The 68613-nt window shown below is 36.3% G+C and overlaps 2 protein-coding genes, 1 long non-coding RNA gene and 1 pseudogene across 3 annotated transcripts; 3 read left to right on the forward strand and 1 right to left on the reverse strand.

Annotated features, from left to right (window-relative positions):
- Nucleotides 1–7852: 7852 nt before the first annotated feature.
- LOC148873483 (polygalacturonase-like) lies at nt 7853–9870 on the forward strand (annotated as a pseudogene).
- Nucleotides 9871–22524: 12654 nt separating this feature from the next.
- Nucleotides 22525–25579, forward strand: LOC148873484 (polygalacturonase-like). The gene is made up of 4 exons (XM_088966088.1): nt 22525–22988; nt 23075–23364; nt 23460–23685; nt 25264–25579. Exons 1-4 carry the CDS (start codon nt 22554–22556, stop codon nt 25480–25482), a joined length of 1170 nt encoding a protein of 389 aa, XP_088822214.1. The 5' UTR covers nt 22525–22553; the 3' UTR covers nt 25483–25579.
- Nucleotides 25580–54713: 29134 nt separating this feature from the next.
- On the forward strand, nt 54714–61504 carry LOC148873485 (ankyrin repeat-containing protein At5g02620-like). The gene is made up of 3 exons (XM_088965629.1): nt 54714–55791; nt 59168–59577; nt 60263–61504. Exons 1-3 carry the CDS (start codon nt 55347–55349, stop codon nt 61127–61129), a joined length of 1722 nt encoding a protein of 573 aa, XP_088821755.1. The 5' UTR covers nt 54714–55346; the 3' UTR covers nt 61130–61504.
- Nucleotides 60035–63430, reverse strand: LOC148873486 (uncharacterized). Its single transcript, XR_016105327.1, has 2 exons — nt 62769–63430; nt 60035–61257 (listed from the first exon to the last, which is right to left on the reverse strand). It is a non-coding gene; the product is annotated as an uncharacterized LOC148873486 (long non-coding RNA).
- Nucleotides 63431–68613: the final 5183 nt, after the last annotated feature.

The raw sequence follows: 68613 nt of genomic DNA on the forward strand, positions 1-68613 counted from the left end.
TGCTTTTCACATAAACATTTAATTGAAAAATGTTACTTTAAACATTTATTACTTTTATTGTTTGATTGAGCGTTTCAAGTAGCACCCCATAAAGCTATCTTCCACCTCAGCTTAACATTTATTGTTTTTGTTGTTTGGTTGGGTGTTTCAAGTAACACCCTCATAAAACTATCTTCTATTTCAGCTCACAATGCTCCATGTAAGCATTTCATTTCAATAAAAGTTGGCGTATTAAGAGAAACCAGAATTTAAAATTTCCTCCCAACACCTCAAGCACATATCCTATCTATTCTATTTTTCATGTACAATAAACGCCAATGCTTAAGTGGCGGTGGTGTTTTTTCAATAAACACCCACAGAATCAAACATAACTTGAATAATTAATATTGCCATCCATTTTCACTCTATCAAATTAAAATCTTAATATCTACCAAAAAAAAAATTAATATCTTAATAATTTTGTACATGTAGGACTTAAAATATTCCATTCCATCGGACAAGAAGTCAACTTGGCAGGGTTGTAATCACATGGCCCAATAATTCTGGCTGTGAAATGTAAACATAGGAAGCCTTGCTATAGATGCCATGTGGTCTAAAGAATACATAATATGATTTGTGTTCAACATATCAAAATATGTTATATAGTTCAATAATCCTTAGATCATCAGATGCATATGACTACAAAAAGTTGAGGCATAATTTAAACGGAAATTAAATTAATCAACAAACCATGTTATCTACTTATCTGACCCAACCAGAAGCAGAATTGCCAGGTCTTGAAGGTTGAAATAGACCATCATTACTTTAGTACTATCTATTATCTATAAGCTTTTGGATGATTATATAATTCAACCCCAATTACTAAAAGAACTCTTGAATATTTTAAAGATCTTTACTCAAATAAAGGTGCTAATGCTTATCAGAATTTATAATTGATCAAATGAAATGGAAATATAATTGCTGATGAAATTTGAGGAAATAATAACCCTTTAAACTGATTCTTCATGTATCAGAAATAAATATGAAATTAATTTATAATTATCTTTATGGTACTGATTCTCTCTCTCTAAGGTGTGGAGTATAACACTAACCAAAGTGTCTTCGTTTCAAGTTAGGATATGTTTTCAACAAAACCCACTACAACATGCTTCCAACATGATCTAACATCGCACATTTCACCACGAGACGAAGACCCATCATGTATGAGTTGTTCAGAGTAAGATCATGTTGGAATTGTGTTTGAATGTATTCTGTTGGTAGTAGATCCGGACTCCTTTCTAATCCAATCTAATATAGATAGATTGATAGCCCCTAGGTTGGAAAGTTCTCTCACAAGTGACATCTTATTTTTTCAAGAAAGAGCATCAATCTCAAATACTGTTATTCCCACTTTCAAATAAAAACTTACTTCTTACACATGTGTCTACTCACTCAAATTGAAGTATGAACTTCAAATAGTAATTACCTCTACTGTCAAAAAAATTAGTGATACATTGGTAGTTACCTCCACCCAAAAGAAAGAAGAAACAAAACTTCATTTCAAATAATGTTGGATCCATGAAGTGGGTTATTATTTATAAATAACACTTGCCTTCAAAAAAAAAATTATAAATAAAACCTGATTTAATCTCTTTAACTAAATAACAAATTTATATATTAAAAATATCAAATAAAATAACAATCTAAATTTATAACATAAAAAATGGGAGTCAAACAAAATTTATCACAATATATGAATAAAAAATATATCAAAATACTAGCCCGTTTTCATTCAAAAAAAAAAAAAAGAATACTGGCCCGTACTCAAACTAAAGAACTACTCCCTTACACAAGTGGCATCTTATTTTCTCAAGAAACAGCTAGCATATCACACGTAATTACTCTCGTTTTCAAACAAAAGTTTCCTTCCTAGAGATGTGTCTATACACTAAAAAAAATGTATGAGCTTGAAACAGTAGTTACCTCTACTTCAAAAAAAAGAGTGAGTCATAATTACCTCCATTAAAAAAATAAAAACTCATTTCAAATAATATAGAATCTATAAAGTTGGTTATTATTTAGAAATAAAATTTGATTTAATCTTCAATAATAAATTTATATATAAAACATCAAATAAAATAATAACCTAAATTTACAGGAGTCAAATAAAATTCATAAGAATACATAAATAAAAAATATCTGAATACAGGCCCCATACTTAATAGGGTCATTCTTTAGCACCCAATAAAATAAGAGTACCAAAAAAATTAAAAAAAAAGGAAGAGAAAACAAAGAATGTAATTCCCTTTTGACCTTTATCATACACACTTAAAAAATGATCCAGAACTGTTTAGATTACATTGCTACGGGTCCCACTGAGTTCAATGGCATTTTTGTGCATGCCAATCTCATCAAAACCATTTGATCAAACTCATGGCCAGTACTTCGTTTCTGTAACAATTATACCAAAAAGTAACATGTGAAGGATTTGAAGAATATTAACTACTCCAAAGTCCAAAACCAAGGCCAAAGTAAAACGGGCAATCACATAATAGGTGTTTGACATTGGTGCATTTCATAAGTGTTTCGTTTTTACAAGTAGACCCTGATTCACAAATGTTTCATTTTACTTGTTTTTTTTGAAAAACACAAAAAAATGGATGTAAGATGGTTGGACGTTTAAAGTGATTTAACTTAATATTATAATACATTTATAATGACAATTAATTGTATAATATCTCATAAAAGTAGTCAGCTTTTTCAAATTTTAATGTGCCGTGTCACCACAGCGATTCAAGATCACCAAGGCGGTTCAAGAAATTCCAATTTGACGTTTCAAGAAAACCATCCTTTCTCGAATTCCAAAGATAACCATTATAAAAACATTGTTTTTTTTTTTTTTGAGAAACAAGATTGCCAAATCTGATTTTCTTGCCAGTTCAATTTATTTACTGATGTGGCATGCATGACAAATCAGCAGAAACAGAAGGCTTGTGAAACGCACCAGTGCCAAACACCCACATAGATTGTCGCCTTATCCTTTCATGATTCATCAAGATTCCAGCCCAAAACGGGCTTTTGGGCTTCTCTAAAATCCAAAAGCCCAAAATTTTTAGCTTTTAGACTGACTTCAATTCTTGGGATGAAACGGCTTTCCCATGGATGATGCTTAGTGTGTTAGTGAAAGCAGCTCAATTAAAGCTTCAGCCCTCTAAAATTGGCCTTCGAGTTTGGCTGGGCCTATAGGGGAGAGAGAGAGAGATAACGTTATTAATAGTCTTTATTATTCTATTTTTTCTTTGGTATTATTTTACTCCAGTTTGACGCATATTACTTTAATTTATGGATTTTACTTGTTATTGGTTTTATCATGTATCCTGACTACTTAATTCTTGTATAGAATTCATGGAAAAATACCAACATCCCCTACATACATGAAATGAACGAAGTAAACATCATTGAAGAAGTAAAATTTACCCAATATTTTGCTTCTTTTAACTAACCAAGCCACCTCTGTCGCCTTATAATCAATCCCTTTGGTGAGTCTCTTTTGAACCTGTGTAAGAAAACGGCTGTGCTAATGCACCGAACAATGTGCAAGAGCAAGCAAATTAAATGCAAAAAAAAAGTTCTCCACAAGCAATCTCCCTGGTTGCATAGCTGAAACACCAAGCAAGAAAGACAGATTCCCAATCATTAAAAGTATTTCATATGTTGCAGGCTATTTCATCTTCTAGGGATGAGCAGCAGCAAATAAAATATATATACATATATATGAAAAATTGTCTTTGTAGTTTCTTACACCAATTTCTTATCTACCAAGGTTTGGCTTACTTCTATCTAAGGCTTTCCTTTTTCTCTTTTCCTTTTCATTTACATTACTGCAAATGCATGTGAATACAATACACATTCTGCTTAGTTTTTGCTTAGGGTTTTAGTTTATGCACTAAAATCAAACAAAACAAAATTAACCATAGAAACAAAAGTAAACCAAAATTTGTACTACTCAAATCAACTCATTATTAATACTTCCATACTAGTTATTGGCATCAGACTTCACATGATTTTCCCACAAAGATGGACTATCAAGTCTATTAGTAAGAACCCATGGACTCTCCATGATGATCACAGATCACATGCTGACTGTAGGATTATTATTTCTCCATGTGTTGTGAACTGTTGGTCCTTGACTTATACCCCCCTAATTAATCTCCCAATATTCCAGGCATCATTCTATGTTCCATCTTCATTAATCATAAAAGGATTTTTTTTGTATTTTAATTTTTCTTTCATAATAAACGATAAAATCCTGACTAGTGACCCACCTCATTCTTGGTATATATAATTCAATCAACAAAGCTGATAAGAAAATTTGGTTATAAGATGACATGATCACCATTCAGTCATTCACCAAATCCATCATCCATGTTAGTTTCTCACACTATTTAAATGCTAATCTAAGCATTATTTATTGCCTGCTGAACCATGAGAAATGAAATTGGAAATTATAAGTTGGGAATGTTTACATAGACTTTTCTTTCAACTATTTCAGAAATATTAGCACTTCCTTTTCTTTCAAATAATATTTATTATTTAAACATTCATATTAGCTGATACATCATTAATAGAACCTCCTTTTTGTCAACTGTCCATTAAGTAGTCCCTGGTTGGGAGGGCTTTCGGACAGTGTCTTCTGGCTTTGCAAGGTGAGCCCTATATGAAAAGCTTAGAAGTTATATTTGGTGAAAGCCCTCCCAAATCGGCTCAAAGTGTTGCTAAGTTGTCTCCTTTATCAACTCATTTGACTCAAAAAGGCTTTAAACATCAAAGTTCAAAATATTGGTTCGTATTGGCCAATACATATAGTATTGGAATCTTTCCAATATGTCTTTACAGGGGGTGTCTTGGGTCAGCAAGTATTTCAAAGGGTAGACCAGCCTTAGACCGATCCCTTTGAATCAGATTCAAAAAAAAAAAAAAAAAAACAAGAAAAAAGTATTAATACAAGCCGATACACCCTACCGGCATGTCACCGATATTTTGAACCTTGTTAAAAACCTGAAAGGTGAAACTATTCTTCACTCAAATAAGGTTGTCTTCAGATATGCCTTCTACTGGAAGTACTTCCGTGCTTTGTGTAGTTTTAATAATAATAATAATAATAATAATAATAATAATAATAATAATAATAAACAGTTTTGAAGTTTGGTAATGTGGGTTTTCTGATTAAAAATCATGAAGCAAAAAAAGAATGCTTTGACTATGTAGTTTGAGGCAATTTTGTATTTTCACAAAACGCAGATGAACATGTAAAGCCTTTCAATGTCCTTCAAGGACATGGCACTTTTTTGCCACTTGGAACTTTTATGCATTTCTCTAGGTCATGAAGGTTTTGAGATGAAAATAGTTTTATAGTTGACACATGGCAGGAAAATGTATCACACGGTATTAATTTGTGCAACATATATCATAACTATGGTCATTTTAACAACGGTTTTATGAATCATATGAGCATAGCTGATTTCATGCCATGTGGTAGCTTAAAAGAGATAGGCTCTTTGAAAGCATGTGCATTTGCCACGTGCCAAGTGAACATGACACAAACTATAAACTGACACATGGAATTTTTCATGTTGATTGTGATAAAGCAATACATCACAGCAAAACTCACATTTATGGTTTTAAAAACCTATTTGGAAATGGAACTGTTTTGACCATCGGTTTCAGGGTCAGTGGTTCAACCGTTTAGGTCAAATGATTCAAGCAGTCTGAGGTATTTAATTATTGGATTGGAATATTAGGGTAAAAGGGTATGAGAAAAGAGAGAAGAAGAAGAAGAAGAAGAAGAAGAAGAAGAGGAGGAGGAGGAGGAAGAAACAGTTCCACAACCCTTTACCTCATTGACCTAGGTTTCATTAACAGGGCATATACAAATATGCAATATTGTTTCTTGGTTTGCTGGTGGTCCCCTTCTCTGATTCCTGCTCTGTTCCCTCTCAAGCCCCGTTTGCTTTTTGGTAAATTACTTACTCTGGGTAAATGCAGTTACCTGGGTAAGTTTTTCCTAGGAAACACTTACCCATGTAAGTGCATTTATCCATGTTCTTTTATTTCTCATGTTAATAAGGCAATGCCCATTTTAGCCATAAAAATCCATTATTAATAAAGGCATTTTTGTCCCATTCAAGTGTTGACAACTTTCCCCATAGGTGGGAAAGTTATTTATCCACCTAGGAGATGGGTATCACTTACTGATACCCAAGAAAATAAACTTTCCCAGGTCCCTAGATAAATCTTAAAAAAGAACATGAGATTCTTGGTCAATGGGAATCAAAATCCCATTGACCAACTTTCCCCCCTCTCAAAATCGAACAAAAGAGCACCCCCTCAGATGCAGCTTATGAAGCTCTTCCCAACTCAATTAGAAAAGATGCAGCATATGAAGCTCTTCTCAACTCAATTAGAAAAGTTGCAGATTAGAATCAAAAGAAAAAAAAAATCCAAACTATATGAAAAATACTTATAGATTTAAAACTGAATTACAAGGGTTGCAGAGTTCAGTCAACCTCCTCCATCTTGTTACCCTCCGCATCCGCATCGTCAAGAAGAGACATATTAGTGTCTACATCAGCTTCACCACTCTTGGTGGAGTGGCACCTCAACTAGAACACTACTCATCCGAATGTTGATCCATGGCGGTGGCAACTCAACTAGAATTATACTCAAGTACTGGATTGATACATTTTGAAAGTAAGATTAAACCCAAATTACAAGTCACTAATAAATAATTTTTTAATTAAAAAAAAATGATTACTATGAAATACCATATACCTCGAATCCAAGTGTCAGCCATGTATGACTTCAGATCTCCTGCTCAGATAACTTTATCCACAATACCTTACCTCCAACATCTCCATACATAATATTCTGTAAGAAGATGAGATGTTGCCCATCACCTATGTATGACTGTGTATTATGTAGATAGACGTGGGCAAAATTCTTGTGGCATGAGATCCGGGATCGATTAACATTATTATATACACGCTACATCATTTTCTTATAGAGGTTTTTTGGTTTGGGTTTCTTATATGTACGGATTTATGGTTTCCGGCCGTACCGTACCACATTCGCAAGACTTTGATTACGCCTCACATATTGCCTTACTCTTCTCCGCCTTTCTTTCACTTGTCACGTGGATGCACTGTCAAACTCTTCCCAGGTTTCTTCTGTTATACCGAGACTGCGATCTATAAGAAATCGTTTGTTGTCCACTAAGAACATCGTCGGGTCGGCATGGTTCGTTTTACCTAAACCTTATCCGACCCGATACGATTAAAACAAGGGAGAGGAAATACCAAATCAGACCGCCCTGATACACCCATACAGCCATACTGCTATCTTAAATCAAGTTATATATATATATATATATAGATAGATAGATATACAAAATTACAAATATGTCAATGCAGAAAATATAAGGAGTCGGATCCGATTTGGCATTGGCTCACCTCAATCAAACCAACCCGACTCCCGATTAAGGTTAACTCGACCCATTAACATCCCTGTAAGAAACATCACACCTGCAACTGCAAGGCGAGGGACTCCCAACAGGGTTCAATTATACACCAAACTTATGGTCTATAAGTATAAAACCAAACAACGCACTTAACCGTACTTAACCTATCAAGAGTCAAAGTGACAAGGAGGTAACGTGCAAAGTCCAAATTTCAAAAATGATTTTAAATCTCGAAGCAATTGATCCGAACGACTACAAAGCCCAGGCCCACTCGACAACGACACTATAAATACTTTCAACTGTCAAACCTCTTATTCCATAACTTCCCATCTCTCTCTCTCTCTCTCTCTCTCTAGAATGGCCAAGCTCAAAACTAGAATTCTCTTCTTTCTCTTAACGTTCCTCTCGTCCTCACATGCAGTCTACAACGTAGTCAGCTTGGGCGCCAAATCTGACGGTACAACCGACAGCACAAAATCGTTGCTCAAGGCATGGGCCTTGGCCTGCAGCTCAGCTAAGTCCGAGACCATCTACGTTCCCACCGGAAGATACTTGCTTAAACCGGTCCAGTTCAGAGGCCCATGTAAGAACCGAATCGTCGTTCGGATCGAAGGAACCCTCGTCGCCCCATCGGACTATCGCGTCCTCGGCAATTCAAACAGTTGGCTTCTGTTCATCAAGGTCACCGGATTGTCTGTCATCGGCGGGAACCTTGACGCACGGGGTGCCACCTATTGGGCCTGCAAGACTTCCGGCAGAAACTGCCCTGCCGGAGCTAGGGTAGAAGACAATACTGATAGCATACGATATTGTCTCTCATATTTTCTGTGTATCACTCTAACATTGTATTATTGTGTCCGTGCAGTCGATAACGTTCAATTACGCAAATGATGTTGTGATCAGTGGCTTGACATCGATCAACAGCCAGATAACGCATGTCGTCGTGAACGGATGCAGCAATGTCATGGTTCGAGGGGTGAAGATCGTCGCACCTGATCTGAGTCCCAACACGGCGGCATTCACGTACAGTTCTCATCCGGTGTAACAATCACGAGATCAAGCATCAAGACAGGCGATGACTGTGTATCAATTGGTCCGGGAACCAAAAACCTTTGGATTGATCGGGTTAGCTGTGGGCCGGGACATGGCATCAGGTACTCATCCAACGGCTAAGACGAGAATTGATTCAATTGAGTTCTTGTGCTAGTGCTATACAAAGTGCATTGTATCATGTGGAAAGTGATATAGTACTTTCCGAGTCACATTACTAATGTGAGCAAATTTAAATTTCATTTCTGTTTGTCAACAGTATCGGAAGTCTGGCCAAGGATAAGAATGAACAAGGTGTGCAGAATGTGACGGTAAAGGATAGTACACTCACCGGAACTGATAACGGGTTACGCATCAAGTCGTGGGCCAGACCCAGCAACGGGTTCGTGAGAGGCGTCCTTTATCAGAATATAATCATAAACAACGTAAAAAACCCGATCTTAATAGATCAGAAGTATTGCCCCAACAATCGTTGCCCTAACCAGGTAATTAGATCAAGATTCAATAATCAATGGTCCTGATCCATGCTTTCATTAGTGAATTGCCCGATTAGATTATGGGTATGCAATGCCCGACCTGAAGACCCGATTAGATAGGGTCCGGGACCGCTATCTAGTGCCCCGCGAAGTAGAAGGTGCCTGATCCGACCCGAATAGAATCTGGGTTGGCTCGGGCCGGGTCACCATCAGGTCAAAATTTTCAAACTGGTGTTGACCCAAATGGTTGAACCATCCAAACCATTTGAATCGACAGTTAAGCCTATATTTTTTGTTTAAAAAATTGTTGACATAGTCAAAATCCAAATAACCTGGACAGTGAACCGTTGACCCGTCTGACCCATTGATCAACCCTAACTTGAATATTTAGGATTAAGGTCTAACTTTTACCCACCCCACCCAAAAGTTGACATGACCTAAAACAACCCGAAAAAATTACTTGACCCGACTCGAATCAAACCCGACCCAACCTGATTGCACGGTCTTCCTTCTATATCTATCGTTGATTTGAATTACAGTTATTTATTATTATTATAATTTTTTTTTTTTGGGGGGGGGGGTGTTTAACTGTTTAAGTAAAACAACTGAAGTGTTAGTTTTCTTCATCAGAATTCTGGTGTGAAGATCAGCCAAGTGACTTACCGGAATATCAAGGGAACGTCGGCCACACAAGTGGCCGTGAAATTTGACTGCAGTTCAAGTAATCCATGCAGAGGTGTCAGATTGGAGGACGTGAAGCTTACATATCAGAAAGGAGCAGCTCAGTCATCTTGTGTCAATGCCGGTGGTACCGCCAGCGGATTAATCATGCCGGAGAGTTGTTTATGAAAGAAATTCTTGTAATATTATTCTGTCAGACTTATAAACTGGTTTTTGAGATGCCCATTACCAGTTAGAACTTAGGAGGACCCTGAGGAGAGCTATGGTTGACAACCCGGGTTCCAGATTTTTTTTTTTTTTTTTTCCTTTCGCTCTTAATCCAGTACTTTGGACGAGTTGACTCAAAACTCGTTGTCGGTTTGTTCAACTATACACGAATTTAAAGAAATAATAAACTTGTGATGGAGCTTTTAAGATTTCTTACAGACAAACACGGCAGAATTTGGTGTTTTTGTTCTTGGGCATTAAGTTTCTCCATAGTGATGTCAGAAATATGATATTTTATCTCCTCTTACTAGACTTCCTCTAAAGTCTCAACACATGGGTTAAACAGATTAATTAGGGTTTCTAATAATTGTCGCAATACAGAGAAGTAAATGTAGACTTGTCAGTGCTTGAAATAGATCCCATGTGATTCAGATCATCCATGAGACCATGACTCACCAAATGAAGGTCGTTACTTCTTCAATAATTTAAATAGAGCAATCAATAGCATCAGAATTCTTTATTCTTAATGTATAATCTCAAATTGTATCTCTGAACTTTTGCACTCAGTACATCTTTGAGTGTTAGGCTCAGTTTGGAGAAAGTACAAATACAAATATGTAAAGTTCCAAACCCTGTATTTACGCAGTACATATTTGTATTTATACTCCCTCCAGAGTGAGCTTTATAAACCAGGTCAATTAGACAATGGTTGCCACGTCCCAAATCTAAGTTAAGGCATGACCAAAAACATTCACGGCTATCTTGTTTTTATAGGTTTGTAGAGTAATCTCTAATATCTGAAAATAAAGTTCTCCAAATTAATTGAGTACTCCTTACATTAAATTTATATTAGGCTAATAATTATTCCTCAAGGTCTGAAAATGTGCAAAGAAAATAGGTGATTACACTACTTAGTAATTGACAGTCCATCTCGCCAAACGGATCAAGCTGATGTGATAAATTATTATATAATTTGATATATCGTAGTATATCCTTTGTTGAAAAACCCACGTAACTCAATATTCAATTAACTTAAGGTAATAACTACATAAATGTTTAAAAAAACAAAACTTACAGACCAGAAGAAAATGGTTAAAAACACATAACGTGGAATGGATAATAGAACTCAAATTATACATTCAAAAAGTAAACTACAATCACTCTAACCCTAATGGCAAGGTCTAGAATTACATGTATACCATGTGGTAAGGGCCCAAAACAAACTAGCAAGTGATGCTACTGTATTCATCTCCAATGACGAGGTCTAGAGTATAGTCGCTTAATCTCATAATGCAAACAAATACTATAATCCACATATGAGTCTTAATACAACATTTGACAATGATAGCCAATGTCAATAATCCCCATTGATGTACCCCCCATTTTCTATAGACAGATTTTTATTGGCTAAGACCATGCCAAATAATTGGTTTCATTTAGCTTCAGAGTAGTTAATGTCCCCAATAGAGTCTCCACAAACCCCCTTGGCCAAACCCAGAGTTTATAGGTTGTTGGGTCTCAATTCTAGTTTGCTCCATTGACTAAATGGAAACAAAATAAAATCAAGATAAAGGTACTATTAATCAATAAACACTAACTTGAAGTAAAAGGTTCTCCTCTACACCCATAAACTAGGGTTTCATAGTACCCAAAAGTTTATGCAAAAGAGAAGAGATTCAGCTGCCCCTACTAGAGATTCTAGAAACTCTATCAACCAAAGTCGATCTCCAAATAGGTCAATAATCTCCCTTTTAAGCTCCAAATTGTCCCTAGAACCCTTAGTCAGATTTCTCCAATTGGTTAGGGTTTTGGGAAAATCCCCAAGAACCTATCTTGGGCCTCATTCAGAATGTGTATAATACTCTCCAAAAAAAATCCCAACTAGGCAACATCAACCTCTAACCGATCAACAACTTAAATCTCCATGCACACTGCGCCTGGGCCTAGAGAAGAAAATCAGGATGTGATAACCTGCTTTGATACCAAGTTGTAATAGAAACCAAAAATAATTTCAAGTTTAGAAAAGAAGAAATAGAAGTAGGAAGAAGAAAGGAGAAGTTCAAGAGGAAGAGGAAGAAAAGGAAAATAAGGAAGAAGAGAGTATGATAATATCTCTCTCCAATCCCTTAATCAACTTTTATTATCTTTGATTCTAATTAAGTGAATAATAACAAGAGTGCCACTGGTAAGGCGGCTGAACTAATAACAGTAAAAGAAACAAAAAAAAGGCCCACAACTAAGGCACATTAACTAATAAATAAAAGAACTAATAAAATAAAACACTAAGGCCCATTCGGTCCTTCAACTCTACATTATATATATATATATATTATTTATAATTGAAGAAGGGTGCATGGGGTGGGAAAAAATCAGAGCACAAAAGAATTTTGGGGAACTAGTTTTTACAAACCTTAGCTGGAAAAATGAAAGTCTGTTAGTCAAACTAGCTTGAAGGTTTCTGAAAAATTAGGATGCCCTATGGGCCGGTTAAGGTTTTAAAAAGTAAATACTTTCAAAATCAATAAAAAAAAAATGCAAGGAAAGTGCTAAGGGAGGCTTCTCATATATGGAGAGCTTTAGGCCAGATCCTGACCGCCTTAATTGTATAACTAGGTTGTCAAATCCAAAATGATTCTGATCTAAATATATGAAATGGAAAATTCATCTCTCCTATGGACCCCCTTACAGTGTGTATATAGATAAAGAAATGGAGTGGCAAGTTCACATCATCAAGCAAAAATCCTCACATCTTTTATCTTTCTTTGATATAACTGTAATAGTCCATGTAAATAGAAATATGAATAGGACTGCACATGAACTTGCTTATAATGTTTGTAAATATAATATCGTAGTCGAACATATGAACAGTCAGGGTAGCGTATGTAATATTTTGCTATACGTAATAAAAGCTTCCTGAGGTTTACAGAAAAACAACATAAGAATCTAACTGTGAAAGAGCTAATGAATCAGGGTACGAACCAATGGAATCAGGATTAATTTAATTCAAACTATTCTTCCTTCCAATTAGCAAAGGATCCTAGGCATACACATTTTCAATAGAAGGGAAGACACAATAATGTTGTGGACAATGGCCTGGAATAATGGTAAATTCGCAGGCAAAAGTTTCTACGGGAAATGGGTTGAGGCCATTGGTCAAATAACTGATTAAGAGAAATTTTCGTTTAAATGCATTTGGAAACTAAAAATTCATGAGAAATTCAAACTCTTGTGTGTAGAATAATTCAGGGTCTTTACCCAGTGAGATCAAAATTATGTCAACTGGTAATAATAGAAGATGACTCTTGTCTCTTTTGTGGTTTGAAGCAAGATAATTCCATGCATTTTTTTCTATCCTTTAGCTCAATCAATTCTTTTCGCGAGTACGTGGATTGAGTCTAGGTGTAGCAATATTCTGGATTCCTTAAACGCTTTGTATCAGCAAATTACTAGCAATGAAATTAAGGCAGAATATTGTTTCTTGGCTAGAAATTGCATGGTACATCATGTGGACAAGTAGAAACTAATAAGAAGCTGGTTTTGAATGAGGATGGAACTGTGAAGTGGATTATGCTTAGAACTAACTGTGTCTAGAAATTAATAAGAAGCTGGTTTTGCAAGGCCACCTGCCCAGTCAGCATCAGAGTAGAGTGGGCATGCAGATCAAGAGCAGAGTGGGCTGAAAAATGGAGACCATGGAACAAAGTGACCTTTACATAGCCTACAATCCAGAGTACTACCGGAAAATGTATGGAGCAAGGAACAGACATGATGAATTGACTTACAATATGAACAACATAGGTTATGTCAATTCGAGTAACAGTGAGATAAAATAAACTCCCGACTAACTACCTGTACAACATAGGATCATCAAATGGAGTTCCATCTAAGGGAGTTAGCTTAACATTGGGTTCAAGAGGAGTGGAGGCCATTTTGCTATCTATTAATCCAGCTCGAGATAGAAGATTTGAAGCATATTTGGCTTGAGAGAGATTGTATCCATCTGAGGAGCAGAGACTTCAAGTCCGAGAAAATAACTGAGCTGTCCTTCATTTCAGTTGTTGACTAAGAAAGGCCTTGAGATCAAATACGCTAGTTGTATCATCACTGGTAATAATCATGTCGTCAACGTAGCATAGGAGCAAAACAGTGCCTTTGCTAGATTTGCAAATGAAGAGAGCAAAATCATAGGAACTAGAAGAGAAGCCAAGATGTCCGACGGTTGTATTGAACTTAGCAAAGCAGGCCTGAGGTACTTGCTTAAGTCCATAGAGAGATTTACGAAGTTTACATACTTTGTGCGGTGGATGTTGATAACCAGGAGGTGGTTGCATATAAATTTCTTCTTGCAAATTGCCATTGAGAAAAGCATTTTTAACATCTATTTGGAACAGTTTGCAATGACAAAGAGCAGTGATTTCCAAGAAGCCACGAATAGAGGTGAGTCTCTTTGTAGTCAATGCCATATTCTTGGTTAAAGCCCTTGGCAACTAAACAAGCCTTATAGAATTCCACAAAACCATCAAAGTGAGTCTTAATTTTAAAGGCCCATTTGCACCCCAAAGAGTCTTGCCAGGAGGGAAGTCCACCAAGTCCCAAGTGTGAGTTTTCTCTAGAGCTTGCAACTCGTCAATCATAGCTTGTTACCATAGAGGGTTAGAGATAGATTCATGGAATGAATGTGCTTTATGTAAAGATAGTATAATGGAGAAACAATTATAATCACTAAGGCGAACAGGGGATTCTCTTACACTACTTGAGTGATGAAGAGTAGGGAACTTAGGTTGTTCCAAAGGAGAAGTAGGCACAAAATGATCAAGTACAGTCCCATCATCAGAGTCAGATGCATTAGGAGAGACCATAGTTGTTGAAGTTGGTGTACCACCTTGTTCAAAACTAGAATCTGTTATAGAATCACATGGAAACAACTAAACAGAAGGATTAGAGAAGAAGGGAGTGTTGGAAGAGTGAGAGACATGAAACTTAGAAAGGGAAGAAAACATGGTGTTTTCCCAAAAGATAACATGACAAAATACCCTAAGACTATAAGAGATAGGATCCCAACAACGATAGCCTTTATGGGTAATGCAATAACCAAGAAAGCAATATAACTGTGCATGAGGTTCTAGTTTTGTATGCTCATGAGGATGAAGAAGTACAATACAAGCATAACCAAAAACTTTGAGAGATTGATAGTTGGGTGAAGTGCCATAGAGTCGTCCAAAGGGAGACAAACCATTAAGTACTGAGGAGAGAACATAGTTAATGGTGTGGACAGTTGTGAGAATAGCTTTTTCCCCCAAATCATTCAGGACAAGAGGCAGATACTAGTATGCATGGGTTGAGTCTAGTATATGCCAAAGTTTGTGTTCTACATGACCATTTTGTTGGGAGGTCTGAGGGCAAGAATGTTGAACAATTGTACCATGTTGTATGAGAAAGTTGTGTAATGAAGTGTCCAAGTATTCCATGGCATTATCAGTTTGCAAAATTTTTATATTTTTAGAAAATTGGGTTTTGATCATGGTGGCAAAGGTCATGTAGAGTTCAGATAATTCAGATCTATGTTTCAAGAAATATATTCAAGTAAAGCGAGAAAAGTCATCAATGAAAGTAATAAAATATTTATAGTTTCCCATAGTGGTTATAGGAGATGATCCCCATACATCAAAGGGAGCAGAACAAACTGAATCATGTGTATTAAAAGATAAAGCAGGTTGTTTGGAAACTTGACAAGACAAATAATCAAAGGTCTTTACTTTTATTGAACCCAACACACCACTGGAAATCAAAGGATGAAGTGAGGACTTGATGGTGACTGCGAAGGCAAGATGAGAAGTTATGTAGGATGGAACATGTAAGGAGGTAAGCTCAAACATTCATCCAATCCTACGACTTTTTCCAAGAATTTGTCCCATTTGTAGGTCCTATAATCAACAACCAGAAGTAGAGAAAATTATGTCAAAATCAAGTTCGCATAAATCAAATAAGTATTGGGTAAGGTGAGAGAGGTTGTAGAAACTTGGCATGTATGACTAACATTCATTGGAGAACCATTTGCTATTTGGATAATAGGGGCAAAAGAGATATAGCTTTTAGAAGAAAATAAAGAGGAATTAGAAGTCATGTGATTGCAGCAAGCAGAATCAAAAAACCATGAATTATTACCTAAGGTGAAAGACATGGCATTATGGGTATTGGAGGAGTTAGATAGATGTTGTTTGAAAATAGCTTCTAGATCACAAAGTGTGAAGGTGGATGAAGAGTTCTCATCAAGAGGTTCAACAACAACAGAATTCATAGAGTTACCAAACTTAGATTGGTTTCCCTTGTTCTAGTCAAGCTTTAGGGGTCTGATGGGACAATTTTGAAGAATATGTCCAAGTTTGTGACAATAGCGGCATTCTGCTATAGAACCGGTTGTTCTACTGATTTGGAAAAGAAGTTGCAAGAAATACATCTATGTACGTGTTGTGATTCGAAATACCAAGTAGTGTTTCTTCAGAGATAATTTCAGAAACAACACTCTTAAGAGTGAGAAGAGGACTTTAATGAAGAAGAGAGGCATGGAGTGATTCAAGATCAAAGCAAAGTGCCATGAGAAATTGGATGAAATGTAGTTGATCACGGTGAGAAGTATACTTGTTTGCATCTTCATCACATTTACAATCAGGTTCCTACTGAGCTTGTTGATCCCAGAGAGATTGCATTTGAGTAAGAAAATCATTAGTGGACTGACCTGGATCTTGTTTTTAATGATGAAGTTCACCCAAGATTTGATATTGATGGGCTAGATCTGTGGTGGTGTAGCATTTGTTTAGTAGATCCCAAATTTCCTTCATTGTTTTAAAGCACCCAAACTGAAGACGAATGGAGGTAACAGAGGTGTTATAGAACAACAGAGTGATGATCTTGTGGTTTTTTGCTTTCCCAATCATTGATTTGTTTAGAAAACTTCTCATCTATTTGTTTTGGTGACTATACGTCACAAGTAACATAACGCCAACGCTTACAACCTTTCAAGAAACTATGCATACCTCGAGACCACATGTTATAGTTGTAACAATCAAGAACAGTGGATATGGGTTGTCCAACTTCAGACTTTTCCATTTCAACAAGAGACAAAATAGATACAAAGATGAATAACTAGAGGGCAACTTACTAAAGGGCTTGAGAATGACTGGTGATACAGATTAACTTATGCAGAACCTATGGTCAGAATTCATGGCTCTGATACCATGTTAGTAGAAAGATTCAAGGGAAATTGAAGAAACTCTAAATATTATATTGCTGAAAGTATATATCTCTTTACAGTATACAACAAGATGTATTTAACCAACAAGAGATAATCTATACAAGGAAAGTACAACCAATAAAGATACCAGAAGATATATGATTTCCAATTAATTTGTCAACCTAGACCCTAATTAGGTCCCTAATATTATGCTAATTAACAGGATGGAAAGGAAGATTTTGTTGATTGGTATCTATATTATGCTAGTTATATAACTATTTTATGCTAGTTATATAGATACTCTAGGAACCCTCCTAATTTTTTTGATAATGTAAAGCTTGTATATAAATCTAGAACTATCACTAGGTTGGCTCATAAAATTGCTCAAAAGGTTAAATTTTTAGAGGGGAGTACTTTTGTGTAGTCTTCTCCCTGCTTAATGTCTTCTTTTGATTAATATTATTAAATATTTTACATATAAAAAAAATTAATGAGATAAGTATAGTGCATGTAGCATATCATAGTGCAAAGTAGTGAGACCAGTCCATTGAATAAAGTCTTTCCCATTTAGTCCATTTAATAAAGAATATATGTCCATTAAGCATAACTAATGGAGGTTGAATCGCCCAACTTTCATGTTGGAGGACAGCTTGGATGAATGGTGTTGAGGTTAGCAGACCGATCTACAAGAAGCAAGATATCATAGTACCCGGGGGTTTGGACTTGGACTAGGTACTCCGATGCTTAAGTTAGTAGAGATTAGTGAGTAAGAAAGCGAAGGAAGATTCTGAGAGCTAGATAGTTAGTATACACTAAATCACACGTCCCTTGTGAAGGTGTGGAGGTGCCTTTTTATAAGCCTCGGGGTCCAAGATCCATGTCCAAGATACCTTATCTTTAGGCATGTCCTATTGGCGTTGGTGATGATCCTCATCCAGTCCCTCCGAAGCGTGCAGGACAGGGGTCATCCTTGCTAGGTGGACGACATGCCGCTGTCTGTTTCAGAAACAATAGGCGCGCTAACTAGATAAGGACAACTTTCCACATAGGTCGATACATTTAGATGGGATTTAATAGGAGAAAAATCATACATTCAGTGAGATTTAAATAGATAATAGATTTAATGGGGTTCAAACATATAATAGATTGAGTGGAGTGAAGAGCATGGTTTTCAAAACCGGACCGGACGGGGATCGGAAAAACTGGGAACCGGTCACCTGACCAGTTCTGTTTTCCCCCAAACCTACTTTTCCCCCCCAAAACCGTTGATTTTGGTCAGCAAACCGCTGAACCGGTTGGTTAACCGTTTGAACAGTTTTGACTGTTTTCCAATTTCTTTAATTTTTTATCAGAATGGGGCCAGCCATTCGGGTCGAACGGTCAGACCATTCGAACTAGTAACCGGACCCTGACCAGTTCGGTCACCGGTTCGTTTTTAAAAACCATGGTGAAGAGAGAGTAGGAAGGGATACCTTCAGAAAATGAGTTCATATCAGACTTGTTGAAGAAGGGTTTGTTGTATGCCATACCTATAAAAGACAAGACTTATAGTTTGGTCATTGATTTGGTTAACCGAGATCAAACTGGTACGTACCTTCAATTTTTCCAAAACGTTGAACCAAAACTGAACCGATCGATTAGGTTAACCAGATTTTTTGTTTGCTTCATTGATTCAGTTTGGTTTTTGATAAACACCCTACTTTTGCTTTTCTGGACATTGGCTTTCAAAAGCATCCACAACCAAGAAAGAAAGCAACTTTTTGGTTTTTAAACTTTTGAAAGCTGAAAGTCCAAAAGCAAAAGCTTATCCAAATGCCACCTTTTTTTTTCTGGTTCCAAGGTTCAAATAAGACATAGTCTTGAAAGGGTATGACTGAAAATGGGTTTTCCTCCTATATCTTTTATTATTTGGTGTATCAAAAGTGATACATATTCTACGATATGCACCGATATGTATTAATACTTTTGAAGAGAGAGAGAAACACACATAGAGAGAGAGAGGCTGGACAAGAGGAACCTGACTTGGCTTTATAGCTAGGCTTACTTAAAACATAAACAAGTGATGGATTGTTGTAAGAAGGCTTCTCAAAACGCAAGTTATCTCAACTCTCTATAAACAATATAGTGGCATTATATTATTATATGAAAAACTGGCATAAACCATTGTCTTTTCTCTTTCATGGGCCACTTAAATGGAAACCTTAACAAGGCAGCCAGGATATAAGAGGACACAACCATCATATCCGTTTTAATTTCTCAAACAATTGAACTCAGACTTGACTGAAATGCAACTCTTGTCTAGCACCAGTAAAGTCTAAAGTCTAACAAATAATGCTATTAAATAACCAATGCTATAGTACGTAGGCCTCATATGTATAGGTTGGGGGAACTTTTGCTGAATTTTGATATTGCGTGAGCTCAAAGCGCAGCTCCAGCCAATTGCAATCAGAGTAAGATCCATATTATTCGGGGCCAGCCGAAACCTGCATCCCCTACTCACTCACTAGCATGGCTAATGGAGACTGGGTATTACTGTTTACTGGGTTTTGGGATTTAATAGTTAATGAAAACTCTCTACTTGGACGTGGGAATGCAGAGGATCTAAATCTCATTTTGGCCTTATTTTCCTTGGATTTAGAAACTGTCATAAAGCTCAGTTTGGAAAAATGCAAATATATAGAGTGTAAAACCTTGTATTTTCTATTATTTTATATTTATATTTTTTCCAAGTTGAACCAAAATACCTTTCTCTCAGATTGGATGGCTTCTTTTCCAAAGACGAATTCACATCAGCCCCCCATCCAATTTGATCAGATTCAAATATACCATGATTCAAATCCAATCTGATCTGTTTGCTTCCCTAGCTACCTAGCTCAACCTAAACGTTTTTAAATTTTTTGAGTTTTTCATCAAGCATAGTTTCACATCTTTCTACGTGAGTCTAGGGGCTAGGGCTGCAACTTGAACGAGCTCAGGTTGGGCTTTTGCCAAAATTTGAATGAGCCCTGTCCAAAAGAGTGTAAAATATTAACTCGGGCCAACCCAAGTTGCACCCCTCTGTGAGGCCTACCTTGTAATGCCAAAAGCTACTATCAAAAAGTCCTTCCAAATGGGTAGATAAGGTAGAAGCATAATTACCTTAAATGTGAGGCAGGAATAGGGGTGTAATCGAGTCGAGTCAAGCCAAGTATCGGGTTTCTTGAGCTTGAACTCGGTTGAATTTCATGAGTTTCATGTATTTGGCTCGAACTCGACTCGAGTCGATACTCACGAGCTATTCAAGCTTGAATCAACTTGAGCCAATTACATATAAATTAGTTTTGAAAATTATAAATAAATTCATATTAAGTATATTAAAAATATTTATAATAAAAATATATTAAAAATTATAGATAAATTAATATTGTAAAGAACATAGATAAAAATATATTATGAAAATCAATTATTACTAACATCTATCTATAACTTTCTAAGTCAACGGCAACTTAAAACTTGATTTTTGATCATATAATCTTAATAAGAATAACAATAAAATGGTAAACTGTTTTAACCTTACTAAGAAACCTTTATATAACCTTAATAAATATGTTAGAAAATCAAGTGTTTGTAACCAAAATTATCTTATATTTTTTTCCTTTTTGAAGCCAAAACTTTCTTATATTTTATCTATCAAATTTACCCTTATAGACATAAAATATAATAAAAATTACAAAATAAAAACTAAAAACCCATATATATTATCAACTGAATAATCGATTCAAAACAAACAAGAACCAGAACCGACCCAATCATTAATCAAGATAAAATCGCAGAACTAAAAATTACAAAATAAAAACTAAAAACCCTTTTATATATATTATCAACTCAATAATCAATTCAAAACTAACAACAACCAGAACCAACCCGATTATTAATCAAGATAAAATCGCATAACTACAACTGATACAATCCGATCAATTTAATCCGGTAGAACCGACCCATAGACAGCCCTAGAGTGCCTAGCTATTTCTAATTTCCGTATGAGTATGACTAATCTATCTCACTTGCTAGCCTGTTCTTTCTCATGTGGTACATTAAACTAGCAAATTAAGAAATAAGGCTGTAGACGCAGGCAAGCAGGCAACCCACGTTGGAGGAAAAGTGGGTTGCACGTTGGGCTGGATGTGATTATGCCACAGATATCGCCTCTTTCTTCTCCACCCATAGTTGGTTGCACATGGCACACCCAAGGCCTAGCGTCTAATGGTTTAAAAGAATGTTCCTTTCCTTCTTGGCCCTTGTCTCAAGCACCCTACCACCAAGGGAAAAACTCATAACTTAGTAACGTACCCTATCCACTCCATCTTTTCCTACATAAAAATCATCTTTTGGATGTAATTCCGATGATTGATTGGGTCCGGCTGAAGGTTAATCCCAGGCATACCTCAACCCAAGATTAAGTCCAAATTTATCAATCCAAGACACACCCAATCTTAATCCAGACAATTTGGGTTGGGCTTAATTGACCATTGGCAGATAACTCAAGTGTGAGAGAATAAAAATAAGACATATATACATACATACACATACACATATTTGATTCAACTATGATATCATAAAAACTTGTGATCAATCAATGAGTATCATAAATGTATCAATCAATTAGGTGGTATTTATCATGTCTTTCAGGTATCATAGAATTTTCTATATATAGAGAGAAAGAGAGAAAGAGAGAGAGAGAGAGAGAGAGAGAAATAAATCTATGATACCTGAAAAACATGATACCGAAAGAGATTTGACCAATCAAAATCCACCCTTGAATTTTAACAAATTCTACGTCATTGGTTAAAATACTATTTGATTGATGACAAATTTTTTGGTTATCACACCTTTCCAGTGTTATAGCTGAACCCTATATGCAACCAGGCTTGAATAATCCGAAACCACAACCAGCGCAACCCAAGTTTAAGCCATGCCCAAGTCCTGCCAGCAAGACCAGCCCATGTTGCAACCTTGATTGAACTCATAGATTACACTAATAGCTTACAAATAGAATTAAGATTTGCTCCTCACAAAGCGCACCTCACACCCATCTCACGGCCACGTCTCATAGAATCTCCCCATGAAATGATAAGTTCGGGAAGGCCGGAACATGCTGTGGGGTGGGTATGAGGAGCTCTATGTGAATGTGAGGAGCAGATCTGAACTCTTCACACAAGATTCCTCTCCTTCCGTGAAATTTTCCCAGTATGATAAGATGTACGAACGTTCTTGTCATAACGTGGACTGCGTAGTTGCGTCAAACGGACTCCAACGTCCCAGTCCACGCAAAAATGCTATTTGACAGAATATAAATAGCACTGATCCTTCATCACTTCTTTCACAACTCATTCCACCCAGAAACTTCCCATCTCTCTCTGTAACAGTCAAGAGAATGGCCACGGCCAATCTCGTAATTTGTTTTCTCTCCATTCTCTTGATGATGATGCTCTTCTCTTCCTCACTTGCATTCATCAATGTAGTAACCCTGGGAGCCAAACCGGACGGAAAAACAGACGCCACCAGCTCATTCCTCAAAGCATGGACCTTGGCTTGCAGCTCAGTCAATCCTCGGACAATCTACATTCCCACCGGAAACTTCCTCATCAAACCTGCAGTGTTTAGAGGCCCATGTAAGAACAGAATGGTTGTTCGGATCGACGGAACCCTCCTCGCCCCTTCCGACTATCGCGTCCTCGGCAGTTCAGCCAATTGGCTTCTTTTCGTTAAGATTACCGGACTGTCGGTCATCGGCGGCACCCTTAATGCACAAGGTGCCACCTACTGGGCTTGCAAGAATGCCGGCAAGAGTTGCCCGGCCGGAGCAAGGGTTAGTGGTCCATTTCTTCGCTTTTTAGACTGCGTACGTGTATCTCTCTCTTTCTCTAACGTCGTATTGTCATAATGTTCATGCAGTCGATAACGTTCAATTACGCAGATAATGTTGTGATCAATGGCTTGACGTCGATCAACAGCCAGCTAACGCACGTCGTCATTAACAGATGCAACAATGTAATGGTTAAAGGGGTGAAGATCGTCGCACCTGATCAGAGTCCCAATACCGACGGCATACACGTTCAGTTCTCATCCGGCGTGACGATCACCAGCTCGAGCATTAAGACCGGCGACGATTGTGTATCAATTGGTCCAGGCGCCAAGAACCTATTGATCGATCGAGTTAGCTGTGGGCCCGGACATGGCATCAGGTAACCACGGACGAGTGACGACCATTAAGATATTCTATATGGATGGCTATGATTGATCTTTCGTGTTAATGTGAGTGGTTTTGTGCTATTTGCAGCATCGGTAGTCTGGGTAAGGATGCAAATGAACAAGGAGTGCAGAATGTGACGGTCAAGACTTCTGTACTCACCGGAACTGATAACGGGCTACGGATAAAGTCGTGGGCCAGACCCAGTACCGGATTCGTGACTGGCGTTCTTTATCGGAACATCGTCATGAACAAGGTCAAGAATCCGATCATAATAGATCAGAACTACTGCCCCAGCAACAATTGCCCTAACCAGGTAAAATTCAGAAATGATTTCCACATATATGATTTCAAACATGGACGGTCCTGATCTATTAGTTTGGTGGGCCACAGACCCTAGGTCCATCACAACATCACAATTGATCAGAAGGAGCAATGAACTTTTTGGGTTGAGGCCAGAATTAATGTTACTAGGACCTGACCCGGTTAGATCATATTATTAATTAGGTGGTGCTACAACATGGTAGATTCAAATTTGGTTCGATTATATTCGCATTATCCATTGGATTCAAATTTGGATGGCAAATGATGTTAAATAGCATTAGTAAATTAACTAAAAACGATTATTAGGGAAAATATATGATACAACATGGTATCACAAGAGATTTGACCAATTAAAGCACATGATGAATACCTCTGTTTGGCAACCTTTTGTGTGATACCATTTGATTGACTGTAAGTTTTTTTTTTTTCAGTATCATAGTCCAACTTATATATTATTAATAAAATGAACTAAAATGACTTTGATAATAGGGTTTGATTATGATACCGAAAAGTCATATACTAAAAAAACTTATGATCAATCAAACGGTATAAAAAAAGTGGTAATTGCCTTGTTTGGCATTGATGTTGTTGTTTCAGAAAACGGTGACACATTAGCATTATGTTGGAAAAATCAGTGCTCTAGAAAATAATAATATATTTGGAACCGTTTTTTCATAAAAATGGTTCTTCAAACCATGTCTTGGAAATCAAAAAGACATGGTCTGGGAAAACGTCGAATTCAACATTTTGTCAATTTAGGGCTCATTGTTGCCAACAATGACATAATGTGGCAGTGACGTGGACTTCCTATAATGGGTACTAATACTAAAAACAGATATAGAATACTGATACCAAACAAAATGTGTTGTTGTTGCCCCAGGAAATGTCCTACCTGGAAGTAACGTTTTCAAACAGAAAAAGACACCGTTTTCTAAGAAAATGCTGTTGTATATGCAGCATTGATGCCAAACGTATACATAAAAAGCTTATAATCAAATAGGCATGCTTTCAAAAAAAAAAAAGGCTAGGTTTGAAAGGAGTACAAATGAAAATATGTAGTGCAAAACCTTATACTTTGTATTATTTTGTATGTATTTTTGTTGTGCATATTTACATTTGTACTTTTTCCAATCTCAGTTTGGAAGGAGTACAAATACAAGTATGTAGAGTGCAAGACCTTGAATTTTATATCATTTTGTATGTATTTGTACTGTACATATTTGTGTTTATACTCTTTCCAAACTGAGCCTTAGGGGGGATTTTGATTGGTCAAATCCTTTCTGGTATCATATCCTTCCAGCATCAAAGATTATTTTTATATTTGGTAAACAAAATGAATCCACAATAAATTGTATGAAACTTAAATTGCTCAAGAACAATTCAGTATATATATATGGGAAAATTCGCAATCAGTACCTTATACTTTGGCTCGAGTGACAATTTAGTTCTTGAACTTTAAAATACGACAATCCAAAACCCAAATCATATTTAAATTTAAATTTGAACAAACAGATACCGTTTGCAGAGCTAGAAAATAATGCTAATTAAGGGCTGCAACTTTTCATCTCAGAGTTCTGGTGTGAAGATCAAGGAGGTGACATACCAGAATATCCAAGGAACATCGACCACACAGGTTGCCATGAATTTTGAGTGCAGTTCGAGTAACCCGTGCCGAGGAATCAGATTACAGGGCGTGAAGCTTACCTATGTTAATGGAATATCCACGTCATCTTGTTCAAACGCCGGTGGAACCGTTGTCGGGGTAAACACTCCGAAGAGCTGTCTATAATGATCAATTAGAAGTTAGAACTATCGGGGTAAACATGTCATCTTGCTGTTGTTGTTGTAGTTGTAGTATACTCTATCAATCCATGTAAAATGATGGTCCTTGTTATTGAAATGACCAATTAGAACTCTTCTGATTGGTAAAACATAAGTTGCAATTCCATATTTCCAGTTTTCTCTTCTTTTCCTTATGTTCTTGTTTATCTCCAAATACCCCCGATAGTTTGGAACTTGATGAGGGCATATTTGGCCCTCTAATGATATTGTGACACATGGTACCTTGAAACAACTAGGTGATACCCGGAACCACTTAGGCAACAGCTTGCCTTAGCCAAGTTGATGGTGTCCCACCTGGCGGTTTGGCCCAGGAGTGACCTAGCGGCCTAGCACAGGTGCGACCTGGTGACCTAGCCCAAGCGCAACCTGGCCTGGCTTGACTTGGCGACCTGGCCCAGGTGTGAACTACTAGCCTGGCATAGGCACGAGCTACCAGCCTGGCCCAGGTGCTAATTGGCAGCCTGGCACAGGCATGAACTGGCGGCCTGGCACAGGCGCGACCTGGCAGCCTTGCCCTGGCGTGACCTGTGACTTGGCCCAGGCGCGAACTGGCAGCCTGGCACAGGCACCAACCTAGTGACCTGCGAAACGTGCACGTCGACAAATTCGGCATGCATATCCAAACACTCCCACGATCCTTGGAATTTGGGCCATGTGTCGAACATTCCAGAGGGTGGTCAACATGCATGGCGGTTACCTTAGGAAATCTCGGACCACTTAGACAACATCTCGAAAATCTCGGATATGGTGCATGAAGCCTATGCCAAACAATGCCTATATAAAGGCATCAACCCCAATGACATAAGGGGGGCAAGTAAGCATATTCTAGCTCTCATACTTTGTGATTTTTAACTCGCAGTCTACTATGAGAGTACTGACTTAAGCATCGAAGCGACCTCGTCGGGTTAGTGCATCCTCTGTTATTTGGAGTCAGGAGTTTGAGTCAGTCAAGTTTGTTAGTTTACATATTTTTATTTGAATTTTTCTTTAGCAATGTTCTGTCGTTGTTTGTTTTGGTCAGAGTCAGTTGAGTGAAAATAGGAGTCCATTAAGTCTTAGTTGATTGAGAAATATTAGGAAGCAATTAGATTTATTTTTCTTATAAATTAGAGTCCTGTAAACTCAAGTACGGTAGAGTGACTTGAGTCTTTACTTCAAGAATCTATTTTTTGTTCTCATTGAGTAATAAATAAATATATATATATTCTATTCAGTTCTTTTGTTATGTGGTATCAAAGCCAAGTTTGCTACCAAGTGTTCAATTTTATTTCATTGCTCAGTGAGAAATATTGTTGAGAGTTTTCTTTACTTTTCTTGTCACCATGAATGGAGGAAATAGTGCTTCTCAAATGACTATTGAGAAGCTTGCTTGTTGGCACAAATTACAAATATTGGCGTTTGTGTATGGAGGCCTACCTTCAAGGACAAGATCTGTGGGATCTTGTTTCCGGCGATGATACACTTCCAGAAGATACTCCACAGCTGACCGATGCAAGACGAAAATGGAAGATAATGTGTGGGAAGGCTCTGTTTGCGCTCAGAACATCGATCAGTAAGGAGTACATTGATCATGTTCATGAGTTTGATTCTCCAAAGGAAATTTGGAACACTCTTGAAAGATTATTCACCCAGAAAAATGCAATGCGACTGCAATACCTTGAAAATGAGCTTGCTTCTTTAAATCAAGGTAATATGTCCATTTCTGATTATTTCATAAAGGTCAAAAATGTGTGTGTAAAAATTTCAGAATTGAAAAGTGCAGAACCTATAAGTAATGCAAGGTTACGGTGCTACCTGATTCATTGTCTGAGAAAAGAATTTATGCTTTTTATCTCATCTATTCAAGGGTGGACGAATCAACCATCAATTGTTGAGTTGGAAAATTTATTATCGAATTAGGAAGCCTTGGTGACATAAGTGTGTGGCAAGTCTCCCTCTAATGTTGAAGATGCATTTTTTGTCAAGGACAAGTCGAAGTCAAAGCATGCTTACAGGCCCTCATCAAGCGGTGGTAAGCAGCAAAAGGCAGAAGGGGAGCAATCAAGAAATTCCAAGCTAACATGTTTTCGATGCGGAAAGGTGGGGCACATAAAGTCAAATTGTCGTGCAAAGATAATGTGTAAAAGGTGCGGCAAACCTAGACATATTAAGCCAAACAGTCGCATTAAGCTTACATCATCAGATGTTAATGTAGCACATGAAGCAAAAGATGCCGATGAGCCGAAATGGGACAATTGTTTGTCTATTGAGGTAATAGATGCTACAAGTTTCATTGATTATGAGAAGGACTGGATTGTTGATTCAGGCTACTCACACCATGCCACTAAAGATGCTACATTACTCTCTAATGTTTGTCCTCACTTGAGAAAACGAGTGATTGTGACTTCTGACAATTCATTACATCCTGTGATGAAAGAAGGACAATTCATAACTAAAAATTCGAACGGTGAAGGTCTTACTCTTGAAGATGTGTACCAAGTACCGGGTTTAAAGAAAAATCTTGCTTCAGTCTCTCAAATCACTGACTCGGGAAGGTATGTGCTGTTTGGTCCAGACAATGTTCAGACTCTTAGTAACCTAAAAGGTGTTGATGCTGACGTTTTATTTACTAGAACAAAGAAAAATTCCTTGTATGTTTTGTCTGCAAGTGAGGCTTATGTGGAAAAAACAAGTCAAAACACTAGTGTCTCACTGTGGCATGCTCGTCTTGGGCACGTTGGCTACCAGCTATTGCAACAAATATCAACAAACAAGTTGCTTGGAGGTGTCCCTTTCTTTAAAACAGTATATTCATATGTTGTGTGTGCTGGTTGCCAATATGGAAAGTTGAATCGTCTTCCATTTCAGAAATCGATGAATCGTTCATCCGCTATGTTTCAACTTGTGCACTCTGATCTTATGGGACCAACCAGAACACCAAGTTACAGTGGCTACTGTTATATGATGATTATTGTGGATGATTACTCTCAGTACAGTTGGGTGTACTTTCTGGAGAACAAGAGTGAAGCTCTTACCAAATTTCTGCAATTCAAGATGATGGTGGAAAGGGAGTTCGAGTCAACCATAAAGTGTTTACGTATAGATAATGGAGGAGAATTTTTGTCTCATGAATTTTCAAAATTCTGTGAAGAACATGGCATCCAACAACAAATCAAGTGTCCAAATACCCCACAGTAGAATGGGGTTGTTGAGTGAAAATTAGCCCATCTTACAGTAGTCACATTATCTTGGTTGCATGATAAGAATCTTCCTCGAGAGCTATGGGCAGCATCTATGCAATGTGCTTGTCATGTAATTAATCGATTGCCTCCATGGCTAGGTACATCAAAATCACATTTTGAGATGATATACAATAAGAAGCCTGATGTAAGTTATTTTAGAGTTTTTGGTTCTCTCTGCTATGTCCATGTACCTAAACATAGCCGAACTAAGCTTGACCCAAAAGCAAGAAAGTGTTTGATTCTTGGCTATGATGCTTACAGGAAGGGATGGAGATGTATGGATCCCGACTCTAAGAAGATTGTTGTTTCCCGTGATGTTGTCTTTGATGAAGTCTCTACTGTATATCCAGCTTCTGATCATGGAGGAAATCCTGAACTTATGCCACTTACTGATTCTAGTCTTGAGTCAATTTCTACTGAATCCGATTGCAGTGAAATGGGGAGTTTGGAGCTCATATCTCATAATAGTCGGTCACCAGGTGAAGCTACACTAAGAAGGATGTCAAGGCAAAGAAAATTTCCCACTCATTTGCATGATTACGTAGTCCAGCTCAATCATTGCACTATTGTTTCGTGTTTTATGGTGGAAGACACATTTGAAAATGAGCCCACATCCTATCACGAAGCTCACGGGAAGCCTGAATGGGAAGGTGCAATGAGAGATGAAATTGCAGCCTTGATGAAAAATTCTGCCTAGGATCTAGTTCCTAAACCCAATGGTGCCGATGTTCTTACTTGTTAATGGGTTTACAAGTTAAAAAATGCAGCAAATGGCATGATTACAAGACACAAAGCACGCTTGGTTGCTCATGGTTTTTCTCAGTAGTATGGTTTGGATTACGAAGATACATTCAGTCCTGTTGCAAAAATGGTTACAGTACGTACTGTCATCTCATTGGCTGCTAATCGAGGTTGGACTCTTCTGCAATTCGATGTGAAAAACGCTTTTCTTTATGGTGATTTAGATCGTGATATTTATATGGAGCAACCACAGGGGTTTGTGTTAGAGAAGTTTCCTAATTATGTATGCAAACTCAAGAAAGCCCTCTATGGTCTCAAACAAGCACCTAGAGCTTGGTACGGGAAGATAGCTGAGTATCTCTTGTTCTGTGGTTTTCATCCTTCAAATTTTGACCCTAGTCTCTTTGTGAAAATCAAAGCATCATTGTCCACCATGATTCTTTTGTATGTGGATGATATGATAGTTACAGGAGATGATACAGCAGAAATTATGCGCCTTCAAGAAGAGTTGTCTATTCATTTTGAAATAAAAAGCCTGGGTGAAGCTCACTGTTTTCTGGGTTTGGAATTGGAAAGATCAAACAGTTACTTTCTTTCACAAAAGGGATATGCTGCAAGGATTTTGAAGCGGTTCGATATGGAAAATGCAAATTCTACAACTACTCCTATGGATCCAGGTTGCAAATTACAGAAGGATGAAGGAGAGCCTTTGAACGAAGTAACTGAGTATCGCAGGATGGTGGGAAGTTTATTATATCTGACGATAACTCGGCCAGATATTACATACCCAGCGGGCGTGGTGTCTTAGTTTATGGAGCGACCATGCACTAGTCATATGGCTACTGCAAAATGGATATTAAGGTATGTAAAGGGAACTTTGGATTATGGGTTGTTGTATCGACGTCAAAAGGTATATTCTCTGCAAGGCTTTGTCGATGCCGATTGGGTTGGAGATGTCAATGATAGACATTCCACTTCAGGTTATTGTTTTAATACTGGTTCAGCAGTTATATCTTGGTGTAGTAAGAAGCAAAGCATGGTGGCATTGTCAAGTGCAGAAGCTGAATATGTCGCAACCACATTGGCTACTCAGGAGTGTATTTGGCTTGTAAGACTTCTTTATGATGTCTGTGCAGCCACAAACTCTCCTATTTCTATTTTATGTGATAACGAAAGTGCCATCAGACTTGCTGAAAATCCTGTGTTTCATGCCCGTACAAAACATATTGCTACTCACTATCATTTTGTTTTGGAAAAGGTGTTGAATCAAGAAATTGAGTTGCATGCCATACGTACAACTGAACAGGTTGCAGATGGTTTTACCAAGGCTCTCTCTACAGCTAAGTTTGAAGAATTCCGAACAAGACTTGGTCTTATTGATTGAGGGAATGCACTAAGGGGGAGTGTTACGAGTTAGTGCATCCCCTGTTATTTGGAGTCAGGAGTTTGAGTCAGTCAAGTTTGTTAGTTTACAGATTATTATTTGAATTTTTCTTTAGCCATGTTCTGTTGCTGTTTGTTTTGGTGAGAGTCAGTTGAGTGAAAATAGGAGTCCACTAAGTCTTAGTTGATTGAGAAATATTAGGAAGTAGTTAGATTTATTTTTCTTATAAATTAGAGTCCTGTAAACTCAAGTACGGCAGAGTGATTTGAGTCTTTACTTCCAAAATCTGTTTTCTGTTCTCATTGAGTAATAAATATATATTTTATGTTCAGTTCTTTTGTTATAAAGTCATCATTCAGCAAAATTTCACTTCAGCCTTGAATCATCCGCCACTTAGAAACAGACCAAATGACAAGATACTTAGCACAAAAAGGATGATCCATCAAAACTGTATCAATTCACTCCCTGTTTATTTTAGCACATCTCACATAGAAAATTGTACGCATAGGCCCCATTCATTTTCATTTACATGAGTCTTACCCACCCTCCCGGGATACTCTTCCGAATCATTACTTATCGTGGGACCTAATATTGTGCCAAATGAATGTGGGATCGTGGTCAATTTCCTAATTGACCAACTTACCCTCCACCAAATAATGGCAAACGAACAAAGCCTGAAGATCAGTAAATTAATCTCAACCATCCAATTAATATACCATATTCGATTGATCTCAGCCACTTAAATAATGCATGAAAATATCTAACGCACATAATGTAAAGTGACTTGTCAAATAAAACCTAAGGTCTGGACCATGGTCTCCTAAAATTAGTCATTTAATTTAAACCGTATTTTGTGCCAACGTTTCATCAAATCTAGCCGCAACCATCAAATGATGTTTCAATTAATTGAAACATAATCAAAGATAATTTCGAAAAATTATCAAAAAAAAATCACCCGTATTGCTTGACTTGACTAGCATAGAGAGTATTATTGGACTCTCAAAACTCATAATGTCGGCGGCAGGCTGGTGACATGTGAGCTTGTTCAATATGCAATACGGGTGAATGTGATTGCCGAGTAAATAGTGGGCTCGGATTTGGGTTTGGGCCCATGAAAAATTTGACAAATGTTCAATATATATATGTATACACACGAAAGGGTTGTCTCCCCTTTCGCCACATGACTTTAATTTAACTACTCATTAAATTTATAATTTTAATTATTAATCATTATAATTACTAACGATTATATGGTATTAATTTAATTACTAATTAAATTTATCGATTATAATTACTAACCGTTATAATTACAAACGATTATAATTATTAACCATTATAATGGCAGTAATTCAAATCCATTAGAATTACTAATTTTTTTTTAAATTTTCAAATTCCAAGAAACATACATAATAAATTTTATATATTTTATTTGTCACTGGTTTTTGGGTTGACGGTTCGACCATCTGCTTCGAACAGATAACTCATTTTGATAACAAAAATTATAGAACCGTTTTGGTCATTAATTTTTTGGGTTGAGGTTCAACCATCCAGTTCAAATGGACGACCTGTTCTAACAACAAAAATTTTAGGCAAAATTACTAACAATTATAATGACAATAATTCAAATCCATTATAATTACCAAAGATTCTTTAAAATTCTCACATTACAAGAAACAAACATAAGAAATTTTATATACCTTATCTGCCACCGGTTTTTGGGTCGATGGTTCAACCGTCCAGTTTGAATGGATGGCCAATTCTGACAACAAAAACTACACGCGAAAAATTATGGAACCATTCTTGTCACCGGTTTTCGGGTCGATGGTTCGACTGTCCGGTTCAAACAGGTGATTCGTTCTGGCAACAAAAATTACAAACAAAAAATTGAGTGTGTGATGTCCATAAAGCAATATCATACATGTTATGTCGTTTGATCATGTGACTCATACAACCCGAAAATGGAACCGTTCTAGCCATTGATTTTCGGGTTAATAGTTTGATTGTCAGGTTCGAATGAACAGCCCATTTTGACAACAAAAATTAAAAGAATAAAAAAAATGTCCAAAACCATTGAATGAGTTAACGATTCGATCGCTCGGGTCAATGGGTCATTGACCGATTCAATGATTTTTTGCCAAGGGCCGGGATTAGGGTAAAACGGAATCAGTTGCCTAGATGGTTCCTAATTAAAAAAATAAAAAAGCGGTGGTTCGACCATCTAATTCAAACAGACAACCCATTATGGCAACAAAAATTACAGGCAAAAAATTGAGTATGTAAGGTCTATTAAGCAATATCATACGTGTTATGTCATTCGAGCGTGTGACTCATATGACCCAAAAATGAAACTGTTTTGGCCACCAGTTTTCAAGTCGATGGTTTGAACATCCAGTTTGAATGGACAGTCTGTTTTGACCACAAAAATTACAAAAATAATAAAAAAATGGCCAAAAACCATTGAATGGCTCAACGGGTCGATAATTCGATCGCTCGGGTCAATGGGTCATTGACCGATTCAACGGTCTTTGGACAGGGACCAGGATTGGGACAAAACAGAACTGGCCACTTAGACGGTTCCCAATGAAAAATGAAAAAAATGGCAAAAAACCATTGAACAAGTCAAACGGCTTGACGGTTTGACAACCCGTGTCAATGGGTCATTGACCAATTCAACGGTTTTTGGCTAGGGACCGGGATTGGGGTAAAACGAAACTAATTACCTATACGGTTCCCAGGCTGAAACGTTCGTCCGCCCAAGTCAGCGGCGGTTCGATAACAATGGTTTTTTATGCTTTTGGATTTTCACTATTCAAATGTTTCTTCTACTGGAGCTTTATTCGAGCATGTGTGGTATGTTCCTTTTTTTTCATTTCCTGCTTTTGTTTTTTGTTTTTTTCTGCATTTGGTCTTCTTCTTCAAGATCCTCCAAAACAGTTTAGGGTTTACCACCATTTTATTTCTTCCCTTTTGTTTTCTCTTTGGGTTTTCTTGTGCAATGTTTTTTATTTAATTTTCTTACAACATGGTCTACTTTGTCCCAATTAAGAAAAATAAAAAAATGGTAAAAAACCATTGGACAAGTCAACGGGTCAATAGTTCGACCACCCGGATTAATGGGTCACTGGTCAATTCAACGGTTTTTGGCCAGAGACCAGGATTGAGGTAAAACGAAACCGGTTGCCTAGACAGTTCTTGGGCCAAAATGTTCGACTGTCTGGGTCAATGATGGTTCAAAAACCATGGTTTCTTATACTTTTGGATTTTCACTACTCAAAGGTTTCTTCTACTATTGGCTTTATTTGAGCGTGTACAGTCTAGGGTTTACCACCATTTTATTTCTTCCCTTTTGTTTAGGGTTTACCACCATTTTATTTTGTCCCTTTTGTTTAGGGTTTACCACCATTTTATTTCTTCCCTTTTGTTTTTTCTTTGGATTTTCTTGTGCAATGTTTTTTTTTTCTTACAAGACAATCTGCTTTGTCTCTCTCTCTCTTTGATTGCATGTTTGTTTAGCTCTGTCTCAAAGCAGAACTTTGGACTCGATTTTCTGATTTTTTTCTTAGGGTTTTCCAGTTTGGTGTATTTACCGCCAAATTTTTTTCTGTGTTTAAGGTCACTTTGGATTTATCTGTCAATGTTTTGGAATCCTTTGCAATATCCACCATTCCCATCACTATGACTACAAAGTTATTTTGTCTAATTATTGACATCCAAAAAAAATGACCCAGAAACAAAACCATTATGGCCACCGACAGTTTGATCGTCCGGTTCGAATGGATGGCCCATTCTGACAACAAAAATTAAAAAATATAAATGGACAAAACCATTGAACGGGTCAACGGGTCGATGGTTCAACCACTCGGGTCAATGAATCGTTGATTGATTCAACGACTTTTGGCCAGGGACTAGATTTGCAATAAAACAGAACCGATTACTTAGACGGTTTTCGGGCCAACGATCCTACTATCATGGTCAAATAAGAGTTCTCGACTTAGAACTATTAATGTATAATAAAATTTTAAGGTGATCGCCCCTTCACCTAGGTTAAAATTTCGTACTCAATGTGCCTTTTTGGAGGTGATGTTGCAAAAGTATAATAAGGCAGGATGTTGAATATATTTATATAGGAATAGTATGTATACATAATGCAAAGAAGAGCCCTAACTATAATTATAAGTAGGGCCAACGCTTATTTGAATCAACGCTATTTGACTCGGACCAGTTCTTATTAGTTGAGTTAGGTACTTTGAATCGATTGTATAATGTCATACATTCGAAAAATAAAATAAAATCCGAAACGATTTCAATGTTGGACTTTTTTTTTTTAATTCATTTCAAGATATTTTAGGTTATCCATACATTTTACATGTTTGTAGTAATCGCATGACATGAGTGAGGTTTCTCCAAGTGTAAGAGAAAATTGAAAAACACATATTCTCATAATGAAATCGGAAATCCAGTTATTAAATGATGATAAAGATAAGGAATGAAAAGCGCTGATGTAGAAAGAAAGAGAAAGACAAACCTCTCTCTCTCTCTCCTCTCTCTCTCTCTGCAGCTAAAATCACAATCTCCTCCTTTTTCTTTTGTTTTCTTAGTTAAAGACTGAGATTCTCTAGTATTCCTTGAATCACAACATGTGGCAGAAATCATAATCTCTCCCTTTTTTTGTTTTCTTAGTTAAAGACTGGGATTCTTTAGAATTTCTTGAATCACAACATGTGGTAGTCGCTTATCTGTGCATTAAGAGTCTTTGATGAACAAAATAGAGTTTTTGCGGTTTCAGTACGACACAACTTCAGGACCCAAAGACTCTACTCATTCACATTCATGGTAAGTTGTTAGCCAGGAACTAACAGACCTGATTTTCTTTTCTTCCACCAGGAGCTTTAAGTCGATTTCAAGGAGAGTGCATTCATATTCAAATTTATCTGCTTTTCTTGGAATTCTTGTATGTAGGAGTACAATTGCTCTATCGAGTTCTTCCACTTGCCATTCCTTGTTTAACAATGGAAGTTATTGACAGTACCTTTTCTAAAATAAATTAGAAAAGGGTAGTTTAGGCATTTAGAAAATTTTAAATAGGTAGATGAGAATTTTTTTTGAAATTAACTGACTGAATATTAACAGAGGGGGTCTTTGTCTAACGACCAAAGTTCAAGTGGTATTTGTCAAAAAAGAAAGTATAGGGGGGTCTTTGTCACTAACCCCATATTACAGGGGGTCCTTGTAATTTACCCAAGTTAAAAAGATATTAGAAGTGTATGAAATCTGAAAAAAGACATAGATGCTTTTTTACTTTTTAGAGGATCAGAATCCATAAGTTTGTTTGTGTTGGATCAACCATTTACCATCTGAAATTTATTGATTTAACTATTTTATCCATATAGCATAGTATTTGGAATGTTGAGTTCAATTTGCATTATCTCATAAAAAAATAACTTTCAACTTCAAAATAATATTGAAACAATACAAATAATAAATAATAAATTAATAATTACTAATTAATAAATGAAATGATTAAAATTAAAAATAATTAATGACTATAAAATATTAAAATAATTAATAACCTACATAAATAAAAATTAAAATAATTTTTAAAAATTAATGAAATAATTAAAAATTACTAGTTAATAAAATTAATAAATAACACAATTAAATTTAATAAAAAATAATTAATGTTTAATAAAAATATTAAAATAATTAATAAGTTATAACTAATAAAAATAATTAATAATTAATAATTAATAAAAATATTATTATTACTCACCAAACCACCACTGATGTATGCTGCAACGGTAGTGGCGATGATGGGAAGATAGGAGGGAGAGAGAGAGAGGGAGAGAGAGAGAGAGAGATTGCTGCAACTTGCAGCGACGATGGCGGAAAGACAAGGTGAAGAGAGAGAGAGAGAGAGAGAGAGAGAGAGAGAGAGAAAGATGTATGAAGACGAGAAAGAGGGGTCGAAAGGGGAGGGGTAGTTTTGACTTTTGGCCACGACTGAATGCATGGCCCGAGTCTAAAAATTTCAGATCTGAAAAAAGTTTTCAAACTCTTTTTTAGATGCAACACCAGACAAAGGTGGCGTTTAAAAAGCAACATTTTCAAATTCAGACATCTGAAAAGTGCAATCAAATGCCACCTAAGCCTTATAAAAAATAACACTTTTAGAGTGTTCGAAATACCCTCAAAGCACCACCTTTCTTTATCGTTAGAAATAATAATAAGATATTAAAAATAAAATTACATATGAAAATATTAATAAAAAACAGTAAATCAATTTTATTATAAATATTTAATCATTTATCAAAAGCTCAATTATTTATAATAATTATTTACTAATAAATAGTTAATAATTAATAATTAATATTTGATAAATCATTTTTAGTTATTCTTATAAATTATTTAATTATAATTTAATTTATTATATATCAATGATTAATTATTTAAATAATTATTTTTACTTAGTAGTTATTATTTATTTATTTAGCTATAATTATTATTTAACTAAATAATAATTAATAATTGCATAACTATTTTATTTAATTATTAAAATTATCATTAAATAATTATCATTTATTATTAATAATTAATTATATAATTAATAATTAAGTACATATTAAAAGAATTAACTAATTATTTACATTATTACATAATGACATATTCATTATTGAATTTTTAGTTAATTAATTATTAATTAGATAATTATTTAATTACCTACTAAATTCGTAAGGCCTTTTTAGAGTTTAGTCCACATTAGATTTGTTTTATTGATTCCCCAAATGTATTTAGGCCCACCCCCTCCACCAATCTTTCCCCCCTTGACACTAACCTGAATTGTACAATCGCATTATGAATAATTCTTTAAAAATACCTAAGTATTTATATTTTTTATCAATTTCATTATTTATAAATTATTTTATATTCATTTAATTAATTGTCAATTAACTTACTAAATAAATAAACAAACTTTTCAAATCAAGGGTTAAAATTGTCAATTGTCATTTTTCAAAACTTGTCATTTAAAATTCACCAAAACAACATTCTTTACATTTAAATTTCATAACCAAGAGAAGATCACTAACTCGGCGTACATCTAAATGTAATTATTACAGTTTTAGAGGCATTCAAATGTCAGACTTTAATATAAACCAACAGGCTGTAAGTGGCCAATTCTATATAATGATATGCTTAAATATTTGGCCTAAGGCTTGCCTTTGACAAAAGGATATGCCCAAGCCTAATCATTAGATCAATTTTAGGGCAACCTTTTAGTTTGAATGAATGGATGCCATCAAGTATACCGTGGTCTAAAGCTCTTACTAAATAATTACCCTAGCTCAAGCTTGGGGTGTTATTGTTAACAAGTGGGCTTTAAATTTGTACCATAGTTTTTGGCCACAAGCCATAAATGGAGCCTAGGTCTTGCACCCCAACCTGTACTACACATTAGTCATTATTAGAACTTTGAAAAACCCAAAGGTCGACCAGATCTTGGCCAGGTATTCATTAGTCATTATTTGTACCATAGTTTTAGACTGAAATCCCCCTCAGAAATCTTTTTTGCAACCCCCTCTTAATCTATTAGTACCCCCCCCCTCCCCTATAAACCATATCCTGCCTGTAAATTTGGCATCAGTCCACACAGGCCGGATTCAGTCCATCCCTAGGAGATCCAAGCTCTACCTAGGGGTGGATTGAATCATAAAAACCCCAAAAAAATTTACTTAAGAGAGCGCTTGGTAAATCTTTTCATGTGGTTTTCCCGACTTTTCAAAGTTCAGAAGACCAAAATTTAGTCATTTTCTGTTTGGCACACCAAACAAAAGAAGTTGGAAAGGCCCATGCACCAAAAAGCTTATAGAAGCTCAAAAAGATCAAAAATCAAGAAACTTCAAATGAAAACTCCTACCTTTTCCGCACCTAAAATATCCTTTTATTGCATTTTTTCTTGCTATCTTTTGGCCTACTAGGATATCAAAAGATATACTTAACAAGACTTGCCAAATAACCCTTAATCTCCCTTGTGTTTTCTGACAAATATTTAACCTCCCCTATATTTTTTGACCTCTAAAATACACCTCCTTCACATTTCAAATAAATATGCAAGTCAGGGGTAAACAAATCAATTTTTCATCCTGACGGATATAAATTCATATGCAAATGCAATTAAATATTTGAATATTTGTTTCAATTCAAATTCTACTAATTAATTGTTTTACAATTTTAATATATATAATATAAATATTTTATTTATATAAAATATATAAATATATAAACTATTTATATAATTTAAAAATTATATGTGAATTACTTAAAATATTTAAATATTTTATATATTATAACATGAAATATATAATTAGTTGGATTTGGATATTTATAGAATTGAATCATGTCATATCCAAATTCGATTCAATTAATTAAACATATAGGATATCCGAATTCAATCGATTATAATATTCAAATTATCGGAATTTGAATCTCAAATTTGACTTCAGATTTTTTTTAATACCCTTGACACTACTAATGTTTTTATCTTGTGTTGGAGATGTTAAAATTATAATTACGTACTTGTTATAAATATACACAATGAATACCATTGTTCCCTCTTCAAATTGCCTAAATATGGTGTTTATAGTGACGAGGGAAGTTTTAAGTTCAATCCTAGCTTGACATTGGGTATTTAGTGACAATAAAACCCACTGCTTTTTGTGAATAATTCAATAAATCTGCATCCAAATAAACTTTTTTTAATGGGAAATTTTTAAGATTTTAAAAACTTCAAACCAATATAGCAATGTCTTTAGAGAAGACAACTGACGAAATGGGTGCATTATTTGCTTGTATATTTGAAACACAAAGGGCCCATTCCAATTCCTTCCAATTGTTTGTTTGGTTTAGCATAAATTGAAATCCCATTCTCATTCCTAGTGGAATGGCCATTCCCTTAATTCCCTCCCCTACTCTCTTGGAAATGAAATGCCATACCAACTTATTCTAATTTCTATCTGAACCAAACAAACTATGGGAATATATCAATCTACCACAAACCAAATATACCCAAATTTGTTTTAAATAGTTTTTGAGGATGCATAATATTCAAGCATTTATGTGTGCCTCTCTACACATATAAAAGAGATATTTGCCTTGATTTTAGTGCAGGTTAATAAAATTAAAATTAATTATATATTATTAAATTATATTTTTTAACCAATTGATAAATGCTTAATCAAGGTTTTTAAAACCGAATTGGTCAGGGGTCCATTTCTGGGTCAAACAATTCAATCATTTAAATCAAACAAACAATCCATTCTAACAAAAAATAAAAAATAAAATAAAAAATAGTCAAACCATTGAACGGTTTGAAAAATTCGACCACCCGGATCAGTGGTTTGCTATGTACCCAAAGACCCATGGTCAAATCTTGTTGCAACCTTTGTTGTGTAGCCCCATGAAGATATAATTCTTTTTTATCTTTACTTGTACATGTTTTATGCACCTGCCTCCGATAAGGAATAAAATTGAAAGAGGGAGGAAGAACGAAATACCCCACGTGTGAAGATTAGAAGGTTCGATAAGGGTAATGCTGTTGCCGCGGTGATGCGACATGTCGGACAATTATGATTGAATAAAATCCTAATCTGATGTCAAAAGACTCAACCACCCATGTGAGTGCCTCTTAACTCTTTTATGACTTTTATCACAAAGTTGGTGTGGGGTCCGCTGCGATGAACGAACGGAGTGAAGTGAGATGCGAACGCGAAGAAAGCCAAGGAGAAGAAGCAGTTAAGGTCAAAGGAGGCCACTGATTATTGATTAGCGAAGGTGGCGTAAGTATCATTCCACTGTGGTGACGTTATAATCTGAGTAAACGACCGATGCGAAATCTCCATATACGTCAGCATCACAACAAGATTCGGGAGTCGGGAGCAAGGACCACATTCTTAATTCTGAATGCGGCTAATACGTGTCTGAGGATATCGGATTTGCTATTCACATCTGGCGTCTCACACGCACATCCTACCATACATTATGAATATCTTCCGTATTTATTAATAAATATTTATGAAAAATATTTTTAATGCAAGGTGGATGTGCCTGTGAGGCGCCCATTTATAAGGAAAAGATCCTGTCTCCTTGAGCATGTCAGCCGCCCAGTGTTAGCGCTTCCTCCCAAACGCCCTCGTGCAAGATAGTTTCCATTTTCATTTTAGCACCGTCATTTACTAAAAACACCCTTTATAGTTTATAGTTATACACTACTGAAACACCCATCTAAAGTCTAAATTGTAAAAGATTCACTTAATCGACCTTCCATTCATTCATCCATTGCATGCATGACAATGGAAATGATAATTTTGATATTAATATCCATTTAAAAAAAATAAAAATTAAATTACCATTTTTATCCTTAATAAGATAGGCAATCATTCTATTTGTCTCTTTTTGGTCCATTTTAATAAATTTAATCAAAAGATAATAAAGATAAAAAAAGTGTTAAGGACATTTTTGGAATAAACAACCATGGACCATGCCCTTAGAGCATTTTTCATTCAATTTAGGTGATAATGTTATTATTTTCAAATGGTAAAACAAACAATTCTTAATGAAAGGTCGATTAAATAAATATGTTGAAAACTATAGAAATGTTTTAAATAAAATGAATGCTATATATATGGTAGATTTAAGTAAATTCATGAAACTATAGGGAGTGTTCTAGTAAATGACCCTTACTATTTTTATAAAATGATAAGATTACCTTTCCCCACAATAATGGTCCACCCAAATCAACTATCAAGTTCACTTTTTTGTCTTCTTTTTTTGCTAAAATAAACAGAATAAATAAAAAATAACAAATGGAAATGTGTGGAGGTGTGTCACCTTATTACCTATGCTGTGAAAATTTTCAAATACCTCCAAAATCTTTTGACATGTTTAGCATAGGAAAATGACTAGGGTTTGATTATGTTATTAAAAGACACGATACCAAAAAAACTTGTAACCAATGAACTGATATGATGGTATCATAGAATTGATAAAAAACCGATTTGGTATAGGGTGTATCAGATATGATCCAATAAAAATCCAATTTATCTGAATCTGATAAGAATCTGTCAGATTTTCAAGAGTATAATATCAATATCTTATTGGATATCTAATTCAATTAAAATTGTAATGTATAATATATAATTATATAAATAGCATATACAATATATAATATACATATAGGATATATACAAAATATACATATATAATATACAATATACAATATTTCATAACTAATGGATTGGATCGTGGAAAATCAGATCAATGTATATTCAAATTCAATCCGATGAATCAACCTTTTCTATTTGTTCCGATTTGTTAGGATTAAAGGAGGTATCCGAATTGGATATGACCCAACTTATTTGCAGCCTTACACATGTGATAAGATTTTGTTCTCCTTTTATTTCTATATTTTTATTAAAATAAATATTTGTTCTTGATTTTTGGGTCTATAGGTTGGGACTTCCGATCTCCTGCCCACAAGAACTCTATCCACATCTACCCACAAAACACTACCTCCATGCATTGGGAACATCTATCCATGCATAGTAACATGTAAGAGGATGAGATGTTCCCCATATGTGGCTGCAATGTTATGTGGGTAGGTGTGGGTAGAGTTGTTGTGGGTAGGAAATCTAGACTCATACATATCATATAAAAATTGTAAAGGCAAATATAACAAGTGAAAAATCTCTTACAGATGCCTCTATTCAAAGAAAAATCTTTATCTAAGAAAAGAGAAAAGATGTCTAAAAGGATAATTGGAGTAGTTTGAAATACTTAAAAAAGTGACATAATGCACGCATGACCATTTTCCAACATGTTATTTATATGAATTTACATCTGCACCCCATAGTTCACGTCCCTCAAAGGCCCCATAACACATTCCAATTGTGTATTAGGAACACCTCTAGATGATAAGTACAAGAAATATTCCAAGTACACGTTGAGGTGTACATGTGGGCATTTGTGGGGTGTAGATTTGAACTCTATTTATACACGAGTAAAACTTTGGGATATTTAAAGCTTTTCCTAGTTCAAATAATAAAGTGACACACTCCCCATACTTCAAGCAGTCCGGATGAGACAAAATCATACACACCGGGCTCTACTTCAAGGGGTTCTTTTTGGGAGTTTACCCAATTTTTTGGAAGAGTCTAGATCTGCTCCCAAGTCCCAACAAGTTTGCCAACTTAGGCCCCATTTGTTTTTTGGTAAGTTGCTTACCCAAGTAAATGCAGTTACCTGGGTAAGTTTTTTTCGTGGGAAACACTTACCCAGGTAATTGCATTTACCCATGTTCTTTTATTTCTTGTGTAAATAAGGCAATGACCATTTTAACCATACAAATCCATTATCAAAAGGAGCATTTTTGAGCCATTCAAATGTTAGGAACTTTCCCCGTAGGTGGTAAAGTTATTTACCCACCTAGGAGATGGGCATTACTTACCCAAGTAAGTGATACCTAAGAAAATAAACTTTCCTTGGTCCCCACATAAATATGAAAAAAGAATATGGGATTCTTGGTCAATGGGAACCAAAATCCCATTGACCAACATTCCCCCTTGTTAAAATCCAAAAAAAACAACAACAAACAAATGCCCCCTTAATCTCTTGTGGGAAACTGTCCTATTGGCTATTGCATAATAGGAAAAGCCACATGTGCCCAGTTTCACATGTTGGTCATCTTCTCCACTTAATTTCTTTGAGTGATAGTTTTCTCTCTCTAGTGCATCACCATAATGAAAGGATTTGAATAAACAAGGACGAAAGATTATTCCATGTGCAATGGTTGAAAATATAACTCTGGCAGATTTTCTCATGGAGGGAAAATCTCAAAAGCCAAAAGATGGTTTAAAGTTTTAAACTACAACTTTTATGTTCCGCTTAAAATATTATCAGCTTCTAATGATCTATTCTGTTTGAATTATCAACCATTGTCGTGCTTTCATGTGCCCCGCTTGGTTAAGCTACAGGGATCGGGAGGAATTCTAAGCGTGTCTTAAGTCTAGAAGAGGATGAATTAGTATGTATTTGTTATATCTTTCATTTTTTCACTAAATATTTATACTTGATTTGTTTGCAAAACTGAGAAAAGTAATAATGAAACCATTTATTGACAATTAAATGCCATTAGGCACCACATCAGCATAGTAGTGAATAAATGCCTAACCGCTGGGGGAAGAATTAAAATGAAGCTTCCCCCAACGGTAGGCATGCACATAAACCAAGGCCAGTTTTTGTGAGTCTCTATGCGTATGAATCAACATGATGGGCTAAATGCTGAAGTGGTGCTTATGTGGCAGCATTTATTGAAAAATGCCCATGGTTCCAAACACATGTTTACTCACTAATGAGGAGCGGTTTGGCCCCCTAATGATATGAAGAAATGTGGCAATGCAATACAGTTAGGAAATGACTTGGCGCCACACAAAAGCGCCCACAACACCATGAACCCGCTTGGCAACATAGCAACCATCTTGACAGCCGAGCTAAGAACAAGCTCAGCAGGATGACAAGTTAGCATGTGAGGCGATCCGCTTCTGTCAACCTAATCCAAGCTCAGCTAGCAACCTATCAGATCTCCCCTTCAAGTAAGTTACTATTTCTGACTTCTCTGGGATTACAATGCTCAACCATTAACCCCATTTATCCGCATCACCCACATTAGAGTTGATTGAACAGACCTTATCTCTCTATATGCATCGCCTATCCGATTAAGAGATCTCCTCTAAACATGGTGGGCATAGTTTCCCAGGAATATCGGGCACATTACAGGAAGCCCCCATTTCTTACACCAATATAATGGCATCCCCTCCTTCAGAGAAGGTACGCATGATTCAGTTCTCAAATATTCTAGCTCTTTCACTCTTTATCTCTCTCCAAAATCTCTAGCTCGATAGCGTAAGCATCAGAGTGCCCACCCCTGGAAAAGCAACCCAAGCACTCTAGCACTACATTTTTTCAAGTTGATGCAACCAACTCGCTAGCTCAGCATCCGAGTTGCCCTCCAATAGGGAGTTGTCAAATCGTGCATCATCAATTGGCGTTGTCTGTGGAAACCACTACTAAAAATCCAGGTTATCAACCCTCATTCTAAATTTTCACTAAATAGTAACTAGCCTAGACAAGCCTCATCAGCTTTGTTTGCAAGGTCGCCCCTATAGGTAGAACGCTTCGTGGCTCCCGTGGGAGTCGGTGCCCTACGGACTGTATAGTCGCCCTTGCAAGTTGAGCCTTTCAAGGCTCCTGTGTGAGTTGACGACCTACAAATAGTAGAGCCGCCCCTGTAGGTTGAGTTCCCTATGGCTATTATAGGAATAGATAGCCAACATCTTTGAGGGTTGACGTAGTGTAGTCATGAAACTGACATGTCCTCCAATGCCAACAATAGCCCAAATATTGATGTTGTTATCACAAGGGGGGGGGGAATTTTGAACGACCAGCCCGAGCAAGCTTTAGCCATTTGTCCCTAAGTCTTCCAACCCTAATTGCAAGGCCTCACCGCTGATTGATCCCTCCATGGCTCTCATGAGAGTAGCTATCTGAATGTGGAACTGGTCTCACATGTCGAACCTTTCATGGTTCTCGTGAGAGTAGCTAGCCTGCAAACAATAAAGCCACCCCCTCAAGGTGAGCCCCCATGGCTCTAGTAGGAGTGGACGGCTAGTAATTCCAAGAGAAGGTACAGTACATGAGTGGTATTGACCCACAAAAGTAGACCCGGGAGAGCCACTCCCTCAAGATGGTGCCGATGCAGCCGAGTTTCATGCCTGGCTCCTAGATGCTTCAGGTGCACCCACAACCGCAGAACGACTGATTAGCTCATAGAGCCACCTCAATCCAACTTCAAAATGTATCGACAGAAGGTAGACTGAATTGATCTCAAGGACATTGGTATTTCACCATTGACCTGATAAAGAGAAGAAATGGAGAGAAAGGGAAGACTTAATAAGTTCCATTCAAGAAAGGATTTCATACCACCAGCGAACATGTCATAATAAATTCAAGCATTACCAAGCTCGCAAGCCTGATGTACAATAGTCAAAAAACAAAAAAAAGGAGTTCACTACTAGTCATCATTCTCGTCACTGCCCTCACTATACAAAGCGCCACATACGGGTCATGAATCTACAAAGTGATCAAGCAATTGACCCAGGGAACAAATGGAGGGACCTCCAGGCCTTAAGGAGTCATTGCCTCATCAAAGTGGGACATAGTCATCAGTTGTAGTGGAGCAGTGTGAGTAGAGTTGGACTGAATTGGATAGCCTCCCTCCTCTAGGTCAACCGTAGCACGATGACCTTCCGCCAATCTCTCTTTGACCTTGTGTTTAGACTCACCAACCACCCTCCTCTCAAACACTCTTCATCTCGCAACTTCTGTTCACCTCGGTGGTCCATTCCCAAGCAAACAGTCAGGCCGAAGTGACGAACAGGGCAATACTATGTATATTCAAAGCTCGGCTCTCCCGAGTTGAAGGTTCGTAAGTGCAAGAGCTACCTAGTTTCCTATGGGCCTACTGAACTACTATCAAGAAGGCAACTGGGGAAACTCCTTTCAACCTAACAAAGAGGACGAAGTTGTCATTCCAACCGAGATAGAGGTGCCGACGTTGTAATCTGAGACATGAGGAGGCTAACAAGGGCGAGCTGCAAGCTAACCTTGACCTAATAGAAGAAGTTTACAACTTGGCTTATATTCAAATCGTGACATACCAGCAACGAGTAGCTCGGTACTATAATGCTCGAGTTCAGCAATGCCAATTTTGAGTTGGCAACCTAGTACTTAGGAAGGATATGGTACATGATCCCGATGTAAGAAAGCTAGGTCCGAACTGGGAAGGCCCCTACATAGTTCTCAAAGTGATTGACAAGGGTATGCACGAGCTCGAAACATTGAAGGGGAGACAAGCACCCCACACGTAGAACATTGACAACCTAAAGAGGTATTACTTGTGAAGAGTTCGGAAGTTTTGAGCTACGTCCGCTAAAATTACAAAAATCTACCAAGTGTGAAAGCAAGACCACCCGCCCTGGTGACCTGGTCTAGCCAATCTATGAGCACTTTAGCTAAGATGTGCACAAGGGGAAGCCAAACCACTTTTAACTCTAAGGCCCCCTACGTCGACCTCGAGACACATTGGTAGTTTGGTACCTTGGCGTCATTGACTTATCTATGATTATGAGTCTAGTCACTTTGACACCTAGGAAATTCGTGCACCCCACCACCTCAGCAACACCAGATGTTTCAATACTTAGCCTGTTTTCTATCAATTGAAAATACAAGTTAAGAAGGAGGAGCACAATATATGTAAAAATTCAATTTCATTAAATGAAAAGAGTACATCTCAAAAAAGAAGAGAGAGAGAAGAAAAAGAAAAGAACACACAGGTTCTGAAAGAAAGTAACAAGAGCGTGCAAGCTCCAGGTAATAGTAGATTCTTAAAAAAGACATGGGCAGAGACTCTTCAATTGGCAACTATTCCTCCTCTTCATCTTGCAGCTCGTCATCATCATCATCTACCCCCTCGCTTGCTCCATTGCCAACCTCCTGATCTTCTTCATCCGGAATCAGAGGTTCCTTGTCGACCTGCACGACCAACTCATCCGATACCAACCTAACGGATAGGTCACCAAAGTCAAAGTTGGGATGCGATGACTTGAGAAAATGACGACATAGATTGAATCCCCTCTTCATCAAAGGAATAGCATTCTCGATCTTTTCCAACTCGTACTCGAGTGACGTATAGAAACATTCGATGGCTGCCACCTCAACATGGTGAATATCTTCAATATACTTAATCTGTCCTTCTTCCGTTGATGATCTTTCACCCACACTTTGTTAGTTAGGGTAGTGATGGTTCCCTTGGATTCTTCCAACTCACGCTACATGCCAGAACTAAGCTCAATGAAACGTCAGCAGTCCTCCTCTGCACTAAGGTGGGTAGCCTCAACACTTAAATGAGCTCCCTCTAGCTGGGCTTATAGGCCCTCTATGTTCGCCTACATTTCACGCCTCTCCTGTCTACAAGAAAGGAAAAACAACCAAGCAAGACCTACAAGGAGAGAAAATCAAGGCTTCAAGAATAGAGATCGTACATGAAGGATGCACCAAGTCATTCTAGTATCAACCTCAAAAGGATCCAACCCATTGTAAAACTACATGTCTTCAGGAAGAAGAATTCCCCTCCCCATTCACAAAGCAAGCAATGGATCGGTGAGGCGGTCAATAATCGAAATGTCAATGTTGGGCACAAAGCAAGGTATGTCGAAGTGATAGAGACCAATAGTGCATTCTTCTCGATCAACCTGGGGAGAGGAGGTGGCTGGATCCATGATGGCCTATGCGGGCTCCACGAAAATTGGGTCACCACCCCCTTTGAGGTTGACAACTTCAAGAATGTTCTTGGAAAGCCTCTCCTCTACACTGGCCGAAAGACCTTCCATCAATGAAAGAATGGAAGAGTCGCCCACCCTCTTCTTCTTCATCGAAGATCTCTTGGTTGCAGCTAGGAGAGAAGCAATACTCGCCATCTTCGGAAAAGGCCAAAGAAAAGTTAGTCAAGCTAGAAGTTAACTTTCAATATAAACACAAAAGGATGAGTCGGTTGACCTTCCTAAGGGACTCGGTCCGGCCTAAACGAGCATAGGCTAGGCTAGGAACTGGTCTAATAGTAACCGTTGATGTACGAGACATTGAACTTCAACACTCAACTCTTCATTGAACTTGACTCTAGAGATCCTTCTCACTCTACGCCAGTAGACAGTGTCCATAGGCCAGTCGACCTCGCAAGAAAGGAAGAGATACCTACTCTTCCTGTCCCTAATTTTCCTGGGGAAGCCCCCTAGAAGCTTGTAACCTCGGCAAAAAGCATGGTTTCAAAAGGCGACTGAGGTAAGGCAAGAGGCGCATGCCTCAAGTCGAGGTGGTCAAATTTTGCCTGGCCTAGGTAGCCTCAGTCTTAGCTCAAGGGGCATAAGCCTCAATTAGGGATGAGCATTCATTTTATTTGGTTCATTTTTTTTAACCGAATAAACCAAAATTTTAAAAACTGAAATAAAAAATGAAAACCGAATTACAAGAAAATCGAAATAGCCAAAACCAAAATTTTCAGTTCGGTTTTTGGTTATTTCGATTAAAAACCAAATTTAATTAATATATATATATATAATATTATATATTATAACCTATAATATATATTATGAAATTGAATTTCATATAATACATTATATATAATATATTAATATATAAACATATAGCATATTATATATTAAGTGTTATATATTGTAAATTATATATTACATATTATATAATGAATTTCAGTTAATTTGATTTTTTTGATTAACTGAATTTCTACCCTAAAAACTGAAATTCTCAAAAACCGAATTACCCAAAAACTGAAAAAACCAAAACCGAAATTTTGGGTTTGGTATTTCGGTTTTAACCAAATAATGCTCACCCCTAGCCTCAATTTTAGTGAGGTGTAGGCCTTTGGCCTTTGGCTTTTTGCCTTAATTTACATGAGGCGGTAGCCTAAAGTTAAAAGGGTTTTGGGTGGGGAAAACTTGATTTCATGATGGGTAATTTTGGAAAAAATAAAAAAAAAAGTAAAAACCCTAAAAATGTGGGTTTCCATCAACCAAAACTGTTATTCCCCCTTTTTATTTAACCAAACTAAAGATTTCAAGAAGATTCCTCTATTCTCACAAATTGAACTCAAGATTCAAGATCAAGAAAATTGGAGGGAGGAAGACAAATCGAATTGTGCATACAGAGGTACAGATCCTCCTCCCCCTTCTTCTTCTTCTTCTTGAATCATGCCTACTGCATAATGCGTACAGGTCCTCTGCCTCCTCCTTTTCTTTCTCTTGTATGAATTCAGATTCAATATTAAAATGCATTTCAATATTTCCTAAACTGAAATGCATTCTAGAAATATATTGAATATGGATCAATATTAATATTTTATATTATTAATTTGTTATTAACTTATTTATTAATTTGTTATTTCAATGAACATGATAAGTGTTGTGGTGATACATGTTGCATACAATGAACATGATATTGTTATTTATTAATTTGACTACAAATTTGTTATTCTCATTTGAATGTTTCCTTTTTTTTTGTTGATTTATCTTTGGGTTATTTTTTATACAAATTTTGGCATGTTCAACTTGATTTGAACAATCAGCAATTGTTGAACCATACATTAAGTCACAAACAATTGTATAAACTTTCAATTATTTATTTTTTCATAATTTTTAAGTTTTTAATTTGAGATTTATGCCTCAAACTGCCTTGAGGCTTATGCCTCGCCTTTGCCTTTAGCCTTTTAAAACCTTGGCAAAAAGACAGGTAAAAATAGTAGGGTACGTTGGGGACCTTATTGATATTGCACAACCCCAAAAAGACATCTATCTCTAGAGGAAAGTCGAGATGATAGCTAAGAGAAATCGTCCCCACGAGGGTTCGATTGGTGTTCGAATGGAGTTGCCTCAAAGAAATGCCATAGAGAGAGCACCTCAACAATGAAAGGGTGTAGAGGAAAATGGAGGTCGGTGATCAACGCCTCCTCAAAAACATAAACCTTGCCTCAGCCATGACTCCATGGAAATTGGTCCAGGCTAGGCTAGATACAATTGAACTTAGAGGGAACGTTAAATGCTAAGACTGAGCCAACGATCTCCTCCTCACTCATTGGGACCAAACTGGGAATTGATCTCCACCTCTTGCTAAGATGTTGAGGTCTCGGTGTGGGAACCCCCTTGTTCTCGCACCGAGGTACATTCCTCAACCTGAGAAAAATAAGACGACCTCCATTTGGATTCACTTAACGACATGATTATAGAATGGAAAAGAACTCACCAGCTTTTAGAAAATTGAAGTCTCCTTCCAATCAGTTACCCAATAGACCCTCACTAGCCAATCCAACAACTCCCCAGCAAAATTCTCCTCCAAACAATTACGTCACTTTCTTGCTAGAAAATCTCAAAACAATATGAATGGAACCTCAGCAGGGACCCCCTCTATTTATAGCCTTGGGTGCGGAAAATCAATGGATGAGGCACCTTGGCATCAAATTAACGGCCGAGAAAGTTGCACTACTTGCGGGCAAATTTGAATTTTAAATTTCATGCGCTCAACATATATGCCAACCTAGAGTTTGAAATTTGAATCTTATCACACACTAGCCCACCCTTGAGTCGACTTAGGCAAACAGCCTAGGCAATTTGCGAACCAACCGAACGAGTCACCACGGGCTAAAGAGTGACTATAAGCTACTCCCTTCGCTGGACCACCATTTGCTCGGGAGTGGAGAGCAATTGGTGAGGGGTGATTTGGCTCTCTAATGATATGAAGACACGTGGCACCGCGATACAATCAAGCGATGACTTAGCACCACATAAAAGCGCCCTCGACACCTTGAACCCACTTGGTGACCTAGGATGCATCTCGGCAGTCGAACTAAGAACCAACTCAACGGGATGACAGCTCAACATGTGAGGTGATCCACTTCTATTGACCTAATCCAAGATTAGCTTGTGACCTACCAGATCTCCTCTCCAAGTGAGTTACTATTTCCGACTTCTTTGGGATCACGATGCTCAACCATTATACCTGTCTATCTGCAGGTCTACATGAAAGTTGATCGGACATGCCTTATCCCTCTGTGTGGATCATGTATACAGATAAGAGACCTCCTCCGAACATGGCGAGCATGATTTCTTGGGAATATCAGACACGTTACAAGAAGCCCTGATTTCTTACGCCTAAATAATGGCATCCCTTCCCTCATAGAAGGTACACACAATTCAGCTCTCAAACATTCTAGCTCTTTCGCTCTTTAGCTCTCTCCAAAATCTCCAACTCGTTGACTTAATCATCGGAGTGCCCACCTAGGTAAATCAACTCGGCCACTTTAACACCATCTTTTTGCAAGTCAACCAAACCAAATCGCTAGCTCGGCTTCCGAGTTGCCCTCCAGCAGGGAGCTATCAAATCGCACATCATCACTCACCGTTTGTAATTTGGAATATTTGATTCTACAATTGGGCAACAAAGTTGATTAAGGCATACAACATCTGCCCTTTTTGTCTTTTAGACAAGTTGCTTGATGAGCTAGGCTGCCCATTTTCACTAAAAATGATGTAGGAGACCATCAAGATTGTCAAAATTTTGCTTGATTTTTCCATTCATGTCGATTCCCTTAATGCCAATGATAACCAACCTGTGGACTTGATCACTCCAACTTCAAAATCATGCATTTAGAAGAAGAAAATCACTACTTGGTTCTTGATCAAGAGCTTAAAGATGAACAATAACCTCTCCCATTAGTTTTGCACATGGTTTTTGAACATCTGTTGACCCAAATGGTTGGACGCTTTAGCCCAGAAAGCATTCAAACAACTAATTCTATTTCACCCTTGACCTAGTCTTTTACCAAAAATCATTGACTTGGTCAATAACCCACTAACTCGAGCAATCAAACTATCAACTTGTTCGACTTAGACAACAAATTTTGGCCTTTTTGTTTTAATTATTTTTTATTTTTTTAAATTACAATGACTCATCCATTCGGATCGGGTGGTCAAACCACTAACCCAAAAAAGCGGTGGCCAAAGAGGTTTTGGTTCTGGATTAGTTTTTAAAACATTGATTTCACACATGTGATTTTTTGTAGCGTGCAATTGAACAAGTTCAAGATTCAGTTTGATTGAACTAGCACGGATTGACATAAAATAAAATAAAATAAAACACTAGGTATATTTATAATTGTGTTGGATTTGGATCCATCCCAATATGAGTCCAACAATGTATAGTAATGTTTTTACAATATGCACATGCATATATTCATAAAAAATTAATAATTTTAGGGAAATTTATGATTGACTCCCCCTCACAAATTTTTATTAATTTTCAGAATGTATTGTCTCAAATCACTACCTATGCTACAGTATCCCCTTTGTACTTTGTATTATGATACACTGTTCCCATTATTTAAATTTAAATTTAAACCTATTAAAATTTATGAGGTAGAGGAATCTATAAATTGATTTAAGTGTTATATTAGATAAATTTTAGATGGTCATCTTGTACTTAAGGGTCGTGACACTTGCCCCTCCCCCAAGCTTTGTTTTGCAACAAAGACCCCCTTATATTTTTCAATTCTATCATTACCCCATTTGTTATCATTTTGACAATTAACTATTTGGAATATTGCCATGACATTGTGATGTGTGGGTTTATACATTTTGTGAAACTCCAAATTGCCCTCATGTTATTACCATGTTTCTCTCAACAAAGACCAGTGGCAATCAAAACATTTATATGGAAGTATTATTAAGCAAGCAGCTCATATCTTCAACGCCTCGAACAAGCAATTTATTCATAGTTGAATTTATCATAAATAGTTTGTTATCTTATTTAGAAAGATAGTAATCTAGTTTGTAGAAGATATTATGCTTTAAAATATGCATTTTTATAATTTCATCGTTATTCTTATTTTCTTATCAATTCTTAGAATGTTGAATGCGCAATTTGGTCATTTCACTTTTACTATTAATGATCAACGGCAATAAAAAGTATAGGAGGTTTTTGTTTCAAAACAAACCTGACCCCAATCTCATAAGTTCAGGTCTCATGGATTTTTATTTATTTTATTAATGATGTATCTGAATTGAAGCTCTAATCTTTATCTATATTAGAAAGAGGAAAGAGGGGAGATGGGGGTTCCTCTCCCCACTCACCACCGAGCTTGCATAGAACTCCTCCTCCTCTCATTCTCACTCTCACACATGTGATTAGTTATTTTTAAATAATTAAATTATTAAAAACATAATCAAAATAAAAATCCTCATGGGTCTTCAGTGTCTCTCAAAAAAATCACATTTGCTATTTCTAATAAGATTATTTTTAAATCTTCCTATGTAATAGTCCTATCCTGTATTCTTGGATTTGGATAACCCCATTTTGAATTTTCAGATCTGATAATAGGACTCAATCAGAAATCATATCGAATTCACGTCACCACCTATCCGATATATACGTTATTTATTTATTTATATAAATATAACACACACATATGTTATTTATTTATTTATTTATAAATTTATTATTTCTATTGCATTTTTGTAAATTTATTGTATTATTTATTTTCAAATTGTTATACTTTATTTTTTCTTTTAATAATTTATTAATTTTAAGGAAAAAATCAAATGGGATCAGATCATATCCAAAGATTCGACTACCTCATCGGATGAATTCAAATCCATGTTTATGAGACCTAATCGAATCTTCGAATCAGATCGGATCTATAATTAATAGTGTCTGTCAAATCATATTCGAATATACCTTAATTCAAATTCGATCAGATTCATTTGCATCTCTACTTCCGTTATAATCATCTAACAAGAAGCACAAAAATATCAAAAATACCCATGCATTGCTTCTTTTATCAAAATGGTTCTTTCCCAAATTTCTCTTCTTATTAATCACTACACAAACCCTCCTAATTTTCCAAATTTACTTTTCATATCAATCGTTAAAAGTTAAAACTATAACTTTAAACTCTCTTTTCTGTTTTGTTATTGTTCGTAAGGCTGAGTTTGGAATACAAGGTTTTGCACTGTACTCTTTCCAAATCCAAGGTGAACGTAAAGTTTGTATTGATTTTAGTGTAGTAACTGGTGTCAATACTAAGTGTATGGGTATTTTAAACATTTTAGGATTTTAACAGAAGGAATCTACTTGCAAATATGTGAGAAAATTCAACGGCGGTTGATTATCAGGGCAGGTTTTCAAAAAAAAAATTTTGTGTATGGGATTGGGTAACTGTCTCTCTCGTCTGGTCGACTTGCTTGCCTTGGAGGGTTGGAGTATTGGTGTTTGGATATTTTCCACTAGTCTATGGGTGAGCCCCACCAAGTGCGTGTGCTTGCTCGCTCTCCTTGATTGTAATGGCCGCCGCTGCTGTCATCTTCTTTTGAAAAGATAAAAGGAATCAAAGAAACTTAATGAAAGAAACAAAAAATTGTTTGTTTTTTCATTAACTCGTTTAAGACAATAACCTTTAAAAAATAACAAATTAAGGGTATTATTTTCCACTGTTTATAGATTTTGAGTTTTTCAATGGATGTTAAAGAATTTATTGTGCTTCTGGATAGAGAGAATCGACGCGGATTTCTTCCGTTCCGACCTTTTGGTTGCCAATGGAAGCATAGATTCTGTAGTTTAAGCTTCTGGGTATGACAGAAGGATGAGTTTTGAACTCTAAATCTGTTGAAACGAGGGTATGGATTAATACGATGGGTTTTGAATCTTTTGATCTCTGAAGGATCAATAGGATAAATTTGGGTTTGAGTACAGAGAATTTGGCTGAATTCTGTTGTTGCTAAGACTTGAGTGTGGGTGTTGACCATGGAGAAGCAGAAGAGCTTTCGGGGAATCATGGAGAAACAGAAGAGCTTCCGTGGTGTGATTGAGAAACAGCTTAGCTTCCGAGGGGTGATGGAAAAACAGAAGAGCTTTCGCATAGCAATGGAGAAGCAGCAAAGCTTTAACGATCTGAGGAAGAGCAAAGAGTCTCCGGGAAAAAGGGGAGATTCCCCATTTCATCTAGCTGCTCGAGCAGGGAATTTAGCCAGGGTTAGAGATATTCTACAAGAATGCGACAGTGGTAATCTGAAGGATTTGCTGTCAAAGAAGAACCTGAATGGGGAAACTGCCCTGTATGCTGCGGCTGAGAATGGTCACGTCCAAGTTGTTACTGAGCTCTTGAAGCATCTGGACCTTGAAACTGCGTCTCTCCAGGCTAACAACTGTCTTGACTCATTTCATGTTGCAGCCAAGCAGGGCCATGTGGGTAAGGATTCGATCTGTTGTTTCTATTCTTATTTTATGTTTGATTTCTTCTCTCTTTTCATTGGAGAAAGTTCATTTGTTTTTCGGGTTTAGTCTCCTCTTGTTTCCCTGCCCAAATTTGGTGCAGCTGTATGGTTTCTAAGTTTTAATTGAGTTGAAGAAATGTGTTAGATCGGACTGTAGTTTCTGTTTTGCTATTTAATTCTTATGTTACATACTTATATTTTACTATTTTGATTAACTTTTTGTTGTGGAGCTCTGAGAGTCTGAGATTAGTACATGAGCCAGAAATGTTTAAGTGGGCTTTTTTTCCATGAATTTGGTGCCACGATATGGGGTTTCGATGATGAAACTCATGTTGTCTATAGTTATAAAGGACTTTTATATCATTGCTTGCAGTTTGGAGGTTCAAGAGGATCATTGATGTCACTGCATGAAGAATCTGGTTTTGCTTGGTTTACTAAGGCAGCGTATGGTAATGTTCCACTACAATATTTTTAGTGTTCTGTGAACTGAAACAGGATTAGCTTTACATCCCAGGAACACTAGAAACCTTCTAGTGGAACATTATGAAAAGCTGCGGAAGCTTTTAGTCTTTCGTTTTGTTCTTTTTATTCCATCTCTGAATTATTTTCCAAGTTTTAACAGCCATACATTTCCCATTTAAAGAATATAGGGACACACTTGTCCTCTTGATCACCATGACCAAACCATAGGCCATACTCATAATAGAAACAGATCTCCTCTATGATGCTAATGCATTTACTTTTTCCCTTCTTAATTTGAACTAGTGCCTTTTGCTTGACTCCAGCCCTTTCTCCATTGTGGCCTCAGCTTTTTCCTTCTGCTTATTTCATTTTGGTGTTGGATCTTCACGTTAAACGTTCTCACAGAAAAAGTAATCAAGGCCTCAAACTCAGACTAAAGAGTCAAAAGAAACCTCATTTCTGAGTAGTCATCAGAATCATTCCCTTAGATGAGTTTGGCATGCCTGATGTGGTGGTATGGGTTTGGTTTCGGCTTTTAACCAACAACTAGAACTAAATGAAGTCCATGAGCACATGTTCTAATTTTATTTCTTTTTTATCAAATGATGTAAGAAGATGTGGTCAAATAGAACAGCTTTCTCTTAAGTTATAGCTCAAGTGCTGATGAATCCTGCAAACAAGATTGCCCTCACATCAAATGATTAAATATCCTGTTATAGAGCACGTTGGTGTTCACATCTTTTTGAGAACTACCTGGGTGTTGGCAGAGGTTCACATTTTCTTAGTTATACTTCTTGAATTCCTCTTTAACTAGGTCTAATTCTATTTGAAAGACCTTTACCCAACGAACTACTGCTAGTTTTTAATTAACAACTATGGAATAAAAGAATAAGTTGTCGTTTCACAAGTTTTGATGCACTAATTTAGACTTTACATGCTTCTCCATATTTAATTTTGTGATCTACCTTTCAATGTTGAATCTTAAGTGTTTGTAGAGCTCATTTATGTACATTCTTTTTGTTGACCATTTTTAGGGAACACAGAAATTTACCTCTTTATACTTGCAATACTAAAGGATTATTGACTAGGACTTTGTTACACTTGGCAAATGGATCCTTTTGTATGTGTTGCATGAGTAATGCTTTTAGTTGGAAGCTACTGCTTGGTGTGATGGCAAAATGTCAGGCTGTGAGTCTTGAAGTGCCACTTCATTCTAAATATGCAGGAGATTAGGTTTGTATCCAGTTAACCCTTCCAATCCAAAGATTGAAAGACCCCAGATAGACGGGATCAGTATTAGGTAATAGCTGTTTTTTAATGTCTAGTGCTTTAACTTACTACATAAACACTAGAATTATCTTAGGAAATTAGCTGAACAAGAGCCATTTATGTGAGGGAGCCTTTCAGTTGTTGAGTTGGAATATATTTAATACATATACATGTTACACTAGCTTGAGATCAATGGGCCTGAATACTCCAAAATGGGTGATTTCTTGTGTTGGACACTTGAAATTTTAGCCTAAATTCCGTATCTGACTACCCTGTCCAATCCCCTTTTTATTGTATCCAGTTAACGTGGCTTGACACCAATAAAGTAACCCTTGTACCAGGGGCCTCATACTTACTATCTATATTTTATTAACCTATTGAGTTTGTTATTTAATAGTGGTCTAACTTCATTTTAATGGCTTGTTCCTTTATAGGTTATTGAGAGTTCACACTTAAAAATGTCTTAATTGGTTATGGATTTGCAACCACTGATCAAAAGAAAAGAGGGGGACAAAGGACCCGATTCTATAAAGCTTTTCTTAAGGAAACACAGGGTACCCATCAGGCAAAATGGTGAACCATACCGACAGTCTGTCAAAAGCATACTGTTACATGCAGCATACTTCATTTTTGGGTTCTATTGAGCACTCGTCCATTCAAATGTGACTATGTGAGAGTGCCATGGTTTTTAGATCAATACGACATATAGTTGCTCTCTGGCACCCATTTACCCTTCCAGGTGTTGCATATCACAGGATCAAAGACAATCACAAGACTCACATAAGAGAGTGCCTACATGAAATACCAAAATAATAGATGAGATCGACTGATATATTTCGTGCATTTGTATTTGGAGCTTTCTAAGGTGATCATAATTTCCACTGTTCAAATGCACTCAGTTCAACTCAACAAACCTTGTTTCACCATTCTATCCTATCAAGGTTCAAATATTGCAGCAGTGTTGCATGGTCTCAAACATGGGAATTAGAACAGGATGCATGTCCAGGAGTCTAACTTGACAAGAAGAAAAAAGAGCTTCTGGACACATCTGTATTCTGTAGAAAGTACAAACTATTAAATAGTTCATGGTTTACAGTACAAACTGACATGTGGTCATGCTTAAGCCAAATTTTTCCAAGTTATCTCCATGATGGATCCATTCATTAGCAGGTCCAAACAGCTGATAGGGGAAATTTGTCAGGTTTGGGGTCTAGACCATTTTATGGATCTTGAGCCCCAGGCCCAATCTTTTGCCTTCAAATATTGATCATTCCAACTCTAATGGTAACGTGGCATTCCCAGAAACGCTCTCAACAGCATAGGCTATTGGGCCCCCAACAGCCAAAGTTTTTCCCTATAAATATTGTGTATTAGATATTTTCAACTTTAACAGTCTTTAGTTTCATTCAATCAGTGATTTTCTTTCTTTTATTTTTGCTGCATCATGTCAACCCAGTTATCTCAGCGATCTATCCAGTGAACTTGACTAATCCCATTGTGGGGAAAAAAAGATGAAATATGGTTTAGCATCTCTATGTGCTACAAGATGAACTAAATGTGAAAAATCATCTGTTGATCAAAATGAAAAATAACTCCTGTTTCATTTTAATGCATTCGCAGAGGTTTTGAAAGAACTTTTGAATTCGTTTCCCAACTTAGCCATGACAACAGATGCAGCCAATACTACAGCTTTGCACTCAGCAGCCAATCAAGGTCACATTGATGTTGTCAATCTCCTACTTGAGAGTGATTCAAACCTTGCAAAGATAGCTAAAAGCAATGGTAAGACTTCCCTGCACTCTGCAGCAAGAAAGGGGCACTTGAAAGTGGTGGAGTCCCTAATAAGCAAGGACCCAAGTACTGGTTTTAGGACTGATAGGAAGGGGCAAACTGCATTACACATGGCAGTGAAGGGGCAAAATGTTGACATTTTGCTCGAGTTGATAAAACATGATTCCTCTGTTATTAGTTTGGAAGATAACAAGGGAAACACAGCATTACATACAGCAACAAGGAAGGGCCGCCTTCAGGTGGGTTCCACTTCTTGACATTGTACCTATTGTAACCTAGGTTTTTGAAAAATACTTTATTTGATATTTTAATGCCCCTTTCATTTTTCAGGACAATCATCAGAACTTAAAGTTTTCTGCACCCCATAATATGCACATTACAAACCTCCACATCAATATTCTGAAAATCGTAATTGTATTGTAAATCATAGAAAAAGCTGAATTGAATCCAATTGTGAATCATATCATAAATCGTAAGTATTTATATTTTTTTATAAACTTATCAAAAAATTAAATATAAATATACTAAAAGGCTAAACATTTATGACGCAGTTACAAACTTATCAAAAAAATTGTTTGGATGATTCTTGGATGGCATGAGGTTAACAAGGTTCAACAAGAAATATATTAAAGAAGCTTGTTTCACTAGAATTGGACATCTAAATTAAGAAAGCTAGAATATTAGTTGGATATGGGTAGTGTTAAACTATTAATCTATTAACTACTAAAGCAGCTTAAAAGAGCATTGAAATCATGATCTTTTTTGGTGGATTTTGTGCTGGTTCAACACTTTGACTAATACAAGATTGTTATGTCATCTAAGTGTAACCAATTCTGTATCAAGCTACATCTGACTCTTCCTGTGATTTCCTAACTCCATATGCACTTCAATTATCTGTACTGAAACTAGCTTATATTGGTGCAGATGGTTCACTGTCTATTATCAGTTGATGGAATTAATGTTAATGCACTTAATAAGGCTGGAGAAAGTGCACTTGATATTGCAGAAAAATCTGGATATGCAGAGATTGCTTCTATTCTAAAAGAAGCAGGGGCAACTGCCATTAAGGACCATGTGAACCCTCCAAATGCAGCAAAGCAACTAAAGCAGACAGTGAGTGACATAAAACATGATGTTCAGTCCCAACTGCAGCAATCCCACCAGACTGGAGTTCGAGTACAGAAGATTGCAAAGAGGATAAAGAAGCTTAATATCAGTGGACTTAATAATGCCATAACCTCAGCTACAGTTGTTGCAGTCCTTATTGCAACTGTTGCTTTTGCAGCCATCTTCACTGTACCTGGCCAGTATGTCGAGGTTAAGACAGAAGGCAAAACAATTGGGCAAGAAAATATTGCAGATAAACCAGCATTCCTCATCTTCATTGTTTTTGACTCTCTGGCCCTCTTCATCTCCTTGGCTGTTGTCGTGGTCCAGACATCTCTGGTTGTGATTGAGGAGAAGGCAAAGAAACAACTGATGTTTGTGATCAATAAAATCATGTGGGTAGCCTGCCTCTTCATATCAGTTGCCTTCATTTCTCTCACTTATATCGTAGTGGGCCAGCATGCCCAATGGCTTGCTGTGTATGCCACAGTGATTGGTAGTTTGATCATGCTGACTACCATTGGTTCCATGTGCTACTGTGTCATCTTGCATAGGATGGAGGAGTCAAGTATGAGGAATATAAGGAGAACATCTGAAAGCCAGTCCCGTTCATTCTCAATATCTATGGTACCATCAGAGTCTGAACTGTTGAACAATGAATACAAGAGGATGTATGCAGTTTAGACCTTCAAGCTAAAGATTTTGTTGTATTTTTCTTCTGCAATGCTAAGTCTCCTTCCGAATTCCTTGCTCCTGTTCTAGTAAAATTGACTTGGTCTTTTAACTCAAACTGAGTATAAGAAGCAGGGAACCTGGGAATAGAAAACAGATACTGGATTTCAGTAGTTCAAGGAAATTGAGTAATCTATGGTAATATTGGGTTACATATATTCAAATTCCTGATGTAATTTAAATATTGTTCCCTTTTTCTTCTGCGCATGAACATATAATGTACATACAAGAAAAGCCTACATCTGAGGACCTTTTGTGGCTCTTTCCAATATTGATGTTCAGATTGGGCAGAAACTGAGGATATAATTCAAACCCATACTTTGTTCACTGTTCACTTCTATTTTTAATTTTCCCACGAATTGTTGTATTTACAACCACTGAATTAGGATATGATCTTCATAGTCTAATCATATGTGTGTGTATAGAAATTGAGCAAGTATCATAATCATGTTACAATTGATTTGTGAAATTGAGCAAGCATCACAAGTCATGTCACAATTAAGCAAACATCATAGTCATGTCACAATGGATTTATGAAATTATAAGTATTTTCTTCCTGATCATCCATGGGACGATCTTCAACTTCATGCTCTGCTGCTCCACTCTTCTTTTGGTAAACTCATTTTTTCAGAATTCGTGGCATTAATTAATAATCACTACGAAATACCCAAATTAAATTTTCAAACCCATCTTCATCATATCATAAAATGTAACAAAAAAACTATGAATTTCAGGTCAAAAAGTGGTGGGTGAATACAACCAAATGAACCTCGTGCAATTATCCACAAGACTACAAGCATTGAATATTAGTTAAATGCTCAAACAGAACAGACCAGAGAGGTCCTATGCGTCTCACTATGTTTTCGAAAAATAGAATCATTACGGAGAAAATACTTGTGGTGTTCGTGTTATATAACATGAATAAATTTTGTTTTCATTCGTTTTTGAAATTGCTATGTCGGCAAGAAAATAAAAACACATTTTTCGACTGTATTCTTGTTTTGAGAAGCAAAAAACAAGTTGGTTTGGTTCCCAAAATAATCATGTTTTATTTTCCAAAAACACATTTTTGAATTGTATCGTTGTTGTACTGATATTTATATGATATATGGAACATGAAATTAAATAATAACCACATGAAGACATGTACCTTAAAGCATAATTCAAAGAAAAAATCTAAGAGAGGCTTTGATCAATCACTCCCTCAGATGATTTTTGATGAGAACCCACCTGATTAACATTTCCAGCATCATAAAATTCACAGTCAAACCCAATTCAAAATCATGTTTTTGGTTTCAGTTTTGGAAATAAAAGACAAATACAACTAAAAACATGTTTTTTAACAAATTGTTTTCAAATCAGATGGTTTCGATTTGCCTTTAGAACTCACAGAAAGAAAAACAATTCACATTGAAGAACACCCCCTTGATCTTCCATAATTGCACCACCTTATCAATTGGTCCTATAGTGCTTGGCGTGCAATATACTTAGACCCAAATTTTATACGTCCATAATCAGATACAAAACATGAGTAATTATTTAATATTGTGTATGTAATAACAAATACATCGGAGGAGTGAGGGAAAAGCACCTTTCCTTGGTGAAGCAACATCTTCATTGGGTCAGCTTGTTTCAGATGTTCATTCCCTCCCAGGTGTTATCCTCCTGCAGCCAAAGTTGTTTCTCCAACATCACCTCTGCAGAGAGAGAGAAAGAGATGGATTTTCTGTAGCGAACCATTGAAGACATGGTTAAAAAAGCAATCAATTTTTTGCCTTCCCAACAGAAGAACTGACTATCGTAGCATAGATATATGCATAGTTGCTCTGAGCGCAATTGGAACCTCGAATAGTTGGTCTAGATGAGGATGATTTGTTCTGATGGTTGGACTAGTTGTATGTTAAGACCCTCAATTAGAGCCATGACCGACTTTGAGCTCTGGTCTCTGACTCTCTGGAAGCAATGTGTAGCTCGTATCAAATGAAGCCTTGATCCTCCGAAGCTTTCAACTCAGACTAGCCCATGATTTGCCACTCATAGAGAGACAGCATTTTCCCATATACTTCCATAAAGTTTACAGGCCCCGTCGGTTGGGCTGCTTTGCTCTTCTTCTAAGAAGCTGACCCTCGTCTTCCAGGAAGGTAGCCTAAGTCTGATGTCCTAAACACTGCTTTTTAACCCTTGGTGTGAACACTTAATCCTTCAATGAGCATCTTTCCAGAATGGGCTCAGCCCAAGCGGATCAGGATCTTTGGCCCAGTTAGGGATGGCAACTGGGAGGGTTTTGTAGTGGGATGAATTTTGAGAATCTCTCCAGACGTGAAAATGCAAAACCCACCCCAAGCCTACCTTACCCTATTCTCTCCGCATTCAAGGGTAGGGTGAGTTGGGTTTAGAACCCACATCTAATTTCTTATTATTTGTTGATATATATAAGTAATAAATAAGTAAAATAACATGAGCAAACAACACAACAGAATTTCCAAGTATTTGATTAAGATATGTAAAAAAGACAAACTATAAATTATCCTTCATATAAAATTTAAAATATTATTAAACTCAGCACCTAACATATAAATAAAGTTCACATACCTTCTAAAAATATGAAGATTGGGGGAGAGTCGTGTTTAACCTAATATTGTATCCTACCCATACCTATACGTAGGGGTGGAGCTAGGGGGACCCAAGGGAGCCATGGCCCCCATGGTCCAAAAGTTCCCAGTTGTAATACTCTCTTCCATGTAAATTTCCCCCTACCCCCACTCTTAGGGGTGAGCATTCGGTTTATTCGGTTAAAAACTGAATTGAATAAACCAATATTTTAAAACCGAATTAAAAAAGTAAAAACTGAATTGAAACTGAAATTTTTGGTTCGGTTTTTGGTTAAAACCGAATTTTAATAATATATATTCTATTGTATATATTATATTATATGTTACATATTATATATTATATATAATAATAAAAAGTTTGGTTAATTCAGTTAACCAAAATTCTAATTTCAAAAACTGAAAACCAAAATAGCCAAAAACAAAAAAAAAATGAACCAATTTAACCGAAAACCAAAAAAGCCAAACCGAAACCAAAATTTTAGGTTCGGTTATTCAGTTTTAACCAAATAATGCTCACCCCTACGCACTCTCCACCCCAATGGTTCACCCCCCCCCCACCCCCATCCCAAATCCACTTTAGGTTTTGGCTCCTTCATAAAAAATTCCTAGTTTTGCCTGTGCTTATATGAGTTGTAGAATCCCAAAATTCATCCTTCAAGCAAAGACAACGAGGGTACCCACTGAGTAAGGTAGAAATTGCCATCCCTAAGCCTAATAGGAATAATGGGAGAGAGAGAGATTCATCCAACCATAATAGTGAAGTCACTGAAGTGATTTCCATTTTTTAGTAACACTTGTTCATTTACAGATTAATTTGGGGGAGAAATTGGTGGAGGAAAGTTCTGTATTATTTTATCCATAAATGTGGGACTCACATGCAGCTACTATTGAGAATTCTAATAGCGGGGTTTACGGGAAGAGATTACAATTAATAAGGGGTTTCACATTATTTCATCCATGGTCACAAATTTCAAGGGAGATTCTAGCAATTTACCCTATTAAATAGGGGTGAGCATTGGGTTTATTCGGTTAAAAACTGAACCAAATAAATCAAAATTTTAAAAATCGAAATAAAAAAATGAAAACCGAACCGAAACCGGATTACAAGAAAACTGAAATAACCGAAACCAAAATTTTGGGTTTGATTTACAGTTATTTCAGTTTAAAATGAATTTTAATTAATATATATAAAATATTATATATTATGAAATTTAATTTCATTATAATATATTATACATTATATATAAATATATAGCATATTATATATTATATGTTATATACTGTATATTATATATTATATATACATATTATATAATGAATTTCAGTTAATTCGTTTTCTTCAGTTAACCAAATTTCTAACTTTAAAAACCGAAACCGAAAACCAAAATTCCTAAAAATTGAACTGACCAAACCGAATTACCCAAAAACTGAAACCGAAATTTCCAGTTCTGTATTTCGGTTTTAACCAAATAATGCTCACCCCTACTAATAAATAACTACTTTTCCAAATTTAATGAGACAAAAATATTCATTAAACAATAAAGTACACACAAAAAATGGAAACAAGAAAAACTAACGTAAACAAAAAAGAACACGAATAAATGCATTTATTCATATCACCATTTGTTTTTTGGATTCTAAAGGGAGGAAGTCAGTCAATGGGATCATTGTTCACATTAACTACTTTTCCGATATTTGTTTTCGGTTCAAATCAGCCCCCCACGAGATTGCCCCCCACAACATCCCATAGCACATCTCCGTCGTGTATTGAGAGCATCTCCCTATGATGACACCATCATTTTTGGAATTATCATCAGGAGATGTTCCCAATACATGGTGTGGATGTGCTGTGGGATGTTGCGGGGGCCAATCTTGTGGGGGTTGATTTGTTCTCGTTTGCTTTTCACATTCATGTAGGAATTACAAAAAAAAAAAAAAAAATCTCCCAAGTGGATAAATAATTTTTCCACCTGGGGAACCATCTCTTAGATGGATAAATAATTTTTCCACTTAGGAGAAAGTTGTCAATACTTGAATGGGACAAAATTACCCCTTTTAATAATAGGTTTTTATGACTAAAATAGTCATTTTCTTATTTAATTGGAAAATAAAGAACATGGATAAATGACTTGCCCATGTAAGTATTTCCTACCAAGATAAGTAACTTCTCAAAAAGGTAGGGGGCATTAAGTGAAGTAGGTAGGTAACTTTCCATAAAACAAACGGGCCACAATTAGATGGGTAAATCCATAAGGCTCCATTTCGAAAGAGTGTAAATGCCGATTTAGTGCATATATGCACTCTGGTTCAGTTTTGCTAGTGTTTGGCAAGAATATATTTGTGCATTGACAATGACAAGAAAACACATTTTTCCAGGCATGTTTGCACCCAAAATGAAATGGAATTTTACATAAAAAAAAATTAATGTACATTTACACTTAAAGTTGATCAAATGTAAAAAAGGTAGATTTTTGCCTTGAGATTCGTGTTTGCATCCATTACAACTAAAACTCGTTTGGCAAGAAAGCAAATTTATCATGCAAAACTAAACCAACTTTGCATTTATAAGGACCAAAATGTACTCTACATATTTGCATTTGCACTCTTCCAAATCTTGGTAAATGATTAAAACTGGGAAACTAAGGCCATTTTTTTGTTCAATTCTCAGTCTTTCTCATTCTTACCCAAGATGATATTCTAAAATGGACAAGAATGAGTAAAAATAGGCAGAATGAGAAAATATTGCTATGCACCAAACACTTTTCTCCTAAAAATGAATTCTTTTTAGACTGACATGTCTTATGTTGCTCATTTTCATTCTTCAAAAAAAAAACAATTGTGTCGGTATTCACAAACCTCCAGCCTAGGTCTCCAATAGTCAATGTTTACCACTTGGCATAGATGTTTTGTGAAAGTACTTTCACAAAAGTGCTTTTATAAAAGTACGTTTGTAAAAGTGCTTTTATAAAAGTATTTTTCTAAAAGTGCTTTTGTAAAGTACTTCCATAAAAGTGTTCATAAAAGTACTTTCCTAAAAGTGCTTTTGTAAAAGTGCTTTTATAAGAGTTTTCACAAAAGTGCTTTCATAAAAGCACTTCTGTATAAGTGCTTTTATAAAAGTACTTTTGTAAATGTGCTTTTATAAAAGTACTTTCTTAAAAGTGCTTTAGTAAAGTATTTTTATAAAAGTGCTTTTGTAAAGTACTTCTATAAAAGTGTTTTCATAAAAGTATTTTCATAGTAGTGCTTTCATAAAAACGTACTTTCATAAAAGTGCTTTCGTAAAAGTGGGTTTGTAAAAATGCTTTAGTAAAATACTTTTATAAAAGTGCTTTTGTAAAATACTTCTATAAAAGTACTTTCATAATAGTACTTTCATGTAAAAGTACTTTCATAAAAGTGCTCTCATAAAAGTGGGTTTGTAAAAGTGCTTTCATGTAAAAGTACTTTTATAAAAGTATTTTTGTAAACGTACTTTAATGCTTTCGCAAAAGTAAACATCTATGGCAACATATTTATAGGCAGAGTTTCCTCAAATAATGAAATGAGTAAGATGAGGCATGATTATTGTTCATGGTACACGCTACTCAGTTTTTGTGATATGGAGTTAATTTTTCATTTTAAGAAGAATATAACCTTTGGCAAGAATTTTGTAACCAAACACTACTAATGTTATTCATTGAGCAAGAATTAAAACAATGAGGCCTCGAGAAGCAAACATGGCATAATGGGCTCAAATAGTAACCGTATGAGACATTGTATTATAGTAGGAGGAAGCGTAGGTTATCGGGAATAACATTATTCAAATGAATCAAACCCCTGCAATGTCAACGAGCCAACTCAAGATCGGAGGCTCAACAACTCTCTCCCTCTTGATGGTTCTCTTCCGAGCCGTTGAAAAGTGAGCATGGAATTTTCAATTAAGTGTTCTGTTTTTTTTTTTAGTCTTATTATTTATAACATTCCTTTTTTTTTTGTCAAGTTGATGCTTGGTACATTTTTCTTCTCGTAGGCCGGAGCCAATCAAATGGAAACTTTAGAACTTTCTCTTTGAGTTCTCTGTTTGAATATTCTTTTTTATGTTTTCCTTTTCCGACTTGCTCTTTCTTTATATTACCTTTTTTCACCTCCATCTCTCTCTGTCTCTGGTTGAAGTCTTGAAGACATAATCAAAAGGGTACCGGTAAACCCACTTTCTACATTTCTTTCACTGCGTTTTAGAATGTTGAAGGCGAATCTGGATTGTGTTGTTGTTCTAATTTCAGTTTTTAGGTGTTTTTGGGCAGTTTAGTTTTAAAAAGCTATTATACACTGAGTTCCTGAATCTCTAGTGGAATGTTTGAATTTTGAAGTAGAATCTTGATAATTAGATATGTAAACTTTCGATTGAGTTATGCCTTTACTTGCTTTATTGCAGGATTTGTGAGAATTTTGGATGAGCAGGAAGCCGACTGGTAATAACTTTTTTTGAACTTTTTTTGCTTTGGCGTGCTTGATCTTTGTTGTTGGTGTTTCTTTAATGGATAATATTCATTTCGTTTATTTATTCTATTTTATTTCTGAATGGGAATGCCAGACTAGTCAGTTGGATGGCTCACAAGCTTACCAACGCCAAAAACATTATGAGATGCAAAATAAAACATCATTCACTCAGTTGTTTTTCTTTTCCACAAAACTATCATTGAATCTCGGCGAGATTTCTGGGGGACAGAGATGCAAATACCAGTAGGCATTACCAAGAATTGAAGAAAAAAAGATAGAAAAGAGGAAGAAGACAGAAGCTAATAAACTATGAATTTGAGATATCTAATTCTCCTAAAAAAG

This window comes from Nelumbo lutea, chromosome 1 (assembly GCF_056320005.1).
Source record: "Nelumbo lutea isolate HS-2025 chromosome 1, American lotus-T2T, whole genome shotgun sequence".
NCBI classification, from domain to species: Eukaryota; Viridiplantae; Streptophyta; class Magnoliopsida; order Proteales; family Nelumbonaceae; genus Nelumbo; species Nelumbo lutea.

Excerpts from the sequence above, each read along its gene's own strand:
- LOC148873485 (XM_088965629.1), top strand. The coding sequence starts at position 55,347 with ATGGAGAAGCAGAAGAGCTTTCGGGGAATCATGGAGAAACAGAAGAGC. Across the intron at positions 55,792-59,167 it reads AGCCAAGCAGGGCCATGTGG|AGGTTTTGAAAGAACTTTTG; the intron begins GTAAGGATTCGA and ends ATGCATTCGCAG. Across the intron at positions 59,578-60,262 it reads CAAGGAAGGGCCGCCTTCAG|ATGGTTCACTGTCTATTATC; the intron begins GTGGGTTCCACT and ends ATATTGGTGCAG.
- LOC148873484 (XM_088966088.1), top strand. The coding sequence starts at position 22,554 with ATGGCCACGGCCAATCTCGTAATTTGTTTTCTCTCCATTCTCTTGATG. Across the intron at positions 23,365-23,459 it reads GGGCCCGGACATGGCATCAG|CATCGGTAGTCTGGGTAAGG; the intron begins GTAACCACGGAC and ends TGCTATTTGCAG. Across the intron at positions 23,686-25,263 it reads GCAACAATTGCCCTAACCAG|AGTTCTGGTGTGAAGATCAA; the intron begins GTAAAATTCAGA and ends TTTTCATCTCAG.